The following is a 60,948-nucleotide window of genomic DNA, read 5'->3' on the forward strand; positions in this document are numbered from 1 at the left end:
TAAAACTTGAAAAAGTGAACCGAGGTCACCAAAGGTCAATGACCTGACCTGACCTTCAGGTGACCTTGACACCCACCCTAATGATGGTAGCAACATCAAATCACATGTTTGAACGTTTGAAACCACGAAAAGCTTGCAAACGCGCGGCTAATGCGAGCCGACATACGCCGAACAGCGATTTCGGCCAAACATGGTCACAGAAAAGAGGTCACAGGTCAAAGATCATTGGGGTCAGGGTCATGAAATTTTCAGGGTGGGTGTAACATTGATCAATGCGAGGGTACTGTAAGTTTCGTCGCAATCGGCCGCTTTTTACGCGAGTTATTCGCGAAAAACCTTAGGAGGGGTTGCATCCCCCCTGTGCCGTCGAGGGTTAAAGTACCACTTGAGAAATTTATGATCACATACGTACGACGCATAATACAAACAAATTCAATAATTTCTATTCTTTTAATGTCATTTAAAAAATAATTGACGTAAACTAAGCGATAAACCAACAACATAGATTACTTAAGCTGCATTTATATCTAGCCTCTCAAATAAATGACGGAATACAAAACAATAAACAGTCCTATCACATAGCTGCAGCATATAACAGCGAGTCCTTCTTTGCATAGCAAAATCGTCAAACAGTCTAACTCAGAAGTCAAATAATTATCTCATCAGGTACAATTGTCAATTACCCCGGAGAAGCAGACTCACTATCACGTACCAACATCAAAGAAGATCCGCCGTGTATGACCATGCAGGCAAATGTTCCATGCAGCTGTCCTAACTTCATTGACGATCTTCTTCATTCCTGTTATCGCAGTGCTCATATGCAGTTGCATACCTGACTCAGCACCTGGGACAAACTTCCGCCCTCCACGCATGGAGGGCGTGGACTCCAGAGTGAGCCGACAAGACCACCACTGCACCGTCACCGCGCCCTCCTGTGAGCACCAGATGATCCTACCACAGACTACCTTCGCTCTCTCACACCATCCACAGACCGGGATGAGCCCACTGTCTCCCACCAGTCGACTGGCTACGCCCGATTTGCATGACAGACAGCCGTTAGTCGCTGGTCTCAACCGCGTTGGGCCAGGAGTGGGTTCTGGCCCTGCCCTGGCCCTCCCCGGCCCTTCCCTCGGGCGGTGTCTCAGAGAACCGGTCCTGCCGCCGGCGTGAGACAGGCTTGCTCTCAGTATAGCACCAAACACGGAGGTTGGGTAGTTTGGCGACGGCACGTGGCACGTGCTGATCGGCCGATTCGCCGGGACCAGTGCAGCCACGGGTTTCGATGGAATCAGGTATGCATGCGCATTGTTCATGTAGAAACCTTTGGTGTGACTCAGGCGACCGGATAGTCAGGAGAAAAGGAATCTCGACATTGTGCGAAGGCCTTCTGGTTTTCTGTTTGTGTGAAATTCATATAAACCGACGTAGTTCTTCACTCAGATTTTGGTCGATGAGCTACAAACTGGTAAAACAGGTGCATGCGTGAGCAATCTGGCCGAAAAGTCAACGGCCGAAACACATTGCCAGTGGCCATCGCCAGTGTAACTATATGTATTTAGGGCCTTGGCTAGTGGCTTTTGGTTTGTCGCTTTCGGCAGATGTGATAGCAATTGAGGCTGAGACATGAAGGATGAAAGATTCCTGTAGGAGCAATTGAACCACTTTCATCTTTGGCAGCAAATGAGATCCACCCCATATGGCATCTACCATGAGCTCGAAGCCGCTTGTCACATACCAGTCTGAATTCTAAGAATAGCCTGTAGGCCGTTCTAAGAATGGCCTGCAGGCTATCCTTAGAATGCATCGCGTGCAGTGCTAGTCCAGCCCAGAAGAAGTAACGCCGGTAGCAGCAGCAGATAGCTCCAAAACGACAGTCGAGCCAGCGGCAGTGACGAGATGGAGCCCCTATGCGCGCAGCTGCACGGGAGCCGCCCCGCGGGTCTGCCGGCGGCACCTCTATACCACTAATTAACCACCACTCATTACGGCGCACCGGCGGCGGCGGCGGCGGCGGCGCGCGTCAGACGTGCTGACGCGCCGCAATAGCCGGCGCTGCGTCTCAATCGGCGCCGATCGGTCAGAGGCGGTGTCGGGGTAATGGAGGCGTGAGACGGGCTTCCGGAGCCGGCCGAGAGCGGTCGAGTCCGGACGGCCCCGGACGGCCCCGGACGGCCCGGACAGCCTCAGAGACGGATGGCCACTACCCCCGGCCGGCCGTGCGACCCTCCCACAGACACCTGCTATTACACCGGGCCGCCGTGTCGGTCTGTGACAGACGATGTAATCAAACCGATGTCGATCACCGGAGTCATTAGCTGTGACACGGCCGCCGAGTGAAATCACGTCCGGCCGAGATGGGCGGCGTCAGAGGTTTTGATTGGATTTAACGCCGGACGCGCTAACGTGACATGACGGATGAGATGGCGGTGTCAGGAGGACGATGGATGAGTGCGTTTTGGGCACTGGGCAGGTCGGTCTGCTCAGAGGACCGCTGAATTGGAACTGCCCCTGGTGTCACTACGAATTTCATCAGCTCGTGGTGTTACTACGAATTTCATGAAACAGCTCGTGAAGTCAATATGTGATAATATTCTAGTACCATCGCATACAAATCGTGGAGTTCAATGTTCCTATCGTAAGGAATTTAATACGAGCGCATTTTTGAAAACGTTGCGGTATTTCCGATTGTTTTTTATGACCACATTATTCTACAACATTGGAACCAATATTGTGTTGCTACAACTCAATAGTCTTCTTACAATCAGGCGCAGCTAATTTTTTCGCTGTCTCTGGCTCCATTCAACTCGATACCAACGCTGCCTATGTGCGCCAACCACCCGCGGGAAACTTCCATCACCGACGGCAGGAAATTGGACGTCAGCCCTTCCTCCGAGTCTCCGCCACCCTGTCTCTCCTTCTCCCCTCCCCCATCTTCCTCAGGTCTGCAACCCTCCACCATCGTCCGCCCGGTCACCGAACCCATTCAGCTCGACAGAAAAATCAATGCAAAATTCGTCGCCATGGCAACGCTTCACATAATTATCAATAATGACGGCGGCGCCGCGCACTCCTCCCGACTTTTCTGGCTCGTCAATTTGGCAGCGGCGATGCGGCGCGCTGATTTGTGGACAATAGCGGCGCTGTGTCGCAAAAAGCGCCGGTAATTGCGTGCCTTGCCGGGAGTGTTCGGAAGTCGTCCATAGGCTGGCTGTGGCGCGGGGGAGGGGCCACTGTCGGCCCTGGAGCTGCACACCGCTCGGAGTCGGCGGCCAAAATGTCCGGCCTCACCGCTCGGCTGCATGTCCTGAAGCGGGGCTGCATCGGCCGAACTGAGCCATACGGCCGGGCTGGCGGACATGGAGTGCCGCGGTCCAATGTCCGCTGCCATGGCTCACCAAGCTGGTGGTATAGATCGCAGGTCAGCTCCGCTGACCACCTGAAATATCAGGAAAAGAAAAGCATTTCGAATATATTGTACACATTTGAACTGGCGGTATATAAGCATAAAAACGTTGCACAGTCTAGTCGTTTGAACAGAAAACTTGTCAGTATCGTGGAACGATTTGGTAAAGAAGAGTGTGCTAGCTGACGATAAAATATAATCCGGAGAATTTGAATTAGGACTGAAAGTAAAAGTTAGTCCAACAACGAAAGTTTTAATGAGAGCTTCCTCTTGAGCGCCTTCAACATCACTTCTAATCTTTTTTAGATTAACCCGCGCCCTGCTGGGGGGGGGGGTGTTTGAACACCCCCCTTGTGGTTTTTCGCGAATATCTCGAAAACGGCGGCGCGGAGCGCCGCCGTTTTTGGTACACCTTATCATACATCAATTTTACACATGTTGTGAAAATTTCAGACCAAGGTCATTCAAGGTCAGGTCACCAGGTCACTTGAAGTGACCTCACCTCATAAAAAGTTTCAATGTCTGTCATAGCTACAACGAGTGATCGATCGCTTTGAAACTTTCAGCGATTGCTAAGAGCAATAGCATGTACAAAATGTATATCTCAGAATTTTGATATCGATGACCTAAGGTCAGGTCAATTTTGCGACCTCCCCATTATAAGTCAATGGAGAAAATTGAAATGCGCCTCTTTTGGACAAAAGACATTATAAACACTCCCAAGCACCGAATTGCAAGTGGTTTAGACACACTGAACATGAAAATGGTGTCCGTGACCCTTGTTTATGCCCTGAGGTCATCTTAGGTCACGAATGGTATCTAACAGTTTTTCGCAAATAACTTTTGATAGAGGCATGCTAGAGCGATGAAAACGCCTTAGATGTGTTCAGCTTGACGATACGGATCGACTGATATGCAACATAACCCTTTCCGGTCAGGTCATGACCTTGACCTGAGGTCAAATTTTCAAGTTGACCTTTCAAGGTCAAGTTATAGTTCATTTGATGCGTCTTGACGAGAGGAACACGATGCCGGTAAAAGTAAGCTCGTACAAGGCTTGGGTCAAAAGTAATTGCAGAAAAACTGTTTCCGAAAAAATCGGCTATTTTTGCAGTTTTTTCCCCCTGCAGGCAAAACCGTTGACGTTAGGTCAAATCTGAGAGAATTACTCAGAAAGAGCTTTAATAGGGCTATCGAATGCGCTTTTCCGCGGCGCTGTAGCTCTATTGGTTCTCGAGTTATGCGTTGGCTTCTTGGAAATTTTCGACATTCGACCTGGAAATCGGCGAAATTTTGCCTTCAATGACCTCTGGTGACCTGACCTTTGGCCTGACCAAAAAATTGACCGAAGTGATTTCCTCATTATTTTTGACGCTCTTTCGAACGCCGCCTTCCGCGTATCGCTACGTGGCCCAGGAGCCGAGTTACAAGGGGGGTTGTTCAAACCCCCCCCCCCAGCAGGGCGTGGAAATCCAGGACCCCCAGCCGGGCGCGGGTTAAAGAAAAATGCTTCGGATCTGCCCTTACCCCGCGTCGAAATCGGTTGCAATGTGACTTCAACTTATTTTCCAAACGTTATTGATGTTTGCAGAAGGCTCGAATGTTTTGAAAGTATTTGCGAGGTTTTGAAGAACTACAAGAACAAAACTTTTTTAAGTGTTTTTGAAAAGCATTAACAGACCTCCAAAAAACAGCTTCGTTTATAGGTTTTAAGCAAGTACCTCAACCCTCGCCGGCACAAGGGTTGATGCAACCCACCCCCGGGTTTCCGTGAATAACTCGCGTAAAAGCGGCCGATCGCGACGAAACTTTCAGTACCTTACGGTGATCGATTTTACACTAACCCTAAAAATTTCCATGACCCCGACCCAAATGACCTTTGACCTGTGACCTAATTTTCGAGACTATGTTTGGCCGGAATTGCGATTCAGCGTATGTCAGCTCGCATACGCCGCACGTTTGCAGTCTTTTCGTGGTTTCAAGCGTTCAAACATGTGACTTGATGTTGCTCCCATGCATAAGGGTGGATGTCAAGGTCACCTGAAGGCCAGGTCAGATCACTGACCTTTGATGACCTCGATTCACTTTTTCGAGTTTTACATATTTCTAGGCTAGATTTTGGAGCTGAATTCGAATTTAGCAGCCATTTGAGCATTTATGAAGTAGTTTTAGTGCCTTCGTAGCATATTACGAAGCTGTCAGAGGCGGTTGACACGTACTACGAATACCCGGCAGAACCCCTACTGGTTGACCTGACCTGGCCTGACCCGACCTGGCCTAAATGCATAAGGACATCATCTGTGATCAAAACTAACATGATATTCGTGATCAGCGCCCCGAGAAAACCCACAACTGCCACACTTTACGATGTTCTAGCAGGTCCCGATTTTCCTGACTTTTGGGTCATTGACCTGACCTGGAAGGTCAACCGATGACCTAGGACCTTAAAGTTGGGCATCATCGGCTTTATCTCGTCACGGGAAACACGATCGTTTTTTTCCGCGAAGCTCTAGCTCGATCAGGGGCCAAACGCGTGGGGGGGGGGGGGAATTTCGTTTCATTTCATACAACTCATCAGAACAATTTAGAAAAATGTTGGTCCGAACGGAATCTCAGGCCAGGCGTAAATCATGAACCATATGCTGTTCAAATAAAACGATACGTATGCTGTGAAAACGATAGGGAAATAGGGAAGAGAGAGAGAGAGAGGGAGAGAGAGAGGAGAGAGAGAGAAAGAGAGAGAGAGAGAAAGAGAGAGAGAGAGAGAGAGAGAGAGAGAGAGAGAGAGAGAGAGAGAGAGAGAGAGAGAGAGAGAGAGAGAGAGAGAGAGAGAGAGAGAGAGAGAGAGAGAGAGAGAGAGAGAGAGAGAGAGAGGAGAGAGAGAGAGAGAGAGAGAGAGAGAGAGAGAGAGATGTACACAATAATCGATAAACTATGTTGTGTGCAGTGTGAAATATCACACCAAAACGTTTTTTAATTCATCCAATGAAATAATTTTGCATGCAGCCCGACTTCGGTGGTGCTGTTTTATACGATTTTGATTCGTCAGGGTCAGAATAAGTTTATGGCGCATTCAGTAAGTAACTACTTACAGTTGGTTGACAGATTCAATATTGTGCTTTTGCTTTTGTTGTGCACGGCTGTGCATTTCAACGTAATGGTAAAACATCAAGTTTCCAGCGTATCTCATTCGGTAATAATCTCAAATGGTAAGTTAGCATTTATGACCCTGCTTGAAATCGAGTACGTTGTGGTTAGTTTTTATGATTGAAGTATGAGTGCCATGATAGACAAGTAGAGTATCGTCCCATCGTTCCACCAGAACTGTCCCATATTGGCCAACGGCGGCCGATGCATCAAGACAACGAACCTCCCAAGAAGGCGCACATCTTGCGGGCCAAAAACACCGAAATGATCTCATCTTCCCTGCACTTACTAGATCTCATGTCATGAGACTAGTCTTTTTCCGAAACTGATTGACAGTCCTCATAGACGGTGGTGCGAGTTTAAGGACGCTGTTGGTGTGGCGCTATCTGCCAGTGGGCTGGGCACATCACACCTCCAAAGAAGACTCACTTAGTGCTACCTGAGTTATATGTGAATCTGGACACGTTTTGTTAAGAAGAACTGAGACTGTGAGGAGAAATGAGCCTATGTAGTATCATAGATAACATGAATCATGTTATCTATGGTAGTATTTTTTGATATAGAAGTGTTCTCAATACAAAAAAGACAACTGAGCCCACACTTTCACTCAGGTATAGCTCGATGCATGGCATAGGTTATCAACTTGAGCTAATGCCACAAAAACATGCTCAAACTTCGTTAAAAAAGTACCAATGCATAATGTTTCAGATGCATTATGAATACAATGTTCCAAGTTACAAGGAGGAAATAAAACCCACAGCAATCGTGATGAATACCGCCGATGTGAGCCAGTAAGACCGAATAAAAATCTACTGGCGCACCGCGCAACCATGCATGCATATGGTTTGAATTCATGCATTGGCTGTGAGGCGTTACAATGCCTTGTGTAAGGAATTGTGACACTCATGCACAAGTTGAGTGAGTCATTTATGAACACAAGCTAAACAGATTATCAGCCATTGACTATTTATCCTACTATTTCTGATGAATTGAATATAATGACTTATTCAATACCACCAAGCAAATGAAGCTACATGATCAGTCGTGACTCACGTGGCATGTGAAATGCTGGCTTTTTTTAATTGGCTAATAAGACACAAAGTACTCGTACAACTCACCACACAATAGGAACGACACTCAGACAGTGATGAGTATCAGGATTATCACACCGTTATACCCTGCTCCATGGACGTCGAGCCAGCAGCGCTTTGTCACCCTCCAACCGCTCCTGTTAGCTCCAATATCACGGGCATCGCGGCACTGTCGTCACCGCCCTGGCTATCCTCACACTGCAACGTTACCTCACACACACCTCCGGGATCACCCATGACACTGAGCCCGTCTCTGGCCACCATCCCTTCCCACCGGGTCCGCCGGGACATCCATTCATGGTCCTCCTCCGAGCAGCCGGTCGCCTCGCTCTGCATAACCTACCACCTCCCCGCCGACCCGGCCGACCGTCCGGCCGACCAGCAGGCGGGTTTGGACATTTTTACAGACGGCATTGAGCCGGCATGTGTGTCTGTGAGAGGCCGCAGCTGGCCGTGTCGTTCCCTCAGAGAGCTGCAGCCGCCCGGAGGCTCTAATTACCACAGGAGGCACTGTTTTTGCTCCCGACACCGAACCGGGTGCCATTGTGTGCTCGGGTGCAGGCGGGGCGCGCCTGGTTCGGCCACCGGTACCGCGCAGGGTGCGCACAAGAGCGTCAACAAAAATCACGGGCGGTAAAAAACGGAGCGGCGCCGGCTCCGGTGTTGGTCTGCTGACGACAGACAGACAGACGCGGACGGAAGCGCTGGCAGACAGACAGACAGACAGACAGACAGACAGACAGACAGACAGACAGACAGACAGACAGGCAGACAGACATACAGGCAGACAGACGGACAGACAGACAAACAGACAGACAGACAGACAGACACGTAGGCAGACAGACAGACAGACAGACAGACAGACAGACAAACATACAGACAGACAGACAGACAGACAGACATGTAGGCAGACAGACAGACAGACAGACAGACAGACAGACAGACAGACAGACAGACAGACAGACAGACAGACAGACAGACAGAATAGACTAGGCACTAGACAGTCTAACCGACAGACAGGCAGACAGACAGAAAGACAGACAAGTAGATGCAAGGACTGGCAGGTAGATAGATTGGCAGACAGCAAGGCTAGCAATCAGCCAGAGTGATAGACAGAAGGGCTACCAGACAGACAGAAAGACAGACAAAAGATACGAAGCATTGACTCGAGCAAATGGCAGCCATGGTGCTTCTATTCCGGACTTGGGAGAAGCTTCGGATTGCCCCGGCCCGTCATCCCCCGGGTGTAAAGTTAGCATACCTTCGCAATGTTATTTATTTCGAATGAATTGGCAGATCTGCAATCAATTGACGCCTTGTATTCACAGGAACATTTACCGAATGTTCTTGCAACATTATGAACATGCCATGTGGTGAAAGGCAAGGAAAAATTTATCCCAGCAAATGACAGACACACGTACTTTCCTTTCCACACCATGACACCGTCACAAGTTGATGATTACTTGAGTCAGCAACGTAATGGACTCCAACATACAATTTGTCGGTCCGAGAATGAGTCTCAATAGAAACTATCCCACTGCATGGTTGTCAAATGTCGAATTGGCGCAACTGCCTCTCACCGTCTCTAAAAATAGCAGCCTTGCCAGTCGCACATACCGCCTAGTTTAGCGCGCACTCGCACCATTCTCATTACGAAAAGTACACAAACGAGCCTGTAACTTCTAAAAATGTCGCCGTTGTGGGTCAGTTCCTGTCAGATTTTCGCCGTAATTTCTGTTCTGAATGAGCAACGAGCCTATAATGTTACGCCATTCGAAGAAACTGCCGCAGTTGTAGTTTCACCATCTAGCGATAAATAAGCGCAGCCTGTGCTAAGTTTCTGCGTATGGCGTTGATGCAGCCCCACTACCTTGCCAATTAACGATGCCCGTATGTGATATTAGACACGGTCTTGTAAAAGAAGCTGATTTAGAGCCCTCTTGCACGATACCACAAGCCGTTCACGTGCGGTTCAAGTGGTAAACGTCTGCGTGAAGAAAGATTTAAAAAGGAAGGGCAGCAGTATTTCTAACATATTGGTTCCACAGCTTGGCTGGCTGGAGACCGGCCTCCGCTGGTCGCTCGCTGACCTAAGGCTCCGCGATATTTTTTAATGCTTTTTATTTACAGATGTGCACGTAGTACTGTTATATCATTGAAAATCCAATGAGTTTTAAGTTTTTTTTTTCTCTTGAATGATCAAAATAAGCTAAAAGAGATATTGAACTATCATCGCGTCATGCTGGTAAGTCATGAAAATTAGATACCTATCATCAGGTATCACTTATCAAATGCAGCAAACCAGACTGAAGTTGAAATATTTCTTGTATTGTTTACAGACTATCATCAATGCGACTACATGAAACTTTGAGCAAAACACTCACATTGGGCTCAAGCTGTCTCAAGTCATGGACGACATGAATGCCGTATATTATTTTTATGGCACATAATGTCCCATTAGAGCATTTTGTCGCTGCAGCTATTATCTGAGCCGGTGAATTATATATTTAGCCGGCGTCACGGCCTCAAGCGAGCGGTTGACTCGCCATGATTGGGTGTGCCGAGGTCTCAGCCGAGTGACTGTTCTGTTACAGCCTGAGATCGTTCCTGCGACACCAGCAACTCACAGTGACCATGTGCAAAAGCGGCTTCGTGAGTGCTGAAATAAACACTGGCTTAGTAGCAGGCTGCGTCGATTTACGGACTGATCAGGCCTTATAGGCCTGAATCAGTGGCTAAGTCAACAGATCAAAATGCTTAAATCTTGTTCATTTTTGCTTTAAAACCTAGGGAAATGCTCCCAAGTAGAAAGTTTATATCCATTGCGTCTATTTTGCACAATCTTCCCATTTTTCTTGTGCTTTGTCTCACCCCATTCTCCATCCCTCTCCTCGCCCTTCTCGCCCGCAATGTCTTCTTCTCTCCTTCAACACTCCTTTCCATCTCATTCACTATGCGGTTCTTTCTAATCATCGCATCACTCTCGCATTTTCTCTCGCAATCATCTAAATTAAGACAGGGAAAGCTCGTCAGTTTGATTGAAAATCCTGCCACTCTAGTTTTTTCGGGGGGAGGGGGGGTTATATTACAGTCCACCTGTCCAGAACCGCTCACCGCAGGGTATATACAGGCAAGTTCACAATTTCAATGCATGTCCAGATTTCCATTGCTACACAGTTTGTCTTTCGAACACCGTAATTTACCATGACTGGCGCAGCTCGCATTCGGTAGACATTTCAATGTTTTCCTTTTTGAGATGGTTGTACGAGTATATCCTACGAGTACATATCCGCCAGATCTTGAATGCTCCCGTATGCTGGACGGACATAGATCTCGACCGGTCACGACCTTTCTCCGTCATGACATGACCTGTAGATAGACCTCTACCCTCTGGCACGGGACCAGGCTTCACGCTCGCCATGGTTCTAACTTCCACCGGTGCCGATTTTGCCGTCGCCGGATGGCCCGTCGACTCGCCCTGCCCCACTTACCCACCATTAGGGGCCATTCGGGCACCGGGACGCGCTCAGCAGATCCAAACGGCGCCACCCGGTAGGGAATTTACATAGATATGGCAGCATTATTCCCCTAATGAGGCGTTGTACCGCACCACGCCGCGACGCCCATGGGTGTATGCAGTTGCAGGTTAGCGAAGTAATGGCACGGGCGTTGTGCAATGTGAACTACTGTTTGTCATGGATCAACTGACGCGCATTTTACGGCATTTTGAAGACCGAAATTAGTGGATATTTATACACATTAGCTGAGTCAATGACGCTAATTTTTTTGCCAGAAGAATGAACTTGGTTGATTTGTTAACGAAATGGTTGTTTATTATGTTGTACTGGGCAAACACCTAAAACAAAAAACAAAAATAAAAAGTTACATCGTTTTGCTACGTCCAGTGTAAGAAAAATAAAACAAGGGAAACTGTCAACTGAACGATAAATCCATCCCAACACGAGCTGCTTCAAGTAAAAAACTAATACGATTGATAATCATGGGTCGCTACTCACTCCTTGCAATGATAATCTAGTGCATTATTTTTGCTGAGCTGAAGAAGGACATCCCAATTCATCCGGCGAGTGGCGAGGAATAGCATCATCGGGTGCAATATTTGCGTTTGTTTAGTTCTCGTCCCAGTTACCACTGGTGGAATCCGGTACCACACGACAGATGACGTGAGGAGAGCATATCACTCTTGTTAGACTATTGGCTATTAAACTAACAGCCACCGCACAATTATACGCCGATGACCCGTGGCGGCCGGCGCAGTTGAGCTGCAGGATTTATGGCTCGCGTAGACACGCAACGCGACCGCTAAAGAAGACAAATCGGACTGAGATGGAACGCCTCATTTGTGAATATTTTTGGTGCGTGATGACGTGAGTAAGGTTTGATGCAGCAGGCAAATAATAAAAGCTAGTTCAAAGGATTTATTTTGCTTTGCTTTTCTTCTACCTTAGCCTTTAGTATATGGTTGTGTAAGAATGCATGTTTTCAGAATATATGGGAACTACACATGAGGTATAATTTGTTCTCGGCCATTTTGGCAGCATCCCGCTTTCCGTGATGAGTCGAAACTGAGTGCTGAGAGGGAACACTCGGTCTAGTCCACCCCACAAGCTCTTAACCCTATTAGTGGCAGGCTCCTGGCTACCCCTATTAGTGGCAGGGGGGGGGGCTGTTTACGACCCCCCCTTGATATCTCGAGATCTAACGGGCCGATTTTCAAAATTCAAACGGCATTCGATTTCGCTCAACGTGATCTACATTTCTAAAAAATAAAAATTAAAAAATGTCAATAGGGGGAGGGGGTAGAGGGGGGTAAAAACGGGCAAATTGCAGATACATTTTAGACTGTTTATCACGGCCAGGTTTCTGAACCAATCTTAACGCAACTTTTGCCGATCGATAGAGAATGAACCAGGAATTCACATGGATCCTAAAAATATGCATTTTCAAAAATCATAGGCGGATACAGATCATTGAGATTGGGGGTACACAAAAAGTATAGTAAATATGGTTTTTGTTGGTACTGTTTCTAAAAAGGGTGGTAATGGTCTTGTTATGTTACAATTTTCTTATGAGAGAACGACTACAATTGTATTGGTCATGCATAGGCGGTGTCAGGGCACCTATGTTGGGAGGTAAAACATAACCCCCCTTTTTGGACGCCTGGATCCGCCTATTATAGCAAAAACGTGTCAAAAGAGGATGCACAATAACTTTGTATATGTTATCACATGATACCTTTCATTCACTGTTCGTAAAACTGGTGCAGCATCGTGATCTTCGCCGATAAAAACAACCCCCCTGCCACTAATAGGGTTGATGACCCCATCCATTTAACTCGGCAGTTGCTGGGGTATTTCGCCACCCACCGTTTGCTGGGGGGGGGGGGGGGGGCGTTAAACGCCCCCAGCCGATAACTCGAGAACCAATAGGCGCAGCGAAACGCACGAGGAGGCAAACGAAAGAACGCGACGAGACGCTTCAGATGAGTACTTAAAAGTTGAATTTTGAGGTCACAGGTCGGGTCAAGGTCAGGTCAAACACCTGAAATCGGGCTTTCAGTAGCATGGATTTCAGGACTTCGCAATGGGCGCCTCTCGTCATAAAGTCTGTTAAAACGGTGGACAATCCATCATATAAGGCCTACAAGAGTGTCACCTACATGAAGGGGTCAATCAAGCATAGGTCAGGGTCAAGGTCAGGTCAACCGGGTAGGCACATATCCCCGAAAATCAAAACTGATATTCGCAGCCTGTGACACATGTTTTATGGGTAATTTGGGGCGTAGAACACGATGGTCACATTCATTTTATCATATGTGTACGTGTTTGGCTCAAAAACCTCAATTTAAGAAATGCATGTATCATGGTCGTGAAGTAGTCACGAGAAATTGCCAAGATTCAGTTCAAGATTTTGGAAATTGCGGAACGATAATCAATAATCGAAGATAGCCATTTGATTATTCATGGTACTGGCAGTCTAATGGCGTTTACGGCATGTCTGTATGTCTATTCTGTGATTTTATATGATTTTTTGAACATATGCCGTTTTTGGTCGAAAACTCAGAACTCATGACGTCACTGAAACCTCGATATCTCAAAAATTTTCCGACCGATTTTTTTGAAACTTTGTCACAATAAACTTCAATCAATTCCCTACAGGTACCCAAAATTTGGCGCGCCTGCGGCGCGCCGTTTTTATGCTATGGCCCGGCGAAAAAAGTAAGGGGCGTTTAACGCCCCCCCCCAGCAACTCGCGGGTTAAGACATGTTTTGTGTGAGCCATAGTGGCAGTGCCATAGGCCATAGGCAGCGGAACGGGGAGGGCACCGGGGCACCGTGCCCCCTTTGATTTTGACATTTTAACCCTCGCCCGTAAACGGTGTTTTGCCACCTTCGCCCATGCAGGGGGGGGGGGGAGTTGGTGCGACCCCCCCTGGCGTTTGAAAACGAAGCGTCGTAGAGCTTAGCGGAAAAGACCAACGGATTGCTCTCAACGAGATCTCGCGATTGGTGGTATCTTTTTTGGTCCTAGGTCAACATTTGACCTACTTATGACCGGTCAAAGGTCAAATTTTCGGAAAAATCTAACTTTTTCAGATTTCCGCGCCGATTGCGGCAAAACGGTAAGAGATATCGACTTGAAACCTTCACTATCGTGATCCTTGATCAATTCTCTATCGTTTGGTGTGTATTTCGATGTCATAACTCTAAAAATGGTGCGTTGGGAGCATCGGAAGTCTGCAAGGTCATTTGTGCATTGGGTCACGTCAGGCGTGTGACGTCACTGAGCTGACCCTGACACCCAAAATGAACTACAAGAAACAACCGACGATGCCTGAAATGGATAGCAAATTCGAATTCAGGGCATCAAAATACCCCGAAAAGGCATACAAGTGCAAGAAGTCATTACAGGTCAACCGAGGTCACTGACCTTACCTTGACCTTTAGTGACCTTCAAAATGTCAACGGACATTGTGCCAATGTCAAATCAGCCAGTTGTGATTCTAAAACAATCCATCAGTGCGTCAGGTCAGTCGGCATTTATACCAATGTGAAGCAATCTCCAATTTAGCGTAAATCTGGCCGGAGGTTGTTCCCTTTATGACGTCATAACTCCGTGACCTGACATGACCTTGACAAAAAAATTACCAAAAGTTGCGCAAAGGATGCCCCAAAGGGTACTGAAAATTTGAGCAGGCTATCTGAAACGGTTCGGCGTGTAGCTAAGAAAAACCTCAGGGGGGGGGGGGGGTTGCACCAACCCCCCCCCCTACATCGGCGAGGGTTAACATTAGCCCAATGGGCGTTGCATTGAAAGAATGGGACCAAAAGTCTGCAGTGCCCCCCCCCCTTAATTGAAGGTGTTCCGCCGCTACTGCCCAGTGCTGCATTCCTTCCGCTTTACAGGCAAAATGGCAAAATGGTTTAACAGTAAGCAGCTAAGCTCTGGTGAAAATGGATCGTAACAAAACGCTTTTATGTCTATATGTGAAAGCATCCCGCGGTGTAAAGTAAGATTTAAAGCGTGTATGTACTACACGATATAAAAGCTACTTTATGCATGGCATGCGCTGTCTACCGTGCGCTATTGTAGGCCTCATTGTATAACATTTCACTTCAATGACACTATTCAAATTTGATTTCTCACACACATGATTTCAACTGTCAACAATTCGACAGACTTGGATCCATTTGTCACACTCTGCCATATCAATACCTATGCAATGCACATGGTGACAGACCTTTCTCTGTACAGTGATGTCTAACTCGTCTCACAAATTGTGGCAAATAAGAAAAATGGTCACCTACTTGATTATCTAAATAAGAAAATATTGAAGACTTCTAGACGGTGTAAGATGGTGCAGGATTTGGAATATTAGTCCCTATTTTTCTCCTTTTTTTTGTAACTGACCTGAGCGAGACCCGCTTCTCCGCCATGGCTTTCTCATTCGTTCTCCATAAATACGGTAGCTTTTAAAGAAATCGGCTAACGAAGCAGACGAAATGAACTGTCTCGACTGCACTTTGCACTGCGCTCTCATTGGCTTGCAGAGACTTGAACACGACTGCAAGACACTTTAAAAATGACTGCAGGGACACTCCAGCACGACCGCAGACACTCGAATATCTCCGTGGACACTCGGACACGAGCGCGGACACTCGGACACAGAGACACAGCTCACTCTGAGCACACCAGTGCAGCGACACAGCCGCCAACCCGCCGGAACCGCCGCCGCCGCGCCGCCGACGTATCATTAGAACAGCCCTAATGACGGCCGCCGGTCAATTTAGTCTAATTGGCGGCGGCAGAGAGCGTCGCGCGGCCAGCCTAATTCCCGATCATAAACAAATTGTGTGATGCCAGTGGTCATGTCGCGGCGCCGCCGGACGCGCGGCGCCACAATTGCCGCTGAGCTGGCCGTTATTAGGGTACAGGGGCGCGGCGGAATCAACTGGACTGTGATGGATGTGGTGCGACGAGTGGCGTCAGTCAGCGCCGCGACCGGTCGGCCGGTTCGTCCGCGGCCCGGCCGACCCGGCACCGCCCGACTCCCGAACTGTGATGCGGTAGTCGGGCCGCATCCCAGAGAACGTCTGTTGGTTAGTGCACTAACTTTCTGCTCTAATAAGTTCGCGAGAAGCTGTTAAGCAGTAAGATGGTGCTTTCCAAAGTGTTCTCGCGAAGCCAGTCATGAAGACCTCGTCAGTGAGAGCTCACATCCCCGATCGCGGCGCGTCGGCCGCGCCCCGCCGACGCTCGGCCCGTCGCGTCGGCGGCGGCGGGACGGGGTAGGTGGCGCTGCCGACTGGGTGGGCGTAAATCTGAGACACGGTCGGTGACACAGCCGGGACATGAGTCACCGGCTCGACACCAGCCGGCCCGCCGGCTAGCCGGGCGTCACCGGCCGCCCGACACGCGACGCGGCGTCACGACACGTCTCAAACAGTTCACGAAACGTCACGAACTGTCACGTGGCATTATCAGACGATGGGTGTGCCACCTTGACCTACGAGAGGACTCAGAGCAAAGGGATCGGCATAAGTGGTGCTGATTAGGTGCCGAAGTATATCTCATCATTTGACGACTAAGGAAGACTGCTCTCAGCTCTGCACTTACAAAGTGAAGGGATACAAAACTTATCGTCGGGATCGTCGGTGCAGCTCCTGCCGGAAGCATCTCCTGAATTGGTCCCGCAATCTCCAGCATTTTAAGCCTCTTTTGCAAAGATCGTACATCCTATAGTTATATTGTGTTGTTTGAGCCCACTGGCCGGCCGAAGCGCACATAAATCCCTTATATAAACAAAAAAGGCTCTAAATCCTTTCCTTCGACAAATGTGACTTGCTGAGACGACTTTTGGCGCTGATTTTCATCGCTGGCTTAGAAGACTGAAGATGAAAACATTCTTTCTGTGCCATATATAAGATGAAAATTTCAAGTTTTTTCTCTCTTGGGCCGCAGCATGAACTCACGTAAGATCAGAACTACAATGCTATAATTCTTTGAAATTTGGCTATATTTGACAACTTCTTAGAGCGTCAGCGATTGCAAGAGATCGCATATTTTTCTTCCGGAGAAAAACGTGACATTGTTCCCCGAGATCGCCTTGCACCGGAGATAAGGCGCTCAGCTATTTTTTGTGTTTTTCCCAGTTTCTTGACAAGCCAGGACGGAAAGTGAGCTCCAGGACACTCTTTAGCCGTTTAGCTAACCTTTGATTGCTGTGATGACTCGGCCAGGCACATGTCACCGTGGCCGAGTGGATAGGGTGCTGGCCCCTGAGGAGAGGGAGTGATGAGTGGAGCGGGTTCGAGCCCTGCTGGCCGTCGGGCTTTCGCTTTGGCTGGTATGGTCAACTTTGAAGGCTTCAGCTGCTGAGCTGGTAGATGCAAGATGAAGACCAGTCAATGCATAACGCACTGCTGTAGGTGCGTAACAAACCCATGCAAGGCGTGCCGCTGTGTCAGACTGGGAAACCCGTGCACCACCTGCCGATTCGGGGATAAATGTCCCAACACGACACCATCTGCCACGACCGACATTGCCGCTGAAATAGCTACCTTGAAGCGAACCGGGCGGATTCTACCCCACGTCCCAAGAGGAGCGCGCATCGCTGTGGCTGACGAACTCGCCCGCCTCATCAACAGCGCCGTCGCTGAGGGCGCCGAAGGCGCATGGCGCAGACTAATGCGCTTTGCTTACACCGCGCTGAGGGTCAAGGAGCAATCGCAGGAGGCGCCGAGGAGTTCACTAGCTGCAAAAGTACGCCTAAATCTGACGCAGAACGGGGACCCAGACGGAGCACAGCCATCGGTGCCACCCACCAAGCGCCGCCGCGGTCATCGCCCAGCGGACGGAGTGACAGCGATGTCCCGACGCGTGGCTTCAAAGCTCACGGACGGCGACATCCGAGGAGCACTCCGAACTCGCCCGCCTCATCGGACGCTGACGTCCGATGACTCCTACGCACCCCCAGCGGATGATGTCATCAACAAGATGCAAGAAAAGCACCCGAAGCCGCCCGCCGATTTGCGTGACATCCCACCGCCCGATGACAGCCAGGCGCCTCTGGTGGCCTCTGAGGCGGACGTGATGAAGGCCATCAACTCTTTCCCGCCGAGCTCCAGCGCAGGGCTCGACGGAATCCGACCGGCCCACTTGCGCTCTCTGCTCACCAAGCACACTGCTGAGGCTGGAGCTCGACTACTCACGGCCCTGACGGCGCTCACAAACCTGGCACTGAGCGGTCGCCTGCCCGAGTGTGTGGTGCCAGCGTTCTTCGGCGCATCGCTGATCGCGCTCCGAAAGAAGGACGGCGGCCTGCGGCCCATCGCGGTTGGGAGTGTTTACCGCCGCATCGCAGGGAAAGTCGCCGCGGCAGCCGTCTCTGGGGCTATAGGAGCTCGACTGCGTCCAATACAGCTCGGTGTGGCCACAAGGAACGGCTGTGAGGCGGCGGTGCACGCTGTCAGAGCCTACATACAAGGGAGCTCAGAATCGGCCGTAGACAGCAAGATCATGGTCAAGTTGGACGTGTCCAATGCATTTAACACCGTGCGCAGGGACTCCATGATGGAAGCCGTAATAGAGCAAGCGCCTGCCATCTATCCCTTCGTATGGCAGGGATACAACACCACCACACCGCTCTTCATAGGCGATTCCAAAATCTTGTCTCAAACAGGAATTCAGCAAGGTGACCCACTGAGTTCTCTGCTGTTTTCCCTGACGGTGGATGCCGCCGCCAGGTCTGCAGACACAGATATCAACATCTGGTACCTCGATGACGGCACGCTGGCGGGATCAGTGCCTGATGTTGTCTCCAGCATCCAACGAGTGAAGGCAGAGCTGAGCAAGGTGGGCCTCACCATAAATCCGACGAAATGTGAAGCCATTCTCCTGGAAGGATCCAGCGAAGAATCCAAGTCCATCGCTCTACGCCACCTCCACAGCGTCCTGCCAGACATCCGAGAAGTGGCCATGAGCGAGTTGGAGCTGCTTGGCGCGCCTGTGCACGACGACCAGGTGCGACGTAAGCTTCTACAAGGTCAGCTTATGGTGGAAAAGCTCATCAGACGGCTGCAGGCCCTGGAGGAGGCACACCAGGCATTCTTCTTGCTGAAGAGCTACGTCAGCCTTCCTCGCGTTCTGTACCTCTTACGAAGCTCCCCGGCCTATCGCCACCCTGCCCTGCTCGTCAAGATCGACGAAACCGTTCGCTGCGGCATGGAGGCAATCACGAACGTCCGACTGCGAGGCGACTCATGGCGGCAGGCAACGCTGCCCGTCAATCTCGGCGGACTTGGTGTGAGGATGGTGACTGACGTGGCCCTTCCTGCCCACATCGCTTCACAAGTGGCCTCCGCTGACACGATCGCAAGTATCTACGGCTCCGCCGCTGCTCGTGTCGGTGAGGCGACGCGATGCCTGGTCGAAGAGTGGGAGGCTCACACTGGTCTGCCGTCGCCAGATGTGTCCAGACAGCGCTATCAGCGTGACTGGGACCGAGCAGCAGCAGAAGCGATCAGTCGGCAGCTGCTGGATGACTGCACGACTGATGTGGACCGGGCGCGGCTCCGAGCTGCCGCACAACCGCACTCCGGCGCCTGGCTGAACGCCTTCCCAGCAGCCAGCGTGGGCACGCTGCTCGACCCAGACACCCTACGAACAGCCGTCGCCTTGCGGGTCGGCGCAGAGGTCTGCGCTCCCCATCGCTGCCGCTGCGGAGCGGACATCGACGAGCGCGGCCTGCACGGCCTCAGCTGCCAGCTGAGCGCCGGCCGATTCCCCCGTCACGCTGAGCTCAACAGCGTGATTAAGCGCGGACTCGCGGCCGCTGGACTGCCATCGGTTCTTGAGCCGGCTGGCTTGGACCGCGGTGATGGACGACGCCCGGATGGCATCACAGCTTTCCCCTACGCAGAAGGGAGGTGCCTCGTCTGGGATGCTACCTGTGTGGACACATTCAGCGCCTCATCAGTCGCCGCGTCAGCAGCCCGGGCAAGCGCAGCCGCGACCGCCGCCGAGGGACGCAAACGCCGGCGGTATGAGGCCATCAGTCGGCGCTATCTGTTCCGCCCGGTCGCCGTGGAAACATCCGGAGCACTGGGCTCGGACAGCTGTTCTTTTTTAAAGGACCTCGGCCGACGCATCGTGCAGGTAACCGGAGACCGGCGGGACATGGAGCGCCTCATTCAGCGGATATCGGTGGCAGTGGTCCGCGGAAACGCCACGGCCATACGATTGGCGGGAGCCCACGACAGACCTGACGTCAGAACTGCTGTCACCAGCTTTGACAGAAGCGGTGGCGACAGCCGTGGAAACAGCCACGACGTGGACCGCTGCAGCAGGAGCAGCTGCGGCGAGAGCAGCGATGAATGCGGCGGCGGCAGCGGCCGAGGAAGCGGCGGCGGTGGAGGTGACAGAAGCACTGGTGAGATCAGCGACGGCTGCGACAACACTGGCGAAGGGAACTGCAGCGTCGGCTGCAGCAAGGATTCAGCGACAGCTTTGCGACCCGGTCCAGTGATGCCAGTCCGTCCATCTGCAGGGAGTCGCAGTGAGGAGCCTAGCAGAAACCCCCTAGATGACCCAGACCTGGCCTACTACCTGCTGCCCCGCCGCGAGTCTCCACCGCTTACGGATGCGGACTCGCCGACGACGCAGCAGCTCGCCGAGCAGCTGTTATGCCTCTCTCCCAGCTTGGCACAGGACACGCCCCGACCGCCGCGCCCCAATGCGCTGACCGCATATGCCGCGCTCCTCGCAAAGATGCGTGAGAGCATCCGCGACCACGGCGCTGCTCCAGAACCGCTGTGAACGGTAGGCGCACAGGTGCAACTCGAAGCACACACTCAGTGCTCTCCGGGGCCCGCGTTTTTTTATCGTGTGTCGTGGAATTGTCATGTGTCATTTGTCCGTCCTTTTTAAGTAATCATTCTTTCTGTAAATGAAAATACACAAAGTGAAATGATAATTGTGGTATAGGTAGTGAATTGCACTACATTATTTTATTGCTCAAATGCATGATAAATATCCCGAGGACCGAGACGAAGACTGCTGAAGCTGGTGAAAATTATATGTCAGGGTCAAGTATTTGAATTCATCTTGCGCGACTGGTGAAAACCAGTCGTCAAATGAATCCGCTCTAGATGACGTAATTAGCCACTGGTTCCACCAGCCGTTGAAACTGGGTCGGGGAGGTCCATGTGCCGGGTAGGGGGGTTTCCATGGCTGTCACCACCGGTCCAACCTCCAGCCGGCGGCAGATGCGACTCGGCGGCGACAACCAGAAACAAAGCCATGTCTGGCCGCCCGGTGGGGCCGGGTCGGAGGCGGGCCCGCTCCATGGGCCGGAGGGCCGCGCTGTCACTGATGACGCCATGCAGATGAGATGAGACCGGTCGAAACAAAGCGCCCGGCCGACCGCCCTATGCAAATGGAACGGGTTCGGGGCCGCCGGCACCTGGCGGCGTGCGACAGTGCGGCGCGGCGACAAATGAGAGAGCGGCTAAAGAGGCCGCAGAGCGCCGGACAGGGCGGCCTGATCTGCATGGCGCGCCCGCAGACGTGCACACGGAGCCTCTGCCGATTGTTCCTGTCACGACGGTGGACGGGCGCGTCGGCGGCTTAGCGCTGTCGGTTCCCAGGACAGGCCGGTCTGGCAGGAAAGGGGAGGACAGGAGGAATTTGTGAGACGAGGGTACGAAAAGAATCTGAGGTGATAATCTAAAGGGACGTGAGTGTTTGAAAGTCAGGAAGGACGGAATAACTAGTTAGAGCACCAGAGCTGATCAACTTAGCACATGCAATAGTAAAAATTTATTATGAGCCAAAGAAGAGGAAACTTGCAGGAAATAACTCAGTCCATAATTTCATGAATTGGCAGTCATCAGTCCTGCAAATGCTGACTATTGCACAGCTCAAACCTGAGCTGTGTTTTCCTCATTGGCCTGTGCTATCTTCTTTAACACAAATGCAATTTCTAACCGATCCAGATATATGCAAAAATTGTTTCTTATCACTCAAAACTGTCCACCCGTAATAAAGCCCTGTTCACTACCGTGAACATTTCAGCGATTTATCTACCCTCATGCTGGCTTCTGCTGTTACCAATCGGAGTTGTCCCGCCTCATCTTTATCCCTGTGCTGAGCTTCAATACCCGATAGCTGTGCCTGTATCCGTTTGCGTTTCATACACTCTTACTGTTTACCTCAACAAATGCGAAGGTGTCGGATGTGTCTGGACATTTTACGTAAGCTTATTACGTTATTAGAGAGTGTCTGGAAAGGACAATGCTTGCATTTTTATTTAGCTGTGTGCCAAAGCAGGAACGCCAGCCGCATGACTGGGCTTTTAGAGGTTGTTACCTTGTAAAGAGTTGGTAACGCAAACGAGTAAGAGCTCTATGCCCTTAGTTACAGGCGTTACCGGTTACAATTCCTAGGCAGAACCCTACGCTACAAATATGGCACGCATACATATTTTATTCGGCGCATGCGGTCAAAGGAAAGGCGTCCAAGTGGTGAAGTCAGCTGCTTCTGTGCGCCATTGCTGCTCGTCGCGTGCTAATGAGACCTCCGGGAGCGCTCAGCCAAGCCGTTTGAGCACTTGAGCAGGTATGGCCACTGCCACGGTGTCGGGCCGGATGGTTCGTGTCCCGGCACCGTCCGCGAGCACGCACCCCGAGCCAGCGGAGCCCTCACAGGGCGACACCAAGTACGCTCATTTCTAGCAATTACGCCCATCCAATTTGGCTTCATTGGGACCGCTACAATTGACGTCAGCCTAGAAACTCGCTAAAAATGACGGCGACGCAGGAACGGCGGCGGCCGACACCAGCCTGGGATACCACGCCAAATTCCGCGCCCGCTGATTGGTGGATCGGCGCCCACCGTTCGTATTCCGACCAATGGAAGAGCACATTCGGTGGCACCCTGGGACAACCTTTATAACCGCGGAAATTACTATTTACGAGGAAGAAGCGGTATCGTGTTGGCAGCGGCATCGCTGTGTGCGCTGTACAGACTTGTTTCATCAATTTATGGGTGGGATTCAATGGATGGCACCAGCACGTTTGACGGGAAGTCACTCATTTGTCGTGCGGCAAGCCTTTTGGACGCACAGTTTTATGGTTAGGACCAGTGATAATTTGTCAGTAAAACTGACGCGAATCGCTCCTATTAGTCTCAAACTGTCGAACCACATATGAGCACCCACCTATACTCGTACAGGTGTTTGGAGATTGCATGGTTGTATATATACTGTAGCGACTACCAACTTCTACAGGATAAAATCTATGATGAAATCCGTCGAGCCGAAAGCGTTAGGATTGACGTGTTTTATGAGCATCTGTCAAAATCTTAAACTGGATGGACTTTTATACATAGTCACGTCTCGTTCAATTCCGTGCATGTTTATTTCATATTTTAACTGGTAAGGTCGTCTTGATCACTTACGAAACGAGCGATTAGGTATGTTTTGTTTGTGAATATTAATTGATTTTATGTGTGTCTAACTGTCAAGGCTGAAGGAGAAAGCTGCAGCATGCTCCCGAAAGCTCCTGTAAATAAAAATTACCTAGTGTTTCGTATCTTCGGCGCTGAGAATGATTCATTCACAGTTGAATATTGTAGGTCTGGTATTTCATATCAATACAAAAATATTTGTCATTCCGCGCCGTGCGGGTCCCTAAGCATTACGAACACGATGGCGGCGGCGCCAAATGGCGTGGTTCTGCGACCATCTTTAGGAGAATTGTTCACCAATAGGTACCAAATCCGCAACAGCGGTACTTAACCCTCGCCCATGTAGGGGGGGGGGTTGGTGCAACCCCCCTGAGGCTTTTCGGAAATAGTGCAAAAACGGCCGGACTTTTTTTCAAAAATTTTTCAAAAATTTTGGGTACCTTATGGGGCAAACCTTGCGCATCTTTTGATAAAAAAATTTGACCGGGTCATGTCAGGTCACGGAGTTATGACGTCATAAGAGGTACAGCCTCCGGCCGGATTTTCACAAACAGAGTGCCAACGCCCGAGGTTTCCTGCCGGTGGTACGGACATCGGTTGATGGATCGTGATGAAACTTCCCATGCATGTTGGGGCAAGTATTGGCTATCATATGGTATAAGAAATTTGACCGGGTCAGGTCAGGTCACGGAGCTATGACGTCACAAGAGGAACAGCGTCCGGTACTATTTTTGAAAAGCGCCCGAACCACTATTTTGCTAATTCTTGTCACCTCAATGGGAATATGCAGCAATATTAGCTTCTATAGGGAGCAAATGGACCTCCCAAATCCAAAAATACAGTCAGATTTCAAAAATTTAAATTTTGATTTTTCGAATTTCTGCCGCCGACTGTGACCTTGCCAACTTCCGGCGCTCCCAACGCGCCATTTTTAGAGCTAGGGAAACGAAATACATACCAAACGATAGAGAATTGATCAAGGAACACGATAGTGAAGGTTTCAAGTCGATATCTCCCACCGTTTTGCCGCAATCGCCGCCGAAAGTTGAAAAAGTCTATTTTTCCGAAAATTTGACCTTTGACCGGTCAAAAGTAGGTCAAATGTTAACCTAGGACCAAAAAATATACCACCAATCGCGAGATCTCGTTGAGAGCAATCCGTTGGTTTTTTTCCGCTAAGCTCTACGACCTTCCGTTTCGAAACGCCAGGGTGGGGGGTCGTAACAACCCCCCCCCCTGGTCGTTCGTGTTATGAGAAATGGCCTGGTCGTGCGAGGGTTAAGTCATGACCTGCCCTCAGAAGTGAGAGGTCACTGATTGATCTGATACCTTGACCCTCGCCGGATCTATTGGTTTTCTACATCCGGATCTATTGGTTTCTCCCCCCGAGGGGGGGGGGTGCGACCCCCCTCACCGTTTCTCCCCTGGTAGAGCTAGCGCGTCGCGGTAAAAACGAGCGTGTGCGCCATTACGAGACGCAGAGATTGATACCCGATTTTAAGGTCCTAGGTGAACCGGTGACCTCTGAGGTCAGGTCAAGTACCCCAAGGTACGGTTCAGTTTTTGTGAATAACTTCGCAAAAAACGGCCGCAGAGCGCCGATTTTGGCAGCATCGTGTTGGCCTCGCTCAGGCGTGTCGAATGATATACTTTTTGTTTGGGTCAGATCAACTTGGGGTGTTGACCTCAGGTCACGGTCAGGTCAGCGCCCCCAGGTCACGAAGTTGGTCGAAGGAGGTCATTAAGCATATCATTCGATTTGGCAGGTCTTCCGGAGTTCATTGCTGGCTTTCCCGAATCGTTAGCTCAATTTGATCGGGAGATATTGACGAAAAACTAATATGACCCTAATGACGTCATAAATGACGTCACGCAGGGTCAACACTGCATAAGTGACACATCAGACCTTGCAAGGAGTGCATGAAGTCACGATTCTGTGAGCTTGAGATAGTTGTAGATCGTTCCCGGCGCCAGAATAGCAGTTTTCATTTTTTCCCATTGACTTGTAATGGTGAGGTCACGAAGATGAGCTGACCTCATATGACCTTTAAGAAAAATCTGAGATATACAAGTTGTGTGACTGGTAATGGATACTAGATCCTGCAAGCTTCGTTTCCCTGTGAAAGCTCCTCTGGCAGTGAGGGCGTTGCGAGGTTGCGACATCTGCTGAAGACCGTGCAGAGGCTCACTTATGACGTCATAGGTCAGTGACCTGACCTGACCCGAAAATGCAGTTGGTGTAAAAAGCTCCGACTTCGATGAAAGGTAAAGTATGTCAAGTTTCAGCTCTCTATCGCCAGCGTGTTCGGAGCTATCGCGAAAAAAATAAACCCCTAGGGGGGGGGGCGCCCCCCCCCCGCCGGCGAGGGTTATGCTATGACAAACATTCTATTTTTTATGAGGTGAGGTCACTTGGGTAACCTGACCTTGAACGACCTGGGTCTGAAATTTTCACAACATGTACGGGAAAGATGCACAAACAGGTGTGCCAAAAACGCGTTTTTTAATATCTGCGAAAAACCAAAGGGTTCAAACAAAGGGTTATTTGTGTGATGACACAAATAACCCCCGCCGGCCCGGCGCGGGTTAAAATCGGGTACAAATCGCTGCGTCTCGTAACGGTACGCACGCTCATTTTCTTCTACGTGGCTCTAGCTCAATTTGAGGTGAAACGGTGCGGGTGGTCGTAAACAGCCCCCTCGGCCTGGAAAACCAATAGGTCCTGCAGCATGGTTAAAATCGGGTATGTACCAGTCCGTATGTAGATACATTCCTACATCTCCTAGCGTTGCACTGGCTCGTTTAACGATCATGATCATGTACAAGGTAGTGAACCTACGCTATAACAAAACAGAACTTACACTATACGACCTTGCTAAATCGCCCAAATTTATGTTAACCCTCGCCCGCACATGGGGGGGGGGGGGTTACTTGCCACCTCCCAGGTAGTTTTTCTGCTCTGCACTCAACATTTTTGGAGCTAGAAGCCTGATTTTTCGTATAGCAGCTCCTCTATCCTTTCTTGACGTCCACTGAAAATTTAAAGCTTCTGTGGTTTTTGGTTTCGGAGATATGACCTTGGTCCTTGTTCTTCAGGTCATGTGATGACACAAATGACAAATGCTCAATATCTTGCGTTGGCTATGGGTCTTGTGAGCTTTTGACACCTTGATTTCGGCCTTTTTTAATTTTTGCCAGTCTTACCTCTCACCTATCATGGAACATGCTGTTCGACGATGTACAGATGTCAGGGTCAGGGCCAAGGTCAACCTAGGTAATCTAAAAACATTGCGTTTTAGGCAAGCTGAATTTACTTTTCATGAAGTTTCTTTGACTAAAATTTGACAAAAAGTTTCTCATTTCATGATCTCATGTACAAAATATGGACACATAAACAATCGGTGCACACATCCACAGACACACACAGACATACAAACACATATCATTGACCTCGACCTAACTTGACCTGAAATGACCTCAGCAGCAAAAACCTGGTCGGATAGTGTGACAAAGAGGCTCTAGCTGCAGCTTGGAACCAAAATTCGGCACCGCCATCGGTGTATGAAGAATAGCGCAGTTGATATCCAACGGTGACCCAAAACAGCAGCATTTTTTAGTTTGACCTGACCTGAAAGGTCACTGACCTGACTGACCCGAGAAGGTGAAACTGGGTATCATTGGACTCGTCTCTTCCCAAAGAATATTTTTTGGTGTTTATCGCGAAGCTCTATCTCCAACAGGAACGAAATGGCGAGGGGGGTGGCAATCCCCCCCCCCCCATGTGCGTTCCAGGATGAGAAAATGGCATTCGCGGGCGAAGGTTCCCGGTCCCCGCTGGGCTATTCAGCCATACGCGCCCTGCGGGGGGGGGGCAGATTCTGCCCCCCTGTCTAACTTCCGAACCGATGGTCGTAGAAAGACGGGGAAAACGGCAATTGAAAGCTCTTAACAAGGCGGATCTTAAGAGCCCATTTTTTTGCTCCAGTAGGTCAGAGGTCAGGTCAAGGTCAGGTCAAGGGTACCTACAAAATGCAATTTTCTACAGTATCGGCCTTGCACCGTAGTTGCCGAAGAATGGACTGAGACTGATTGCCCAAAACGTGTTCTTAGGCCACCAAGACAATATTCATTGCATAAAATATCATTCAAAGGTCAAGGTGAAGGTCAGGTCAGGTCAGGTCAGGTCACCAAAAACAAAATATAGAAAAGGGCATGTGCGACACATGTTTTATGGGTCATTTTATTCACAGAATTGAATAGGCACACTCAATAAGTGATATGGACCACATCTGGGTTTATTTCAGGTCGAGGTCAGGTCAAGGTCAGGAAGTGAGGTCAAATTTTCAAGTTGATTGTTAAGGCCTAAAAAGGTGTCTACCTGATGCAGTTTTTCACGACCAATCGAATGGTGCTATTTTTGTTTCCGTACGAGGTCTAGAACTTCCAAAAAAATCATTTTTCAAAAAAAATGTGAGTCGTGACGTCATAAAATTTTGAATAACTCCCACATCTTTGAACCGATATTTCCAAAAATTAGTCTGTAGGTGCACATAGACCACTTCTCTGACATGTATTCCGGTTTTTTCGATATACTCAAAATTTTGGATTTTATAATTATTTTCCCAGAAGTCAGTTGAAAAATTGGGCCAAAATCCAAAATTTAAAAAAAAAAACGAGATAACCATTTGATAGACAAAGTAAAATCACGTATAACCTTTTTTGTTACGTCTTGATTCCTTTCAGTGGCGGATCCAGGGGGGGGGGGGTCAAAATGGGCATTTGCCCCCCCCCCCCCAACGGCATAATTTTAGCATTACGCCTATGGACGATGCATGGAAAGAATCGATACATTGTTATGGTTTGCCCCCCAAAAACTCTGAGCTGGATCCGCCTCTGATTCGTGTAAAAATGAAGATGTTAGCGGCGTTCGAAATTTTGCCGTTTTTGAGGCAAAAATGGCGAACATGACGTCACTTAACCCGCGCCCCACTGGGGTCTGCGTATAACACGCCCTACTGGGGGGGGGGGGGGGGGCTATTCATAGCCCCCCCTCCTAACTCCGAAACTACTGGGCCGATCGTCAAAATTCAAACGGCGTCTGATAGCCCCGGAAAAACTGTCGAGCGAAACCTAATTTCATTGACCTCGAGGTCACCGATGACGTCACAGGTCAGGTCAAAATAAAAAATTATTAGCATTTTGGCTTAATCACGTTTTGGGCTCTGGCCGCCGTCTTACAAGTCAGACCAGGCTCATTTTTGGATCACACACTCGGGAACAGATGCTCTAGTTACCCTGAGGGTACCAAACTTGTACTTTGATTTTCAGGTCAAGGTCAGGTCATCACAGGTCACGAAAATATTATATCATGCGTCGGTCACGTGACACATGTTTTATGGTTCATTTAGGTCAGAGATTTCGAATTTGATGTCGTCTGTGTTATTCGAGGTCATTTTGAGTCGAATTTAGCTTATGTTAGGTCACTTTCAGGTCAAAAAAGGTCAAATTTTGAAGTTAAAATTTTTTAACAAAAAAGGTGTCTATTGGATGCAGTTTGAGCTCAGGAACACGATGGTGCTATTTATATTGGCGTACGATGTCACATACGTGCTGAAAAATTGATTTGAAAAATTAATAATTGTGAATTTTTTGCAATAATGCGTAAAACTTGGCCATTTTTGAAGATATTTAGCTAAAACTTGCTAGAGTTAGTCATAATAATGCGTTCTATCACATATACTCCGGTTTTTTCCAAAAGTCAAAAACTTTTTGAAAACAATGTAGAAATATAAATTTTGGATATTATCATATAAAATTTTCGAAATTTTCAAAACTTCGAAAATCCGAGATAGCAGTTTGATAGCGCAGTCTATTCTGAGTCTTCTCATGCAAAGAAATTGGATCTAGCTTAAAAACTGAGCTCTTGGGAGCGATTGCCGTGGTTCAATGTTTTGCGTCGAAATCGGCCGAACATGACGTCACTCTGACGTCATTTCCGGCCGACCTATAGTAGGTACGAAGTTCAAATTTTAACACAAGGTGTCAAATTGATGCAGCCTAAGGTACTGAAAGTTTGGCGTCGATACGTCAAGCGGTTTGGAAGTTATTGCAGAAAAACGGGAGGGGGGGGGGGCTATAAATAGCCCCCCCCAGTGGGGCGCGGGTTAAACGTCATTTTCTCAAACAATTCCCGACGGATTTCGCTCAAATTTTCAGGGAACGTGTCAAATTGATGTATGATAAGGTACTAAGAGTTTGATGTCGCTGGCGTAACGCTTTTAGAAGTTATTGGCGAAAAACGGGAGGGGGGCAGATTCTGCCCCCCCCCCCCAGCGGGGCGCGAGTTAAGCAGTGGCGGCGGAACACCTTCAATGAAGGAGGGCACTGCCGACTTTTGGTCCCATTCTTTCCATGCAATGCCCATAGGGCTAATGTTAAAATGCCACTGGGGGGCGCGGTGCCCCGGTGCCCTCCCCGTTCCGCCGCCTAAGGGGTTAAGACATGGATGAAGTATTCCTAATCCATGGTTAAGATGTCAAAGTCAAAGGGGGCACGGTGCCCCGGTGCCCTCCCCGTTCCGCCGCCTCTTCTCTTACGTTAGCCTGAAACGGTTTTCAACTACACTTATTTCATTCAGATCCTACGTGCATGACGTGTGCATGACTAGAGATTTTCGACCTCCGCGACATCTATAACTACGTGAAAATAGTAGCGACATCTACAAATAGATTAGATAACAAGTTTCTGCGCACTTGCGACAAATATTGTGTTCATTCTCACTCACGCTGCAAGTAAACTTATTCAATAGCATAAAACGCCTAATCAAAAACTTTGCGATTATACCCTTGCAGAATAAACTATCGGTAATAAACACATTTGACCAAATTGTGGTTTATTTAGCTGGAAACTGTTGAAGACTGTAGTTTTCTACAGTGAGTAAAGGGTTTTGTTCTTCATTGCCCTGGCCCCTGAGCTTAGGTGCCTCTGTTGAAATTCCATTTTTAGACATCACATCACTCAGTCATTTGAGTTGCATTTGAGGTAATATCTATATACACTGTGGTCTGTGGTAATATCTATTTGCCCTGCAAGACCTGCTGCTGCACGAAAGTGAATTTTCAGACTATAGTTCGTTCTTTTTTTTCAAACGGACGCTGGCTTCTAGTGGAATTATGGGGAAGAAATTACATGTTAAAATTAGTCGACGTTTGATTTTCTCAGGTTCAGATTTTGCCCGTTTTGTTGCGAAAACACGTGCTTATTCGTAAAACATGCTTGGAGCCACAGACCACAGTCCTTTTGAAAAAACAACTATAGTGCTGATTTGTGACTTAGTAAGGCAAACCAAAATGGGAATAATCATATGTATATGCTTGAGTTGAACATGTTTTATTTACATTTTACCTTAAGTTCTACCAAAAGCAAAATCACCACAGCCTGCGGGCTGCAGTTCTAGTTGTTTTTGGTTTAGTTGCAGTTGAATTTCACTTGCCATGTCAAAAATAAACTGACATGAAAAATAATACCCATCAGTCGACAGTCAGTTCAGTCAGTTCTGCTTTAGGTGTACCATACACGTCATCAGCTAGTTTTGCATTGTTGGATGATCTTGGAGGATATTTGATGACAATTAAACACTCTCGCAAACAGAGATCATTATGCTGATAAAGTTGGGAAACACAGTATCAAATGGAAAAATTGACCAAGCTGGAGCAGACTGAGTTTGAACGAGTCCATCCATAAATGTTGGCCAAATGCAAACAAGTTAACATGTTTGAAAGTGGTCAAACTGTCAATTTATTTTCACCAGCAGTTTACACCACACCAAACACCTCTTTCAGATTACAATGGCAAGCGACATTCAGACTGGCCATGACACCAAGAAGACAAAACGAGTTAGAAAGAAGAGATTGTACGCAGCAATCATGAATCAGATGGAGTTCTACTTCAGTGATGCCAATCTCACTCGTGATAAGTACCTAAGATCACTGATGGAAAAGAATAAATGTAAGATAACTACAAAGCTTATTTGTTAGATTTAAAGCTCGTGTATTGTAGCTTATTTTTATGTCATAATACCATCAAATAAGTCACATATTAGGTGGGTGTTTTTGTAATTTCATATTGCATACATGAATTGCTTAAGTCTCTGTCTTACCTATTGATGGGAAGTCGATTACACCAGGGACCAGCTCTTCAGCTACTACCGAATAGTGTTTGTCTTTTCAAACAACCTGCGGTTATAAATCCTACTTTACAGCTGATTGGACTAGGTAGACCTTTTTATTTCCATTATCACTGATTAATCAAAATAGCCACATAGGTAATGAAAGTGGACTCTCTCTACCCATTGGTGACTGTTGTTGTGCCCCCTTTTCCCACGGTCGTTCACTTCGTTCTTCCCTCGTTCTCTCTCGTTCGCAGTCATCCCTTTATCTGAGTTTGTCAAGTTTGCCCGGATCCGCTCCCTGTCGGCCTGTCTCGATGATCTGGTGCACGCGCTCTCCGGGTCTCAGTTCCTGCAGCTCTCGCCAGATGGCTCTGCCGTCTGCCGCCGATCGCCGTTCGTCTTCAAAGAGGATGCCGAGCTCTGCACCATTTATGTCGTAAGTGTATGCGGGAGGCCAACGTATACCGAGACATTTGCGTGTAGTTGCTTATGACAAACTATTGGTTTGTTCATGAGCATTGATGAAATAGGTAAAATAAATATAATGTTTATTATTGCGAGTATATATTCAACTTGCTGAACAAAGCAATATTGTTTGCTTGAATTTTGTCAGGGTATGCCAAACTATGCAACTCTTCATCACACTTACCGCATTTGCCGCTGTTACAAACTGTAAATTCCTAACTAAATGCACTCTTCAAAATAAAATTATTTCAATAAGCGAGACCAGCCCCTACTGGCTGGCGGCTGCAGCGGATCCCTGCCTCTGGGTCAGATATACCTAAGTCTGGTATACATTCGCACTAACCCTCCCTCCCCGTCAGGAGAGCATCCCTCGCTCGTCGGGCAGGGAGGCGCTGCGTCGAACCTTCTCCGCGTACGGAACAGTCGACTCCATCTCTCTGCCCACACACAGGGCTACCGGCCACCACCGAGGCTTCGGGTTCGTCCAGTTCCGCACACCCAACATGGCCAACAATGCGCTTTATGTGAGGAATCGTTGAAGTAACGGTAAACGGGATGGTGGGTCTGGGTGGCTTATATTTGGAAGAATGTGCTCGTGTGTTCGTGGGAAAGGCAGTTAAAATAGTTAGAATAGCCTGTCCAATAACGATTAGGTGTATGCTGAACGATGTAGGTAGGTGCACGGTGTGCTTGCAGGTTATGTTCAATGCACACTGGACAGTTATTAGCAAAGGAACTGAAAACCCTTCACTTAGATATCTCTCATGTTGGCCATATTCGCTTTCTTTCGCTGTTTCTCTCTCTCTCTCTCTCTCTCTCTCTCTCTCTCTCTCTCTCTCTCTCTCTCTCTCTCTCTCTCTCTCTCTCTCTCTCTCTCTCTCTCTCTCTCTCTCTCTCTCTCTCTCTCTCTCCCTCTCTCTCTATCTCTCTCTCCCCCTCTCTCTCTCTCCCCTCTCCCCTGCCCACAGTGCTCTAACCGCCTCCTCTCCACAGGCGTTCGGAGCTCTGGGCCGCCGTATGCCGTCTGAACACTACCCCGAGTACCTGACCGCCGTGGAACCCGCACCCGATGACACGGAGCCACTCGAGGAGGGAGGGGAGGGGGACGGAGAGGAGGTGGAACTGGCACCGGTCGACCCGCCGCCCGCCGCCGCGCCTGAGCTCACCAGTCGCCCCGGGAAAAGGAAACTCTCCACAGACTCCAGCTCCAGGGGTCAGTCAACGCTATTACTCGTGCCATCTTGTGACATTGCTCATTTTAGATTTTGTGACTGGACTTAAGTCATAAAACAAGGACTCAATTATTTGAACTTAATTGGGCACGAAACCAGCTACTTGTAGCTAAGGGAGTGTGTCCAGCTTCGACATTTTGTTGCGATTCACATGACTTTTTTTATTTTATCGCAGTCTAGTTCATTCGCAATGTGTTTGTTTAGTAATGTGCTTGTGTTTGTCGCAGACGCCCCGATGAAGATGACTCGATTCGCCGACACCCCGGAGTCCGAGAAAGACTCCACGCAGAACACGGGCGCCATACAAACCACGGGCGCAGCGGCAGCCACGGGCAGCGCCAGCGCCACGCCGGCCGACACGGACAACTCCAACTTCTCGGAGGGCGCGGCAGATGGCACCACCAGCTGCTCGGAGCCGCACAGGGAGGACGCCAGCCTGGCCACGTCTCTTCTGACAGAGCGGACTGATGATACTGATCTCAGTGGCGGCGAGCGACGCGCCAGACGGCACCGGCGCACCCGGCGCGGGCGGAAGGCGCCGCTCAATGAGACAGAGGATACGCGGCTGCTGGGACTGCAGATCATGCCGCTGTGAGTATCGAGAGGAACTGGCGAGGGAGAAGGGAGATTGGGTGGGAGGAGGGCTCCGTGGTTTAGGAAGGATGCTGACAGGTGTATTTTGTAGGAGGCGTTTCTGGAGATCGTTTACGAAAATACACTGACATTTTTACGTCGATCCTGTTGATTTTTCTTTTAGAGCTGAACTGCTCCCTCAGACTGTCTTCCCTCTTAGCTCCCCGTGGATTCATTGACATTCATCCTCGTGTTCCTCCCTCCAGGTCTGAATGGAGTCGGTTCAAGGAGCAGTACCGCGCCCTGCAGAAGGAAAACATGTCCGAGATCAAGCGGGCGCTGCAAAAACAGAATGCCAACCGACCTCGGAACCCGCCGGTCAGTGGCGCAATGTCTGGTAGGGCGTAGTAGCCATAACCCAGACACAGAGACAGGACGGTCCGGTACAGGGGAAGTGGTGGATGGAGGACGGATGGGTAACAGCGATGGAGTTAGATAGAGGGCGAGTCGGGGCCAGAGCGGGCTGCTGCTACTCATTGGCGACCGCGAATGTGCAGTGCACTACAAAGCTGTTCTGATTGATTTAGCCCGTTGTCCGTGGGGTTTTTATATCAAGAAATTGAGTTCTGCTTACGCTTTCGACAGAAAAAAACGATGTTTTTTATCAAGTCCTTAAACGTTTTTTTTTTTTTGGGGGGGGGGGGGGTGGGCGGTCTGATAACTACCAGTTAACTCTCGTGACCCTTTACCTCTGTGACCTCTGGTGACCCTCTGTGACCTGTGATAACCCCTGTGACCCGGACAGGCGCGGCCGGTCGGTGTCGCCCCCCAGTTTGTTCCCGGTTCGGTGGTTCGGTTCAGTGCCGATCGGCCCGCCGCGGCCTCCGACAAACAGATAATCGTGAGTAGGGTCGTCGGCCTCAGATGGGAGACCTGTGCCGCTCAGAGCCAGGGGTGCTTTACATTCGCCTGTCACCATTGCCTACCAAATACATAGGTATACGAATGAATACTGCATCGTGAGGAATAGTGCTTACAATAGAGTTACATGCTATCACCTGATATGAGTTACCGGTAACTGATTGCATCACTGTCAAAATATTCATTAGAATGTTGTGTAGAAGCGTTGCTTTGTGATGCATATAAAATCATCAGCCCGAAGGGGGTAGATTGATTCGTATTTCTACTCATGCTTTCCGTGCGATGCCACCTCTCACTGAGTCCATCTGTGTGTCCGTACAGTCTTCTCTGAAGTCCCGACCGGGAGTACAGTACGTGGAGCTGGGTGCCGACTCTGAGCCCTCCTACCTACGGATGGAGTCTGCCGCCGCTGCTGCCGCCTGCCTGAAGGACCCAGAGCTCAGAGACGCTACCGTTCTCACTGGTGGGTCTCGGAGAGGATCTGCGGAAGTTTGATGGAAGGATGAGTGCGCTGTGCGAGTGGAGGTGCTGAAGCTCTGTAACAAGCTAGTGAGAAGAGAGCTGCACTACGCAATGTTACGGATGTATTTCTGCGCTTGTTCCTGAGGTTCAGATTTAATTGTCAAAATGTGCTCTCCTGATCGCACTCTAAGTTTATTAAAAAAAAGTTATTCTCACAAGCAGTTACCTCGTCCTTACGGATCCCCTGAAATCTGCTGACTGACGGTGCTGCCACCAGGCGGTGATGAGGAGAACTACTGGCGCCGACTGCAGGAGGAGCGCTCCGCCACCCGCAGTCGGCGGCACCGGAGCAAGGAGAGGGGCCGCGACCGGCTGCTGCGCCGACTGAGAACCAGCGAGCAGCTCGAGTCGTGACCAGCGCCCTCTTAGGCCCTCTGAAGTCCTCTGAGGTCCTCTAAAGCAGCGTCTGCTTACCGATTCCGCGGAGGGTAGATAGACGGAGGAGGCAGAGTGTGTCCCGCATCGGCCGGAATATGTGGTCTCGGTGAACCCCGGGCTCAGGGCGTCGTGCTGGATGTTGCACCATAAGGATTGCTGTCTGTGTGTTCAGTGTTCCGGGTGGAAGGACAGATGCCCCGCTGGTCGCCTGCGGAGTGGCACATCGAACCAGTGTGCCCTCTGACGTTTCTGTTTTCATGTGTGTTCACCTATAACTTTTTGTCATCTCATGTGTATTATATCGCCAACTGCTAATATGTCGTCATGTGTACATTTGTGATAACACGTATCGCAATACATATTCATGAATTCCTGCTTTGTTTCTTTGATCCTACACCGGCTTCATTTTGGCGATCACCCGAACAGATGCTGTTTCAAACTCGTCTTATTTGTTGGTCAGCCAAGTTCCGACCACCCCCGTCACACGCGATACAGTACGACTCTCGCCGCCCACGTCAGTCTGCTGCCGGAAGCGGGTCCGGCGATAGTGTCACCGGCGTCGTGGCGCTTCTCTGGCGTATTTCCTGTGCAGTTGACAGTGGTGACTGGCGACTGGTATTGGTGGTGTTGGCAGTGGTGGTGGTAACCGGTGAAGATACGAGGTCGGCTGAAAGGTACGGAAGGGGCGGGAGACTGGAGTGAAGAAGGCAACACTGTTTCATGTGTGAGAGAGCGAGAGAGAGAGAGAGAGAGAGAGAGAGAGAGAGAGAGAGAGAGAGAGAGAGAGAGAGAGAGAGAGAGAGAGAGAGAGAGAGAGAGAGAGAGAGAGAGAGAGAGAGGAGTTCGGATAAGAAGAATTGGAGAGGTAAACTTGGAGATGGAGGAGATGGAGGGTTGGATGCCCAATGAAGGCTTAAAGGGACCCTCCCACCTTCAAAAAAGTTAATGAATTGGCATAAAAGTGATGTAGCGTGAATCACAAAGAGCGAAAATGAACATCTACCAAATTTTACCGGAAAATATCCACCCGTTTTCGAGATATAAGACTTTTATTTTTGTTTACTTTTTGGGAAATCCGCTGTTTCCATGACGTCACATAAAGGTTTTCTTTACGTCGGCATTTGGAAGCAATAGTTTGGTATCAAAGTGCGACAAATATTGCGCGAATGATGCGTTTATCTTATCAAGGTCAATATATGATGGCCAATAAAGGATTCCAGGACAATTCTTATGGCATTTCTTCGTAACACAATTCTTCGTCTGCAAATCTTCGTCAGGGCATTTATTCGTACCTATCGCATTACTTTGTCTCGCACCAGGGTATATGAAAATCGGCTCGCATTTCTTCTTCAACGCAAATATATGCAAGAGTAAGCATTGAGGGACAAATAAATGCACCGACGAAGATTTGTAGACTGCTAATGCGGACGAAAAAATTGTGCTACGAAGAAATGTCATGCGAGGATTCGTTCGGGTACCATGACATTTATGTGATTTCAAAGTCAAGGTTCACAGCTGATCTGCTAAATCAAGCCAAGAATCCAAACTATCAAAAAACTATAAATATTTGTTTGTCTGTCACAGAGGTCTCAAGCAATATAAGGTTGACATATGTTGAATCGAAAATCTACTGCCACAACTCACATCTCCTGCCTTAGTTTATCATTGTTGTTTTAACTTGCTTTCAAGAGAAACAGAAGCCAGTATCTGATATCACTTCAGATGATTGTTTCAAGATCTGAGTTCAAATGGAAATAAAAGCAAGATCAAGATGAAACAGGGATTATTGCTGTTAAAGTAGTTTGGCCATGATACAACAAGCACATAAATCATTAGCCAAATCAAATACTGGTTGGTTTGTCATTTGTCAAGATGTTTGTTGTCTGTCGTCTGTCGAGCTGCTATGAACACTGAACGCTCTCACTCTTACTTTAAAGAGAGTAGTTTAAGTTGAATGGTAGTGAGCTGTAATTAGACAAAGCAGCTATTCAGTGCTCACATCAAGCCAGGCTAGGAAATGGCATCAACTGTGGTGGGAGGAAGCAGGTTCGGCAGCCCTATGTTGTAAACTTCTGTTATGTCTTGTGTTTGATCAACTGATGTTTTCTGCTCTGTTTTGTGCAGTGATAGTAGCAGGTAACTGCATGCTTGTCAAATTATGTGAATAAACGAATTCATAACATTGCATTTTTCTCTCCATGCAAGGAACAAGTAAGATGTTGTAGAAAATGTAATAGAGGGCTGCATTGCTGATTTTGCACTTTATCAGAGCTTTATTTAGAATTGCTTTCCTGAAAGCTACACACAGGCCACAGTGCTGAAATTCACATTGTCATAGCTTTTGGCAGAAAAAAGAAAAGACTTACCTAGGTAAAATTGGCTGAAAGTATGGCAGAGCAGGTCTTGATGCGTATGCCCATCCGTGTGCTTGCCGAAGCCGAACTGACTGCAACACATTTAACTCTGACCCACCATGGTGGCTGGCATATCCTGAACTTTCACCACTCTAAACAAGACAACTTTCAGTCCTCAGCATTGTATTAAAACACTGTAAAAAACACTCAAAATTTGTTTCAGTGCCATCCACAGACAACATCAGTCGCCATTCACCAGGCCAGTAAAAACAGAATAGATAATAGCTTCAAACCCATGTAGTCAGAGTTACTAGGTCTGCACCTCAAAACAAAATCCAGGTGACATTCACCACGCCAGTAAAAAACAGGTACTTAGGTAACGTAACAGCTTCAAATCTGGTAACATGTTGGTCGGACTTTACACTACCATATTTACATGGAATAATATGATACCAAACAATAGTGCAACCATTCTGGACAACAAAAGTGTATGATAAAATTAATTTAGAATACTCTGGCAGCATGATTTACGAGCACAGGCAGGTGTTACCTACCAGCCTTCTCAATGCTCGTAAAACCAACATTGTAGTTTTGATTTTACCTTACATGATAACACACTTGGCTGCAATGGCACATTTAATTTAATACTGTGAAAAGACCAGTTATAACCACTTCACAAGCACAATTGCACCTCATGCCGACATCCTTTTCCAAAGACTGTCAGCAGCGTCTTTCGTCAAAACTGGAAGATAAATCCCCTTTCAACTGTTAACATCAAAAATATTTCTTCATGGTGTGACTGTGATCTCCATATGGAAACCTTGCAGGAAAAGAATTAATGTCAATTGTCAGCTCTTCAAATTTCTTTGGACTTTAACTTGCAGTACCATATCCAGTTTGCTTTGATATTTTGTTTTTTATTCCATGTTGAAGTTGAACACAAAGCTCCAGATATAGCAGGCAGCTTGATCATCTTCGGCCTTGGTATAATATCAGTCCAAGTTCCAGTGGTGGGTATCTTCTAATATTCAAATTAAAATGAAAAGCAATAGGTAGGCTTTCTCAGCGCCGACGACGGATTTGGGCTCTGGTATTAACTGGATAATTCGCCAGCTGACGCCGTATGGTGGCGCTAGTGGAGCAGCACCATATGACGTCAGCAGAAAACACCGTGAGCAGCTATGAAATGGGAGCGAGCACCACGGAAATATCGAAAGGTGATGGACATGTACTGACGTTGGTCATTCAAGTACCACCAACACCATACAAAAACCATATAATATCATCAAGACTGATTGTGGAATCGATTGCTTTGGGTATTTAAAACACATAAAAAATATTTGTAACCCAATTCTGAAACAGTATAAGGATATTCTTCTTTCTTACTTTTACCTTGTGGAGTACTTTTACTTGCTTTCTAGTGTGCCCATCACTATCTTGAAATCTGGATTGCAGCGCTGTAGGAAAACTTTTTTTTCATTTGTCATTTCTTCCTATTTTGAGCAGTGATAATTTATTTGGTTTTATACATTAAATAATGAAGACGGCTCCTAACTTTTTAGGGATCTGCATTGGCCCAGAGAGCAAAATCAGATATTTTCTAGAAACTTGAGGCCACTATTTTCTTATATGCTAGATAATATACTAATATTGACATGTAAAGAATGATACGGGTGTATAATTCTGCAGAAATATAAATTCAAAGTTTTTAAATTTTTCAAGAACCTTTTTAAAATCTTCCATAATGACTTCTTTCAATACAAGGTGGAAGCAATTTCAGTTAACAATAAAGCAGCACAAGGCAGTACCTTGAGCTGCGATGATCCATAACCAATCGGCACCTGCAATTTGATTGATCTTCGAGATGTAACCTGCCTCTGTTCCCTGACTTTCCCTTTTCGTTGTACCGGGTGAAGTGAATATTCTGTGAATATTCTTCTGACAGTCAGTTTTTAGTCCTACATTATGTTGTCAATCAGATTTAATTGGTTCAAAAACCGTCGTAGTCCGTCTCATTCGCAGTCTACATCTCCACATGCGCACCCATACATGCTCAAAATTTTCACTACGTATGTACTATGTACCCTGCAGCGTATCCTGATGAAAAATGTTTTGTTGAAATCAGAGACACTTCCCAAGGTAGGCCATAGTCCATGGCCATATATTTAAGTCAAAACAGATGAAACAGGTAAACACAATTCCAATCATCAAGTCAACCAGCATCGACAATCTGCACATAAGTTCTAAACCTATTGCAAGACTACTTTGTATTCAAACTTTGTATTGCAGAAGGGTGGAAGCTGCATGGAATTATGCGACAATTTCAGCGTGCATCCACGCTCGAAAGAGCAGGGTTAATTGTAACAATGTCAATACCATAACAATAACGTAATTGTAGGTGTTGTGATTCGGTTGTCTCTTGTCTGTGCTGGCCATTGCGCGGGTGTCCAGCGGCGGAACTCGGCTTCGCCGCCGTGGCGCGCTGGCAGTTGCTTCTTCTTCTTCTTCTTCTGCATCCCACCGCCAACCCGCTCAGGGGGGCGGCGGCGCAGGCGGGTCGAGCGGCGGCTCGGTCCGCCCAACATCCTCGATGAAGGTGACGACCTTCGTCGCCGGGCCGCCGAGGACGTCGACCAGGCGAGGGTCGACACCCCAGCGGCGGCGGCGGGCCGCCTCATAGGCCGGACAATCGGTCAGTAGGTGCGCCGCGCTGTCGGGCTCCCCGCACGCGGGGCATTCGTCGTCGACTTCCGGGCCAATCTTGTGGAGCGTATCACGGGTCAGCGGTGATGTGCCGGTCCTCAGCTGGGACAGCGTCACCGACCCCCAGCGCGCCAGGGAGTCGTGACCAGGCGTGGGGTCCGGGTGCGGGTGGGCAGCGGTTGCCCTCTGTCGCGACAGCTCCCGGACATGGCGCATGACGGCGGCCCGCGCACTCGACAGGTCGATCGGTGCGCTGTCTTGGTCGCCCGCCGTGGCCTCGCCAGCCAGGCGGTCGGCGGTTTCGTTGCCGTCCAGCCCGGCATAGCCTGGCACCCACTGGAGCACCGTCTCGGTGCCGTTCTCGGCGAGGGTGCTCAGCACTCAGCAGCCTCCACACCTCGGCGGCCAGGGCCATGGTCTAGTTAGCTGGGCCGCGGCCGAGTAGTTGGAGCCCAGACCTTGAGTCGGTGAGGTGAGGAGGCGGACCGACTTGGTCGATGCCAACTCCCCGTCCTCCAGGCCGGCCACAGCCGCGAACGCCTCGCGCATGGCGGTCAGTTCTGCTCTTAGGCTGGAGCAGACCGCCCCTGCAGGAGCGCGCACGGTCTCTTCTCTGTTGAGGTGGTGGAACTGGATCAGCGCCTGCGCCGCCCTGTTCCGTCCGCCGCGAGCCGAGCCGTCCGACCAGATAGTGACGTCCGGGTGCGGGAGCTCTGCAATGGCTCGCAGGGCAGCTTCCCTGCAGACTGCAGGCGGGTCCGACCGGCGGGTGGCCATGGGCAGGTCCACCCTGAAGGTGATGCCGCCGCGGTGGCCCAGCCATGGCGGGTCGCAGCTGTAGAATGCTGAACCTGTAACACAATAGAATTGCAATTGTAACAAAGACCTGCATGGTCAGCACACATCTGCAGTGACTGTCATCCCAAGTTGGTATGAATTGGCACAAAGTTGGGTCATGGTAGCAGACGTAGCACAAGCTGTTGTGATATGCCATACCGTAGGACTAGGTCGTAGGTTGTAAATTTTAGGTTTAAGGCTGTAGGTTGTAGGTCAGGTTAGGTAAGGTTTGGTTAGAAAGACCCATTCTCGTGCATCGGGCAGCTTGTGCTACATCTACCTTACCAATACCCAATTTGAATTCCCAAAATTGATGGCAAACAGGCTTTTTGTATAACAAGTGTGGTTAATTGTTCTAATCCCCGCTGCAATGTGAGGGTAACTGCTTTTCTACAATCACAATATTTGAATTCATATAGGTAGGTGTTTACATGTTCAGAAAATGATACAAAATATGACACAATTATAGCTGCAACTGGATAGTGGATACCAACCTCAACTAAAAGTTTATGAAGCCTTACAACCTAACAAATGACTTAATTGCCAAAATAAATCCCTTAGTACAATAGCTTGACACTAAAATAACAGAAATTTTGCATGCAGACCCTGAAATGGAGGGTTTATGAAAAGTAACAAAAATAAACATTCACTAATATTGATATCAACATGTTGTTATAAATTTCATATGCAGCATAAGCGCCAATACTGCCTTCATTTACAATGTTGCTACTGTTTTCCACTCACAAACGCTGCCGTCCGTGGACAGCAGCAGCAGCAGTGAAACGTCACCCGTGGTGTGACATCATCACCCATGACGTAATGGAAATCCAGTTGTTACCAAGGCCCACGGATTTCACGTTGATAAAAAAGGGAGCTCAAGGTCAGCAAAACTCGGGTTCAAGGAATGGCGGGCGTTGAAATGACTGCTGACGTCATCAACAAACCGCTAATGGTTAAGAGATAGGGACTAAGCTGGTCCCACCCTGCAAGTAAAGGGAAGAAATTTCTTGAACACCATAAAGCTGCGGGGGTTGCGACCAGGATAAATGGTGGTTTCTGAGCCTGGCCGCAAACTTGGCTATCTCAACTCAAAACTAATGTTAAGGTGGGATGGTCCCTTTAACCCGCGCCCAGATGGGGTCTGCCGAGCAACGTGGTCTGATGGGGGGGGGGGCCATTTTGGCCCCCCCCCCTCAGATCTCGAGAACCACGCAACATAGCGACAAGCGGTAAACGGTGTTGGATAGCCCCAACGGGGAACTACCTTGTGACCCAATTTCATTGACCTCGGTCAAACCGATGACGTCACAGGTCAGGTCAAAGGTCGAATTTTCACCGTTTACAGGCATTTCAAGAAATGCGTTTTAAAATCGTGTAAAATGCATTTCATTGAAAATCATCGATGGGGAAATGTTCTTCAAACACATATTTTGCTATTTGAGGTCACTGATACCAGGTCAGGTCACAGAGGTCAGGTCACTGGGGGGGTTCACAATATGAAAGTGTCGTGTGATACATGTTTTATGGTCCATTTTACATGACAAATGCGATTATGTGGGTCAGACAGACTTAAGGGCCAGCTTAGGTCACGTTTTGGTCAAGGTCAGGTCAAGGTCAGGTCAAGGTCAGGTCAAATTAGGTCAAATTTCAAAGTTGATATTTTTGCATAAAATGGGTATCGATTCGATGCAGCTCGTCACGGGGAGTTCAATGGTGGTCTCCGTTTTGCGCTACGAGCTCTAGAATTGCTAAAAATTGAGTTCAAAAATTTGACGTCATCAATTTTTAACAGTTTTTTCGCTATAACTTGGCCAAAAAAAGAGGTATCGATCTAAAATTTGGTATGTATATTGAAGAGCGCAGGGACTATCACATATATTCCGGTTTTTTCGAAATTCGAAAAAATTTTGGAAATTTTTTGAGTTTTTCTAAAAAAATCAATTTTTTTGATTTTTGGGGGTCAAAATCCCAAAATTTCGAAAATCCGAGATAGCAGTTTTGTAGCGCCGTCTTTTCTCTACACAACCACATAAAGAACTTTAAAATTGCTTGTTAACTGTAGAATTGGTGAGCGTTTCAAGATGTCATGTTTTTTGCTCATTTTTACTCGAACATGACCTCAGTTTGACCTCAATAACTCCTGACCTGAGGTGACCTGTGACTTGAAATTTTGTGTGAAGGTGTCAAATTGATGCCCGGTAAGGTACGCAAAATTTGGCGGCGCTGCGCGCCGCCGTTTTCTCGCTATTTAAGAAAAACCACAGGGGGGGGGCCAAAATGGCCCCCCCCCATCAGGGCGCGGGTTAAATATAAGCAAACTAGACAACTGTTGCTGTCTGCTCTTTCTCCGTTACATATCCATTCTCATCTTCTCTCACATTTCCAGCAGCGGTGAGCCTTCCCGCCCCCTCATCGTGGTCATGTCGGGCATTCTGAAGGGCTGGTTCAGCCGCAGTCTGGTGCACCCGCGGCCGAGCCGGGAGCTGGCGACGCCGCAGCTTCAGATCGGGCCCCCCACAGACGTAACACACACCATCAGCGTGCAACGGACGGAGGATGGTGGTCTGGCCGGCCTGCCCGACGCCTGGAAACGGGTCATCGATGAGTTCATCAGGTGATGATCCGAGTGTCTGAGACAAATTCACATATGGGGTAAACTGAGACTCTGAGACATACTGGGACACTGGGGAAAACTGTGAGTCTGCCTCTGGGGAAAACTGAGACTCTGAGACATACTGGGACTCTGAGGAAAAGTGAGAGTCTGGGGAAAACTGAGACTCTGAGACATATACTGGAACTCTGAGGGAAAGTGACCCAGTAAACATGCCGACGTCGGCCGACGTCGGGGTGACGTCGGCATCTCGGCATCGGCATGCCGACGTCGGCCCGACGTCGGTCCAACCTCGGCACGACGTCGGCTGGATGTCGGGTAGGTATGCCCAGATGTACCGACGTCCAGCCGAGGTCCAGCCGACGTCGGGCTGACGTCGGACCGACATCGGCCGCTGTTTTGACCGTTAAAATAATATAAAATGCATGTTTCATGTTTCATAAAGAGCTTCTGTATTCAAAATATCCTCAGGAAACTCAAATCTTCCTCCACGCCGCAACCCCCTGATCCGGACTGGACGGGAAACTTTATCCCATTTGGGATTGCCCGTAAGCCGAGCTCGCCCGTAGCCGGGTGCGGTGAGTGCTTGGGGGCTGCTCGGCCTATCCTTTGGTCAGGCTCAGCCCCGGCAACTCACCAGGGCCGGGCCCAGTTCATATAGAAAGGCCAGTCGGCAAGTGTCACTTTGCCAAAGTGCCACTTATCAAAGGGACACTTTGGGAAACGTTGGTGCAGATGTGTAAGGGTGGTTATATGAATCCATTTGTGGGGTCGCCCTTTCCAATAAGTGTCACGTAACAGCAATGGGACTCTATATGAACTGGACCCAGGGTGCTCGCCAAGAAGACCAATGTCTCCATCCTATCATCCTTCCGGCTCTGAAATGGTCTTGCCAGACCGAAAGGGCATAACCCAACAAAAAAAAAAAACTGCATTCGCCATCTGGCTGCGTGGTGGTGGTTGATAAAAATATCAACCGCCGCCGGTTGATATTTTATGCGCGTTGTCCCAATAAACATGCCGACGTCGGCCCCGTCGGTCCAACGACAAACGATCTCGTCAACCTCGGCAGACGACCTCGGCCAGACGTCGGCTCGACGTCGGCTGGACTTCGGCTGGACGTCGGTACATGCGGGCGTACCCGACGTCCAGCCGATGTCGGGCTGAGGTTGAACCGACTTCGGGCCGACGTCGGCATGTTTACTGGGGAGAGTCTGGGGAAAACTGAGACTCTGAGACATACTGAGACTCTGGGGAAAAGTGAGAGACTGAGGAAACCTGAGACTCTGAGACATACTGAGACTCAGTGGAGAAAAGTGAGAGTCTGGGGAAAACTACTGTTTAAGTGACGAAACCAAATAGCCGAAGGTCATCTCGTGACATTTAACCCTAGAACGCCTAGGGGGGGAGGGTTGTATCAACCCCCCCTCCCTGAGGTTTTTTCGAAGTGCACGCTAAACGGCTTGTCGTAGCGGGTTGAAATTTTCAATACCCTCTGGGGCAACCTTTGCGCATCTTTTGCCGAAAAAAAATTGATCGGGTCATGTCAGGTCACGGAGTTATGACGTCATAAGAGGTACAGCCTCCGGCCGACAGTTACCAAACGTGTGCGCCGAATCCCTAGGTTTTCTGCCGGTGATACCCACATTGTTTGATGGATCATGATGAAACTTCCCATGCATGTTGGGGCAAGCATTGGCTATCGTGTGGTGCAAGAAAATTGACCGGGTCAGGTCAGGTCACGGAGCTATGACGTCACAAGAGGAACAGCGTCCGGTACTATTTTTGAAAAGCGCCCGAACCACTATTTTGCTAATTCTTGTCACCTCAATGGGAATATGCAGCAATATTAGCTTCTATAGGGAGCAAATGGACCTCCCAAATCCAAAAATACAATCAGATTTCAAAAATTTAAATTTTGATTTTTCGAATTTCTGCCGCCGACTGTGACCTTGCCGACTTCCGGCGCTCCCAACGCGCCATTTTTAGAGCTAGGGAAACGAAATACATACCAAACGATAGAGAATTGATAAAGGAACACGATAGTGAAAGTTTCAAGTCGATATCTCCCACCGTTTTGCCGCAATCGCCGCGGAAAGTTGAAAAAGTTTGATTTTTTCGGAAAATTTGACCTTTGACCGGTCATAAGTAGGTCAAATGTTGACCTAGGACCAAAAATATACCACCAATCGCGAGATCTCGTTGAGAGCAATCCGTTGGTTTTTTCCGCTAAGCTCTATGACCTTCCGTTTCGAAACGCCAGGGGGGGGGTCGTAACAACCCCCCCCCCCCTGGTCGTTCGTGTTATGAGAAATGGCCTGGTCGTGCGAGGGTTAAAGGCAAAGTTGATAATGGAAAAGGAGCTTCAGGTAATCGCGAGCGTTTTTTTTTGGCGCGATTTTCAGCGTTCTAACTTTCTGGTTGGGCCAAAATCCGTTGTGCTCATTTCGGCTCAGTGACTTTTGTTGACTGATCTCTTGGTCAAGTGGTTGAAAGTGCCGATGAATGGTTTTGATTATTTTACCTCAAGGGACTCGTGTGCCAGTTTTAGTTCACCCCGAGGTGTCTCGAATCTGGACGGAATCCGAATACGGTTGGTCTGGACAGACATTAGCCGTTTTCACGACGCTTTATCTGGCGAGTGCACCAAACTTGGCCAAATCTAACCAAATCTGCTCTAACCAAGTCTTTTCTACTGAAGGGATAGGAAATATCTTCATACCATGAATTTATTTCATTTGTTATAGAAAATATTGTCTGGTACTTTGATAAATCAGATAAAAAGCAGCTAGTACCTACCTATACCTAACTCCTCCGTTCCATCGCTTTCATCCTCAGGATACAGAAATCCGCTTCTCCTCCACGCCGCTACCCCCACTCCGAGCTGGACAGGCACCTTTATCTCATGCGGGCTGCTCCCTTAGAGCGGCATCGCTGCTCCCGAGGGAGCGCACCCCGTAGCCGGGTGCAGAGAGTGCCTGGGGGCTGGGTGGCCTGTCCTCTGGACGGGCTCAGCCCCGGTGACTCTCTAGGGTGTCTGCCCAGACCAAGGTCTCTCCTTAATTCCTATCATCCTTCCGGCCCTGAAATGGTCTCGTCAGACCGAAAGGGCCTAACCCAACAAAACAAAACAAATATACTCTAACTTCTAAGAACTACTAAGAATCAACTATGTTCATCCCTACCTAATTTGACAAATATATACCTATTTTGATCAAATCGCACCAAATAGGTATAATATACCAATGATGTGCCGTCGTGAAAACGGCCTTTTAATTGCGGTTCATTTTTGTATGAGAATGGCTGCTGACTGCGTTTAGCTCACAATTTTTCAACCCAAGAAAATAGATGCCTAATCATATGATTTTACGCTCACCTTTTCGTTTTTATTTCAGCAAGGATGAGCAAAAGAATAATCCTTCTGCGGCCATCAATGCACTGAAGTTTTATGAATATAATAAACAAAAGAAGAAAGAGCCATATAAACACATACATATAGCTAATGAAGAGACAATACAGGATGAATCTGAAGAAATGGACAATATTTTGGGTAAGTACATAGGTATGTCTCACATATTTCACCGCCTTCCATGCATCAAAACACATTTTGTAATTGCAAAGGATGTTAGCAATGCAAAAGCATAGGAAAAGCAAAAACCTACCGATTCAAATAGTGCATTTAATAAAACGATCAGAGCAAAGGCGAATTCGAATCGTTACTGGCGCCATTCGCATGCCTTCCGTCAAATTGGCATTGATCATGTCAATATTCCACGGTGACATGGCTTGACCTGGGCTGAGCGGCATTGCAGTGGACACTGTGCCACCTACGGATCCCTCGCCGCCGGAGCTGTCAACGATTGCATCTGACGGTATCGCCTCGTCCTGTCTCATACCATCACCAGCAAAACGATCCCCAGTAAGTGACAGATTTATAGTTTTTGTGTGACGGTAAGACCAAGTGTGATAGCCGATATTGCATACTGCAAATGTGTTTGATGGACTAGTGGCGAATAAAATGCAGTAGATGTAGACATGAAATATGAGTACACAACTCTAAAAGTAAGCACTCTGCAGACTTTATGGGCGATAAGATAACCATACGCCGCATTTTATGTAGATATGCAGTATGCACCATGGACGTTTGTGATTTTTTTTCTTTGCAAGTTAGGAAGTAACATCTCAAGTCACAGGTATCAACAGTTACAATTGGATTGACGGCCACCTTGAAGAGACTTCAAAAGACGCGTGCTGCCGTTTGTCAAGCTTTCATTCTCTGCCGCTAGATGTCACCGTCATCGACGCCTGGCACATGCTGTGCCGCAGTACTCACGCGTAGTGCGGTGCAGCCTTCGGATTCGAATTTGGCGAACGGATTGACAATCGTAGGCATTTTGACTGGATATTTTTTTTCTAGATGTTGAGGGCCTATTCTAAAGTGAGACCACTGTATCTTCTCCCATGTAAGTGATAAGTCTAAATCATCACACATAATGTGTGATATTCCTGCGTCCTCCCGAGCAGAAACCTGTGCCGAAGCCCCGCCGCCAGGCCACCCCGCTCACGGACGAAGAGGTGTATGATCAGCTGCGACTGATGTGCAGCCAGGCGGCACTCGAGGACCGGCTGGTGATCGACAAAACGCTCGGATCGGGGTAAGAGCGTGGGGTGATATTAGGGTGGGACTACATATGAGCAGGATGATTCTCAGGCTATCATGTGTGGATAAATTTTGAGTAAGATTCAGATAAGCAGCTGGCACCAACTAGTTATAATTATCAATCGAATTATGCATTGATAAATATCCCATGCTGCTTTTGTAGGTATAATGTCCATCCGGTTAGTGACAGCTTGGTCCAACGCGTCCCTGTCCTTCCCCGAGCTGACACTGATTCAACGTCCCCACAGTGCCTCAGGAGTGGTCAGTCTGGCCACCAACAGGGCCACCGGAGACCGGGTGGCGGTCAAAGACATTGACCTGCAACGGCAGCCGCGTCTAGCGCTGCTTCTCGTAGAGATCGAGGTCATGCGCGACATGAAACATCCCAATCTGGTCAACTTCCTCGAGGCGTACCTCGCCGACCGGCACCTCTACGTTAGTGGCTGATATACGGGATTGTGGCGGCTTGTGGGAGTGTCTGTCTGCCTGTCTGTCTTTCTCTGTCTCTCCCCTTTCCCTTCATGTTGTTCCTTCTCTCTCTCTATCTCTCTCTCTTTATCTTTTCGCTATATCTTTCCCTCTTTCTCCCCCTCCCTCTCTCTCTCTTTCTCTCTCTCTCTCTCTCTCTCTCTCTCTCTCTCTCTCTCTCTCTCTCTCTCTCTCTCTCTCTCTCTCTCTCTCTCTCTCTCTCTCTCTCTCTCTCTCTCTCTCTCTCTTCCTCTGTATTTATACGATATCGCACCCGTATATATTTGTGTGTCTGCACTCCTATGCCAGCTGTGTAGTGATTGTTTGACGTCATTTACCACCCGATGAGTCATAAGAGAGGAAGTCGATACGCGTCAATGTGACTCAGTAATTTTGGTGCTCTGCCTACGCGATGAATTATCGTATAAGAACATGTGATGAGGAAACGGATGTGGCTAGTATGAATAACCAGTCAGTGATTTATGTTCCAGCGTTCAGTCACCATAATTTCATTATTCTTTTAGCGTTAGTAATGACTATTCTCGTCTGTCATAATCCACCATATTTGTGAGCGTTATAACCTGGGAGTTGCTGCATAACGAGTATGCTGTATAGCTATCAACTATGGCCGGTCAGGCTAGCCGACCCTCCGTGCCTCGCGCTGATGTGATATATCTCCTGCTTATACCTCAGCCCGTGGAAGCTTGTGACCTTAGGTGACCTGACCCCAACTCTCAGTATAGGTGACCTGACTGAGATGACCTGTTGACCCCCAGGTGGTCATGGAGCTTCTAGAGGGCGGTGACCTGACTGGTGTGGTGAGCACCACAAGACTCAAAGAGCCCCAGATAGCGGCTGTCTCAAGAGAGGTCCTCAAAGGTCTCCAGTTTCTGCACAACAGGGTCGGTACTGAAGGGCATTGCGTGATGTAGGGACAAGGCAAAATGGGGTGAATTGGCTTTCTAAGGTGACTTCAGTCGCATCATGTTTTTAAGTCTGATTGCATATACACCGTATCCACAAAGCTTAGTTGATCTTTAACCCTCGCCCGCACATGGGGGGGGGGGTGGTTGCCACCCCCCAGGTAGTCTTTCTGCTCTGCACTCAACATTTTTAGAGCTAGAAGGCTAATTTGTCGTATAGCTGCTCTTCTACCCTTTCTTGATGTCCACTGAAAATTTCAAGTTTCTGTGATTTTTAGTTTTGGAGATATGACCTTGTTTTTCAGGTCAGGTCATGACCCAAATGGCCAATTCTCAACGTCTTGCGTTTGCCATGGGCCTTGTGAGCTTTTGACACCCTGATTTCGGCCTTTTTTGCCAGTCTTAGCTCCCACCTATCATGGAACATGTTGTTCGACGATGTACAGGGGTCAAGGTCAGGGTCAAGGTCAACCTAGGTCATCTAAGATAATTGCTTTTTAGGCAAGCTGAATTTACTTTTTGTGAAGTTTTTTGACTGCATTTTTGGTAAAAGCTTCTCAGATCATGATTTCATGTAATATCCCGCGCGGGGCTGGGGGGGGTAAATTTTACCCCCCCTCGCGAATTTCTGCAATATCTCAAAAACGGCGGCGCGCAGCGCCGCCAAACTTTCAGTACCTTTTCTTACATCAATTTGACACGTTCTCTGAAAATTTGAGCGAAATCCGTCGGAAAATTTTTGAGAAATTGACGTTTTAGTGACGTCATGTTCGCCATTTTCGCCTCAAAAACAGCAAAATTTCAAACGCCGCTAACATCTTCATTTTTAAAGGAATCAAGACGTAACAAAAAAGGTTATTCGTAATTCTACTTTGTCTATCAAATGGCTATCTCGTTTTTTTGAAAATTTTGGATTTTGGCCCAAATTTTTAAAAAAAACTGACTTTTGGGAAAATGATTATAAAATCCAAAATTTTGAGTGTATCGAAAAAACCGGAATATATGAAGTGGTCTATGTGCACCTACATACCAATTTTTAGAAGAATCGGTTAAAAAATGTGGGAGTTATTCAAGATTTTATGACGTCACGACACACAAAAATTTTGAAAAATGATTTTTTTTGGAAATTCTAGACCTCGTACGGAAACAAAAATAACACCATTCGATTCGCCGTGAAAAACTGCATCAGATAGACACTTTTTTAGGCCTTAACAACCAACTTCAAAATTTGACCTCACTTGACCTGACCTTGACCTGACCTCGACCTGAAATTCATCCAGAGCTGGTCTATATCACTTATTGAGTGTGCCTATTGAATTCTATGAGTAAAATGACCCATAAAACATGTGTCGCACATGCCCTTTTCTATATTTTGTTTTTTGGTGACCTGACCTGACCTGACCTTGACCTTGACCTCTGAATGATATTGTATGCAACGAATATTGTCTTGGTAGCCTAAGAACACGTTTTGGGCAATCAGTCTCAGTCGATGACTCCATTCTTCGGCAACTACGGTGCAAGGCCGATACTGTAGAAACTTGCAATTTGTACCCTTGACCTGACCTTGACCTTGACCTCAAACTTTAAATTAAGTACATGTTTTTAGTTGTTCGTGATGCGATCTTTCGATTGGCGTTTGATTTTTCCAAATCGGACCATTAGTTCGGGAGATAACAGGGGGGGGGGGTAAAATTTACCCCCCCCCCCAGCCCCGCGCGTTCGGCTGGAGACCCCAGCCCCGCGCGGGATATGGACCCAAAAACAATCGGTGCACACATTAGTATACACACAGACACACACAGACATACAAACACATATAATTGACCTTGACCTAACTTGACCTGAAATGACCTCAGCAGCAAAATTCTGGTCGGGTAGTGTGACAAAGAGGTTCTAGCTGGCTTGGCACCAGAAAACAGCATCTTCATCGGTATTTGATAAGCAGCGCTCTTGATATCCAACGGTTACCCAAAACAGCAACATTTTTTAGTTTGACCTGACCTGGAAGGTCAATGACTGACCTGAGAAGGCAAAACTGGGTACCATTGGATTTGTCTCTTCCCAAAGAATCTTTTTGGTCTCTACCGCTAAGCTCTATCTCCAACAGGAGCGAAATGGCGCGGGGGGGTGGCAACCCCCCCCCATGTGCGTTCTAGGATGGGAAAATGGCATGTGCGGGCGAGGGTTAATTAGCATGTTAACGCTCATCAACAGTACCAAACATGGGCTGCTTTTGGTCCTTTATTTCGTCTTATTTGGTCTTTGTTACGTCATTTTCACTCTGACTGGGCGACTTTCCGACGCAGGGCGTCATCCACCGCGACATAAAGTCTGACAACGTCCTCATCGGGAAGGACGGTTCTGTGAAGATCACCGACTTTGGCTTCTGCGCCAGCATCCAGGGCAACGAGAAGCGACAGACCCAGGTCGGCACGCCCTACTGGATGGCCCCGGAGGTGCGTACAGGGACTCGGAGAAGGCTCATCACGAAGGAAAACAATGCTGTAACTGACTAGATGTATTACCAACGCCCACTTAAAATATAGCGCATCTTTCATTCAGTTTAGGCTAATTTGGTGCTGTCTAAAGGTAGTGAGCATACGCTTATTTCCTACGCCATTCATAACGCTTCTCATATCTCCGCAGGTGGTGCTTCGTAAGCAGTACGGCAAGAAGATCGACGTCTGGTCTCTGGGCATCATGGTTATCGAAATGATCACCGGAGAGCCACCCTATCTGGACGAGGCGCCTGTGAGGGCTCTCTATCTGATCGCCACTCTCGGCAAACCGCGCCTGCCAGCTGGCACCAAGATCTCCGGACATCTTCGGGTAAGATGCATGTGTCACGATAAGTGTGATCCTAGCCTTCTTATTATATTTCATAGTCTCTGGTCTGTCTGTCTGTCTGTCTGTCTGTCTGTCTGTCTGTCTGTCTGTCTGTCTGTCTGTCTGTCTGTCTGTCTGTCTGTCTGTCTGTCTGTCTGTCTGTCTGTCTGTCTGTCTGTCTGTCTGTGTCTCTCTCTCTCCCTCTCTCTCTCTCTCTCTCTCTCTCTCTCTCTCTCTCTCTGTCTCTTTCTCTATCTCTCTCTCTATCTCCTCTTTACCTCTACCTCTAATTTCTCTTCTCCCCCCCCCCACAGAGTTTCCTGGACGCGAGTCTCACCGTTGACGTGGAGAAGCGCGCCTCCACCGATCACCTGCTGACTCACTCGTTCCTCAACTGTGCCGGCGACGCCAAGGCTGCGCTGAAGGCCATCAGTGCCCTGGCTCTGGCTGCCAAGAAGTAGCAGGAAAAGGTCCAAGGAGGGAAGAATAGCTGTGCACTTGACCTGAGCCAGCCGAGCTCCAGGTGACCTAACGGCTGAAAAGCTGTCTCGAACCGACTTGGGCTGGTTTCTGGTGGTGAGGTGCTGTTTACAGAATCGTTTGTATCAAATGTATGGTGGCCAGTGACCACTGTTATGCAAGACTATTAAACGTTATTCTGCATATGCAATGATATCCAATTCCATAGTTAAAAAAGTATCAGCAATCTTATTGATTTCGTTGTCTTACCGTTCGCACATTCCATTTTATTTCAAAACCAAGCTGCCACTTTATCAATCCGAATATTTTTAAATTTCAAACATGTTGGTAGCTCAATGTTGCAGAAGAATTGCTGGTCAAGAGAGTCGTGTGACTTCAAAGTATGATCAGTGATAGACGAATAAATCCCCGATTCCTTTTAGCGTCCTTAGAGCCGTACATGAAACGTGCCGAGGGCACTTTCAGCTACAGTCATCTTCTCCCAATGTATATGGTTGAAAACACAGCGAATCCCCGGTAACTATTTAGTTATAATGTGTGTGCATGCGGCTGATTACACTGTCCCCATCCATTGCTAATGGTGGCAGCATCAGGACGCCTGTTCCGTGCCATAAGACGCTCCCACATTTGAATAAACCGTGTAGTTCCTCGAACTCTGGAGTGGCAATTTGCATTCATCTTTGATGGCCCAGCGCACTAATATCTGCCGTGATGGTAAATTAGGGCGATTTTCATACAAAATGAGCGAGATCTTTCCACATTGCAGTGTAATATCCATTATACCACCGCGACCCGTCCGCAGTTGGCGTCACATTCGCTAGAACCGGGTCCGGTCACGTTGCCTTGCATCGACGTCCAAACCCCCACGGCGCCTAACTGGCACCGATCGACAGAGCGAGGCCAGACACTGCTGACGGCTGGCGGTCCGATGGTGTCACTGGTCTAAAACAGACCAGCCAGTCACTGGCTAGCCTCTGATGGTGTAGATTCAGGTAAAAACAGCTGAGCAGTGGACGCAGACTGACGTTTCACTTGCGCCAGAGCGGTTGACGAGGGCGCAGAAGTCATGCATTGTGAGCTTCCTTTTCACCGGACGATCAAAACAAGGATCGAGCCAGAACAGGCGAGTTCAGTCTGGTCCATGATCAGGTCTGTAAAGAGAGAAACCGAGGACGCAACATTGTTACACCCGCAAGTACATATCACCAGTAAAACGCCTTTTGGGCGAAGAACGAGCGAGCGAGATGGTGAGCCCTGCACGTGCGGAAGGGCGAGAGGGTACTTCTAACGGGCTTGCGCAAAGCACCCTTCTAACCGGTCGCTAACGGTGTACCAAATTTGAACGCAATCGGCCCAGCCGTTCCTGAGATCTGGAAGCGGCATTCTGCACGTGCGCACGTGCAAACGGGGTACAAACTGACTTTCGCACGGCACCCTACTAACTGGTCCCCAACCGTGTACCAAATTTGAGCGCAATCGGCCCAGCCGTTCTCGAGATCTGGGAGCGCCCCCTGCACGTGCGCACGTGCAGTAGCACCTTAACCGCAACACATGGGAATGCATTGCCTGGTGGGTGCCTACCTGTATGCCAAGTTTCAGCGAAATCGCCCCAGTAATTACCGAGTTATTAAAATGGGAACAAATTTGACACCTCTTATTGTTGTATTTTGCACGTGCAGTGGGGGTCACTCACATAGATCAAGAGTGTCCGACCATTGGTAGAAGGGATGCAGCTACCCTACAAAAATTACCGCAAGACAATCGCCCAAGCGGCTGCTGAGATATGGGCCTCTCAAAATCACTACTTTTGCAAAACTGCTTGAACACCCTTGACATTTCACGTGGTACGTGCCACGACGGTCACTGAGATGTATCAAAAGTAGTCAATTACGGGGTAGAAGGGATGGGGCTACCCATCAAAAAAGACCGCAGGCCAATCGGTCCAGCGGTTGCTGAGATATAAGCCTCTCAAAAGCGTTACAGGCCGGGCCGGGCCGGGCCGGGCCGCTCATACTGAGATTTTTCCGTTATATTGAAAAGACTCGCTTCGCTCGCAATAATTGCATCGCCATTCAATCACGTAAGCGAAACTGTTCGCTGCTTATTACCGAAACCTTATACACGCTTTATCACTCACCACGACATATCTAGCCATTTTTCATAAAACCCATTCACATAAAATGACAAAACCCGCGTGATACACCCATCTCCACCAATCACGTTCACCGCTCGCTCAACGTTCACCTACCTGCGGGGTCGCGCTGAGCGGGGTCTCTCCGTTGGGGGTGCCGAACCGGCACTGTCGTTAGAAGCCGGGCCCATCTCAGCTGATCGCATACTGGGAGAGCGCGAGCCGCCCCCGAGGGAGCTGAGGCGACCTCCACTGAATGGCGGCCTGAAGCCGAGTCGATGAGAAAGGGGGAGTCAGATTGGTCAGATTGGTTCGAGATGGAACAACAGGAAATGTCAGGTGGTAAGGTCATTTTAGGTTTGACTTGAACTTTCCGAAGGAGATTGTAGCGTTATTTAATCAGTGTAGCGCGATAGTGCTAATGGTCAGCTAATGTAATCCAGTGACCCCTCTGAACCGTTTTTGACTGAGGCTGTTTACTAAAGGCAACACGTAACGTATGGGTCAATGGCCTGACCTTTGAGGTCACCGGACATGAGTGACCAGGATGATAAGTGACAGCCAGTCGTGAGGCTGAAATCTAAGTGGTCATGCTAAAAAATTGTCTTATGCAATGTGACCAATTTAGAGGAGCTACCTACCTTGGCCATCTTGACTAAGCTCACCTACAAGATTAAAATAGATATACCCCCGTCGTAGACTGGTTGCGAGCAATCACCAGTAAATGTTAATGGAAGACCGGCTACCCTGAGCCCTCTGACTTAGAGATTTATGTAAGCGTTATGTAATCATGCATTTGATCAGACAAAATATAACTCAAAAGAGCTGATAGACGTACATTGTGCATTTGTCAGTTGGCCGCTCCCTTCCTACAACTTTCGAAGGGCCGTCAGCATAAGTTCAACCAACTTTAAAGTTAGCACCCGCCGATCAATGAAGAACAAATTGATGACCATTTACTTCATTTGAGAAATTAGGTCATTTCCAGTGAAAGGAACAGTTATCAAAAGTGACTTCTTTTATCGCAACATATGCCCATTTTTATCATATTTAGTAGCGTTTTAAGACAACAATTTTAGTGTTTAATATTCGCAACGGGACTTACTTGAGCAGACCGCCCGGCGTGCTGTCGTCTCGGTGTCTCCTGCTGCTCTTCCTTCTGTCATACGTCGGTCTGCGCGACTCCCTGCGCGACTGTCTCCGCGACTCTCTCCGCGCCTCCCTCTTGGCGTGGCTGTGCTCTCTGTCTAGCACGCCCACCGAGCGGCCCAGGTCATAGAACTGCTGGTTGATGGTCTCGCGCGTCAGCTCGAACGACATCTGGATGACGGTGAGGCCGACCATGACGTAAAGCACGTAGGAGGTCTCCACCCACCAGCTGGGGGTGCCGTGGTAGTCCGGCTGCTCGTCAGTCAGCACTCGCGGCACCAGGTCGCCGAAGCCGATGGTGGAGAGAGTGATGAACGTGAAGTAGAAGCCGTCCAGATAGGACCAGCGCTCGTAGTGAGAGAAGAGCGCGGCGCCGATGGCACTGTAGAGGGTCGTGATGAGGAACACCACGGCCAGAGGGATGCGCAGGGCGCGCGCGGACGGTTTCACCGCCTGTTCTCGGGAGTGTGAGCCGCGGTGTTGGTCCTGACCGGCCGACCCGGCACCGTCCGCCCCGTCTGGAGCTGCCAGCAGCCGCGGATTGTCCGCCGCAGACTCGGACGTCAGCGCTATGGAGGGCAGCGCCGCCGCGTCCGAGTCCTGGTGAGGGTGGGCCATCGGTGAGGCGTACCCTTCCTCACTCTCATCATCAGAGTCGGTCCCTCGCAGACGTGCCGCGTAGTCGCGAGCCATGTTGTAGAGCATATCCAGGCCGTGGCCGATGCTTCGACCGAGGGTTCTCAGACAGAAGAGCATCAGAGGAACGCCCAGCATGGCATAGAGCAGGGTGCACAGACGGCCGCGCCAGCTTTGCGGCGTCCGATTACCGTATCCTGTCGACGTCAGGATAGAGTCAGCAACAGCATAGAGCAACAAGCAGCACGCTTCGCCAAAGTTAACCATAACCGCAGGTTGTTTGAAATAGACAAACACTATTCGTTAGAATTGTGTTTTTTTTTCTATTGAAAAACAACCGGAGCAGTTCGAGTACAGGTGGTGCTGCCACCTGACAGTGATTGGTTGACATGAGTGATTGGAACACACATGCTTGATGAATTGCAGCCAGCAGTCAGCGAAGCAGAAAACATGATTGGTTCTCATCTAATTCTAATCAATAAATCCACAGTAAATAAAATTGACAAAAACAGGATGTGAACAGCAAATAATCATAACTCAACCGGAGATGCATGGGCATTGAACATTAATTAAAACCCGAAACCGTTCGGAAGTCGTCCACAAAATCAGCTTTAGCAGTAGCCCGTTCCCAACCTTAGATACCGATTGTTGTTACGACCGTGGAGGCGAAGAGAAGAGCGGTCTGAAATTCCCAGTCATCCCCGACGGCCAGCTCCTCCTTGCATTCAGCCTTTCTCTCCTGATGACTTTCGAGGAAATCCTCGTAGGTCAGCACAATCTTCTTCACCGAGAACAGCCAATTGTCCAGCTTGTCCTGCAACTCCTTGTCCGTCTGATCCTTCATGCTGGTCTGAGCATGGGAAGACAGAATTTCCTCTGAAAATATTATACACCTTAGAAAGTCATTCAGTTTACTGAAAAGTGACGTTTTTCCAAACCCGGGCTGCTAAATTTCATTCCTAAGAATTAAGAAAGCAACGTCAGAATCATTCCTGCAGATTACTCTCCATCAATAAATTTACTTTATGCTGGAAATTTTTTTACTTCTGAGTTCTGGTAAGCTATTATAAAAATGTCTACCATGTTTGACTACACCTATTTATTGCTAATATCAATCTGTTAAATACCTACTTTCTGTACCTTGCAGCATTTATTGCATTCCGAAAGAAAATATATTATACGCATACGCTGTGGCTGATAACTCACCGTAAGTTCTGTTGTATAACTGGTGAAGCACTAGCGTTCGGTTGGATAATACTTCCGCTTTCAGCTCTTCCCAGCAACTTGTTTTCCCCTCCTTTGCTCTTGTTTCGTGAATGGCACTGTTTTCCAAGTATTGAAATGTGAACGCACCAATTATACAGTATCCACATATGAGTACCACCATACCCACATATATAAAGACGTGAGATACAAGCCATTTTAGTGTTTCACGACCTTCTAGCTGTCGATAAACCCATGCGCTAATCGGGGAAAGTGGTTCTTCTTCTTCCATGTTCGTTGCTAGATGAGTAATTTAGCTCAAAATGATATCGAAATGCTCCAAATGATAATGATATGTCCCTGGCGAAAATTTTATTTCTAATATTTATTTTCTGCTATCGATGTTTTGTTAATTAATTGGAAAGCTACTGCATGTGGTCCAAATCAAAATGTAAGTCACATTAGCCACATTTGTCTCAAGTCAATAACGAAATCTTGTTTACGAAATTTATGTTTTAGGGCCTTGAACAAAATGACGGCCAATCGAAATTATCCACGTAGAATAAGCACAAAGCGTGCTGTTATGGTGCTGGAATCTTTCAGTGAAACAAATGCATAGTGCCGAAACTCAGAGAAACCGTGACTATAGATATAAAGATTTGAATTGCACTGTTTTGTTGTTTGTGGACTTGATATAATTATAGTGCAGGAATGGTGCAAGGTAACTACAGGTACTTACGTGCAACGCTGGCAGGGCTCATCGTCATTTCTCATCCATGCCAGGCTGGGTACTGTTCTTTAGTTGTAGGTAATACTAGTATAGGACTTATCCCTGTGAAATTATGTAGGGGAAGCGGGGGTAACACCGCCCCCCTAAGCTTTTCGCCATAATGAGAGAATATGTGTGAAGTCTCTTGGTAGTTTTTGTCTTGGTTACAATATTTAAACATTTTCTCACGTGTTTTAGGTACTTATTTTGCATGCTCCTAAAAGGTTTTCATGTATCACGACTTTTAAAAATACCTTGCATATTTGCTGCCTACAAATTGTGTGGGTAACCCCGCCACCGGTGTTGATGTTAACCCAACCCATTCCTACGAAAGCTTTTAATTGTTCAAAGATCGCGTGCGATGAGTTTCCTGTCCGTAAGTGGTAATTTTCGCAAATAATCGGTAATGGACACCTAAATAGGTATAGGTTCATCAGCTGTTTGCCAGTTTTATACAGCTGGCAAGTGCTTGGTCGGGATGCATGAAAAATATAAAGTGAAAAAATCAAATAAGCTGCTTTTTCCCGACTTAGGAACATCTACGAACATAAATAAAGCGTGTCTTTGGAGTTTCATCACTTATCACGCTACAAACAGGAAACACCGCAACCTCAATTGGGGTAACACCGCCACGGGGTGGCGGTGTTCCCCAATAAGTGATCACAAGCAAAAATCGCCAGCGACAAGAATGTACTACACGGTTCAAGCAAACCTATCTTACTGGACAAAGCCGATCAGTTATTTTTCGATGTAATCAAGTAAATCAAAATGAGTCTCTACTTAAGGACATTCAAAATTGCTCCCAACTCATCGAATTTTTATATGAGAATGTGCATTTTTCTTTAAATGCCCACATTGGGCTTCGATTACACTGAAACACCGGAACACAAATCAGAAGACGCTTACCTTCGTGCGGTTAATAGGAAATAACGGATTTTTACACTTCACATTTCATACTTTCGCCGCCAGATGGGGTGGCGGTGTTTCCCACAGTGGCGGTGTTACCCCCGCTTCCCCTACGTTTTTACAACTTACCTCGTTTATATGAGTCAGCTAAAATGACTTTTGACTGGCTACGTATTACATGGGCACGCCAGTCGATCCCTCTGCAGTCTGCAGTCTGCCCTGTTGGCATACTTAAGGGTGACAGTATGTGATTAATCCTCTAACAGAACAAAACTATTGCTATGTAGCGAATCCTTTTGCATCATGTTTTGCGAATATGACATCTTTGGTGCCTTGCAGAATATTGTAACCTACCATGTAAGAAATAAATCACAAAAAGGTTCATGAAAAGACATTGTCATGAGCC

The 60,948-nt window shown here is 48.3% G+C and overlaps 3 protein-coding genes across 9 annotated transcripts; 2 read left to right on the forward strand and 1 right to left on the reverse strand.

Moving 5' to 3' along the window:
* The first annotated feature begins 30,424 nt into the window (after positions 1-30,424).
* LOC122371067 (la-related protein 7-like) lies at positions 30,425-36,262 on the forward strand. 4 transcript variants are annotated; one of them, XM_043347141.1, is made up of 10 exons: positions 30,425-30,557; positions 31,467-31,632; positions 32,050-32,231; positions 32,620-32,784; positions 33,254-33,473; positions 33,720-34,083; positions 34,332-34,443; positions 34,871-34,966; positions 35,308-35,449; positions 35,726-36,262. In XM_043347141.1, exons 2-10 carry the CDS (start codon positions 31,473-31,475, stop codon positions 35,860-35,862), a joined length of 1,578 nt encoding a protein of 525 aa, XP_043203076.1. In that variant the 5' UTR covers positions 30,425-30,557; positions 31,467-31,472; the 3' UTR covers positions 35,863-36,262. The 4 variants fall into 4 exon arrangements, with proteins under 4 accessions (XP_043203076.1, XP_043203077.1, XP_043203075.1 ...); XM_043347142.1 differs by having other exon boundaries at positions 30,438-30,488; XM_043347140.1 differs by having other exon boundaries at positions 30,557-30,666.
* A 215-nt stretch (positions 36,263-36,477) lies between these two features.
* On the forward strand, positions 36,478-54,401 carry LOC122371068 (serine/threonine-protein kinase PAK 2-like). Of its 2 annotated transcripts, none has more exons than XM_043347145.1 (10): positions 36,478-36,560; positions 44,170-44,394; positions 47,787-47,941; positions 48,204-48,310; positions 48,916-49,046; positions 49,300-49,486; positions 50,296-50,421; positions 52,749-52,898; positions 53,089-53,271; positions 53,583-54,401. In XM_043347145.1, exons 2-10 carry the CDS (start codon positions 44,201-44,203, stop codon positions 53,727-53,729), a joined length of 1,380 nt encoding a protein of 459 aa, XP_043203080.1. In that variant the 5' UTR covers positions 36,478-36,560; positions 44,170-44,200; the 3' UTR covers positions 53,730-54,401. The 2 variants fall into 2 exon arrangements, with proteins under 2 accessions (XP_043203080.1, XP_043203081.1); XM_043347146.1 differs by having other exon boundaries at positions 36,481-36,560; positions 44,167-44,394.
* Positions 54,402-54,500: 99 nt separating this feature from the next.
* On the reverse strand, positions 54,501-59,401 carry LOC122371069 (TWiK family of potassium channels protein 7-like). 3 transcript variants are annotated; one of them, XM_043347149.1, is made up of 5 exons: positions 58,871-59,401; positions 58,298-58,540; positions 56,985-57,861; positions 55,997-56,143; positions 54,501-54,899 (listed from the first exon to the last, which is right to left on the reverse strand). In XM_043347149.1, exons 3-5 carry the CDS (start codon positions 57,800-57,802, stop codon positions 54,878-54,880), a joined length of 987 nt encoding a protein of 328 aa, XP_043203084.1. In that variant the 5' UTR covers positions 57,803-57,861; positions 58,298-58,540; positions 58,871-59,401; the 3' UTR covers positions 54,501-54,877. The 3 variants fall into 3 exon arrangements, with proteins under 3 accessions (XP_043203084.1, XP_043203082.1, XP_043203083.1); XM_043347147.1 differs by having other exon boundaries at positions 58,307-58,540; positions 58,871-59,396; XM_043347148.1 differs by having other exon boundaries at positions 58,323-58,540; positions 58,871-59,380.
* Positions 59,402-60,948: the final 1,547 nt, after the last annotated feature.

The sequence above is a fragment of the Amphibalanus amphitrite genome, unplaced genomic scaffold, assembly GCF_019059575.1.
Source record: "Amphibalanus amphitrite isolate SeventyFive unplaced genomic scaffold, NRLGWU_Aamphi_draft 001200F_arrow, whole genome shotgun sequence".
NCBI classification, from domain to species: domain Eukaryota; kingdom Metazoa; phylum Arthropoda; class Thecostraca; order Balanomorpha; family Balanidae; genus Amphibalanus; species Amphibalanus amphitrite.

What these genes read in the sequence shown, in the direction of transcription:
- LOC122371067 (XM_043347141.1), top strand. Translation starts at nt 31,473, where the DNA reads ATGGCAAGCGACATTCAGACTGGCCATGACACCAAGAAGACAAAACGA. An exon ending in TGGCCAACAATGCGCTTTAT is followed by an intron (nt 32,785 to 33,253) that starts GTGAGGAATCGT and finishes TCCTCTCCACAG; the next exon opens with GCGTTCGGAGCTCTGGGCCG. An exon ending in CACAGACTCCAGCTCCAGGG is followed by an intron (nt 33,474 to 33,719) that starts GTCAGTCAACGC and finishes TGTTTGTCGCAG; the next exon opens with ACGCCCCGATGAAGATGACT.
- LOC122371069 (XM_043347147.1), bottom strand. Translation starts at nt 59,159, where the DNA reads ATGGAAGAAGAAGAACCACTTTCCCCGATTAGCGCATGGGTTTATCGA. An exon ending in ACGCCGGGCGGTCTGCTCAA is followed by an intron (nt 56,144 to 56,984) that starts GTAAGTCCCGTT and finishes ACTCGGCTTCAG; the next exon opens with GCCGCCATTCAGTGGAGGTC. An exon ending in CGCTCAGCGCGACCCCGCAG is followed by an intron (nt 54,900 to 55,996) that starts GTAGGTGAACGT and finishes CTCTCTTTACAG; the next exon opens with ACCTGATCATGGACCAGACT.
- LOC122371068 (XM_043347145.1), top strand. Translation starts at nt 44,201, where the DNA reads ATGTCGGGCATTCTGAAGGGCTGGTTCAGCCGCAGTCTGGTGCACCCG. An exon ending in GTCATCGATGAGTTCATCAG is followed by an intron (nt 44,395 to 47,786) that starts GTGATGATCCGA and finishes TTTTTATTTCAG; the next exon opens with CAAGGATGAGCAAAAGAATA. An exon ending in TCGCCGACCGGCACCTCTAC is followed by an intron (nt 49,487 to 50,295) that starts GTTAGTGGCTGA and finishes GTTGACCCCCAG; the next exon opens with GTGGTCATGGAGCTTCTAGA.